Source organism: Bos indicus x Bos taurus, chromosome 11, assembly GCF_003369695.1.
Source record: "Bos indicus x Bos taurus breed Angus x Brahman F1 hybrid chromosome 11, Bos_hybrid_MaternalHap_v2.0, whole genome shotgun sequence".
NCBI lineage: Eukaryota > Metazoa > Chordata > Mammalia > Artiodactyla > Bovidae > Bos > Bos indicus x Bos taurus.
In genome coordinates, this window is record NC_040086.1 from 8182635 (window position 1) to 8254723 (window position 72089).

Sequence of the window (72089 nt, forward strand, 5' to 3'; positions counted from 1 at the left end):
TCTGACTTGTGGAGACTCAAGCTGCTTCTTGTGGCAGAAAACAGCATGTGAGCTACATTCTGTTACCATTTGATTTTGCTCCTTTCTTAGCAAAACAAAATAGAGAGGAATTTCTGTTACTTTTTGTTTCAGGCGGGTCACCTCATCTCTCTGAGCCACTGTTTCCTCATCTGTATTTTAAGGTTCTGCAAGCCATTATCAGGTCATGAAAATAAAAACCCACTGAAAGCAAAATGAGACAAAATGATTATTCTAACTCTACATCTGTGTTAGAGAGGAAATGGTCATTATTCAGATTTCTTATTGATTTTCTTTTCTATAAAAGAAAGAGATGTCTATTGTGACAGATCATGTGCATCTTTCTATATCTGATTTATTTTATCTCCCCAAGCTTCAACTCTGAGATTCACTCAGATCTAATTTTATCCCCAGGGAACTGCCTTACTTCAGTCTCTGATGAGATCAGATCAGCCCCTGCAGGATCTTTCTCAGTGGAGCGGGAGATAAGTGTCCTCCGTTTTCCCCTAGTTAGCCTCCTATAGACATTTGGAAAGATTTCAGACTAGGATTATGATGAATCTGCAGAGAGAAAATTCTACCTTATTTGTAGATTATATTTGCACATTGTTCATGACACTGTGGAAAAAACCCTTTATGTTCTCCATTTCATGGCAATAAATACCTAAATCAATTTTAATAATATAAATATTAAATATACTTTAAAGAGTATCACTCCATTTTAACCAATAATAAAAGTCTTCCTGATATAGATAACTGAATCCTCTTCAGTTCCTTAAATAGTTATGAAAACTAATTCTCCAACATGCCTGTTCCTAAAAAGAAGAGGAACTAGACTTTTCTAAATAGGTAAGTTCTGTGTACATTTCTCTCTTCCCTTTACCAAAAAAAAATCTGATCAATTGTGTGGGTTCCCTAATCCAAGAAATTCCAGGCAGTGTGTGTTCCATATTTGTCATCCCTCTTATTGTGTGAATACCAGTGTATTTGGGTATGATATAAGCCCAGAAGACTAAATATTTCTTTTCTAATTAAAAATAGCAAAACATTTCTAGAACAGTAGAAGTGTTATATTCAGTAGAAGTAATTATATTCATGTGTTATACTGGATATAGGTGAACTTCTAAGTGTAGACTTTAAAGGCTTTAAAACTCTTAAAGTCCTAGCATTCATATATTTTTATAGGAAACAAGAAGGTACATGCTTTGAATTTCTGTGTCAGATTCAATATATTTACTTTCAAATAAGTGTCTAAATGGGCTTCCCTGGTGAATCAGATGGTAAAGAATCTGCCTGCAACGCAGGAGACCCAGGTTCAGTCCCTGAGTTGGGAAGATCCCCTGGAGAAGAGAGTGGCTACCCACCCCAGTATACTTGCCTGGAGAGTTCCACAGACAAAGCAGCCTGGTGGGCTATATAGTTCATGAGGTCACAAAGAGTTGGATATGACTGAACAGCTAACACTTTCATTTCTCAATTGTCTAGACAACTCTGAGTTCAGAAACAATCCTAAGGGGATGGAGTGAGCTGAAGTTTCATGGGTTTTAAAGTAATGATATGCCAAAGGCCATTATCGCCTGGAATGTGTCGACACAACTGTTGTAACATGCAGAGGAGTTTGCCACTAGTTTGGTTGATATTGTCTTGGATGGTGTTTCTACAGAGAGGCCTCTGCACTGGCCCAGTGTAAAGTTCCCCGGGAGTGAGTTGAAAGCTGCTTTGGGACAGTCCAAAGGGCAAGTGGAGTCGTCCTTGCTCTTTCCTGTTCTAGCTATGTGAGATTTCGTTTCCGGCTGGGGAAGAAGAAAAGTCTTATTATATGTTGTTTATGGTTCTCTTGCGTCGGTCGGCTTCTTTTATTAAACCAGATTCAAGTTGTGACATGCTGTTAATTCAATCACTAATAACCAGCTCGAATTGCAAATCTATGTCAGCAGGTTGGTGTTGATTGAGCTGTAGCCACCACTAACATACTGTTTTAAATGCTTGATAAGTTCCATTTCTGCAGTGATAGGTTGCTTGGGTTCCCACTTTTTCCCTTTTCTTTCTGAGCCACAAGAATTGCACACACGTCCCTCTGAGCATCCTCTATGGCTTCTGCTTTCCTCCCCTGCAAGGCGGGCTGGTAACCACTAGAGGGGAGGAGACAGCCGGCTTTATTGAAACCTTCACCATGGAGCCCCACGGTGGAGAGGCTGTCTGCCAAACGGCTGCCAAGAGAAAGGGGGTAGTATATTACTAAGGTTTGCAAAAATAGGCAAAATAGGCTTCTTATAATATGTGATATATTTGCTTCTAATAAATTAGAACTGACTGCAGAGATGGTTAGAAGGTCAGAGCCTGCTTGCCTGTTAACCCATAGTCCTGAGAATTAGCAAGATGATGTATGAAATCAGAATTAACCCTTATGAAAACAAATGGCTCTCTCCTAAGGCTAGTAGCTAATGCACAGAACATGCTAGGAGAAATAGCCAGGAAGTATGAGGAAAGGATTCAAAGATGATCGGGCTGCTGGGCGGAAAGTGGAAACTCAGCGTATAGCTCATTTTCTGAAGTCTTCTACCAACTGACCCTTCTCCCATCACTTTAAAACTCTGCCTTCTATAGTTAAGAGGGGATAGAGAGGGACATGTGCAGCAAAGTAAAATGTTGATGTTAGTCAACAAAAGGGGTAGAGAGAGAAACTTTGTTTCACCTTTCTGAATGTTCCAAACTGCAATATCCTAACACAACTTAAATAAGAAAGTCATCCAGAGTTGATGAGGGATACTGTATACCATTTGAACACTACTTTTTAATCTTTTCAAAATCCAGATTGACCTTTTTAATCGTTTTTTCCCTTAAAATAAAGAAATATACTTAATATCAGCATTGTTAAAGTGCTATAATGTAGAACTCGAGGCTGTTCCGTGTACTCTCCTGAGTGTAATTGTACTAAGATCATTCGGTTTCCATTTGGAAAGCCACTGGCAATTACTGGAATACAATGTATCATGCATTTGCTCACAGGATATAAAACGTATATACTAATTCGCAATAAAATGTAACAGCTGTCAGTGCATTTTCTGCTCTGTTACTTCAATAAATTGGAACTCTGACTAGAAAATGGGAATATTGCATTTTTACACACTCTGTAATGTGTTTGCTTTTTTGCAAATACAATTTATTTTTTTTCATGACAAAAATCGTGGTTTGTTATTACTGCTAGTGGATAAATATTCCTGTATCAGAATGAATTACATATGGTATCTGTAAAGAAGTAGTAATATTTTCTGCTTTTTATTGTAGCCTGTCTCCAGTAAACAAAATACACTTAACCTACTTCTGTCACATACTGAGTGTGTGTGTGTGTGTGTTTTCTTTTTTTCATTATAATGTCTGTGTGTAGGGGGTAGGGAGAGGAAATAGGAATTTATTTTTTACCCTACCTTCTCAGGTGACTGGGTTGATCATTAACATTTATTTCCACATACCATAATTCCCTTCAGAGCCTTTTTTTCTTTTTCTTTTTTTTTTTTTAAGTTTTCAATCTTTTCTTTCATATAGTGGCTAATCAGTTTTCCTTGGAATATGAAGCAGAGGCTCTGAGTTTTATTTAAAATAAAATGCCTGCACATTTCTGTAATTTTGTTACTTCAGGTCAGACTTTTCACAGATAATTAGCCTTTTACACACTGTGAAATCAACCTGCATTGGTTATTTGGCTAGATTCTTTGCTTCTGTTCTTTATTTCCCAGAAGGTTAACGTGCTGAAAATCTAGCTTCCAGCTCCTAGTACTGTCTCTTTGTGTTGCTAATTATCCCGTTGCATAATTATTAATATCAGGAGCAGGAAGAGGAAACAAGTACACCAAATAGTCGTGAACGCTGGTGTTCTGGCAGGAAGCACGTCCCGCATTAATAAAATGTGCCTGTTCTACTATCACAGGAGATAGGCGCGTTCCTTGTTAAGGATCATTTATTAACTGAGATCATCTTTTAGTTCGCCTTGGGGTAATGACTAATGTCAATGGCAAATTTCACAGTTGTCTAGAGAAATGAATTAAATTTGTAATAAAAAGCCCTTCGGCTTGTTGTACATGTTCATTTATTGGAGTAGTTGAACTAGGAGGACTGTAAGGCAACCGAGAACATCGGCTTAATTTTCCTTACATATAATAGTGACCTTTAGCTCCATATTGAAAAAGTTACCTATTATGGATGGGTAAATTAAACGAGAAGTTCCTCTAATGCAAAATAAACTAGATGGCTGAGCTAAGTTAAATGGCCTTTGAGCCTATAAGATTCCGCATAGAAAAACCTTCTTCCTTTTTTTAGTATGACTCTTCTATTTAGACCATCATAAAATAAGTTGCTTGACATATAAGCAGGAGAATAAGGTAATTTAATGTGAAATTTCCTGCAGTGTTACACCTACTTCGACTCCTGCAAGTTTTTGGATGGTTTCATTTTCTGCTCTGGTACAGAGTTTTTGAAAGCGTTGTTTTAACACACTTTTCAGTTCTAAATATGCAGCGTGTTTTTTATTTACTTGGCATAGCATGTTGGTGCTGTAATTATTTATGGGGATTTTTGTGTTGCTTTATGTAGTTGAGGAAAAGCATATTTCCCAGGAGGAAGAACAATTACACCACTGTCCCTCTTTCTGATTTAGAAAGACTAATTCCAGATTGCTTTTCTGAGAGAGAATTGGACTTGGAAAATGATAATTACTTTTAAAACAAGCACTATGATCAAGTATGATATTCTCATTTTATAGCAGAAAATATAGAAGCCAGTCTCCTTAAGCAATCTGTTATCTATACCGTAGTGCACTTGAAAAATTATCCTAATCCGGGTACCAGCCCAGCTAATGATGGCAAGTGAAAAAAATGGACATTATTTTCAGCAAGTAAAGGCAATTGCCACATGTATGAAAACTGAAATGTGATCTTTCTTTCAAAGAGATCAACTTTCATCCCATTTTTAACTTTAAAATAATGCCTAAATATTTTCACTTTTAAATCGTATTAGGAAAACATTTTCACGGATCTATAAAAGCTTCATTTCCTTTTACAAGGGGACCATCCAGACTCAGAAAAATGCACATGGACTTCATATTATTGCCCTACTAGACGTATTACTAAAGATGAATAAAAAATATCTAAAGGGCCCATGGGAATAAAGACAATAATAAAAACAAGCCATTAGAAATGTCGATTTTAGTTGCCCTTCTTTTTAACCATATTTGAAAATGCTTGCTTGGAGTTTGTTTCCTCCAAAATTCCAGGTTTCTGGAGCAAATTTCTTACTGTAAATTATTTTTCCAACTACTTCTCTCCACGCATCCCCTTTTAGCCTAATGTTCGCTGTACGTTACACCAGCTATCGGATCCTGCAGAAGTGGAGGGGGTACCCTAGAGTTGTTTTGTCTCTGCAGCTTGCTGGTTACACTCTGGGGTCTACTCTGTGCTTATTCATGGCTTAGGAGAATCTCGGAAATTTGAACTTCTTTTCCCCCTCGTTCATGCAGATGCTCGAAGCATTCCTAATAAGGCCAGGAAGGGAGTTCACAATCTCCTTTTAGCCACTCTCTCACCTCAGCCCTTTTCAGCATGTAACCTTATTCTCTGTGGGATTACTTGGTTGAAAACCAATTAGAGAGCAGCTCGCAAGATAAATGCATACAGATTACTCCAGATTGAACACAGTCCATGCCAACTAATCATAGAGTGTATGATGCCCTGAATGGAATAAATATTAAAGAGTTGAGAGGAAATGGAGACACGATATTGAGAAAAGACTCCGAATGCCAAATCAGAGCTAATGTGACACGCCACCGAGTGTGGCAACTTCCCTTCCACCCCACCTCCTTCTCCCTCCTGCTTTTCTTTCTTTGTGAGAGGTGCCCACGAGCCTCCCGAAGTGTGTTCTCCTCTGCTAATCCTCCCACAAAAGTCTCCATGAGTTTCTGAGGGGTCCCCCATGCCCTTCTTTCGGGGACTGTCAGGTTCGGTCTAATAAGCCAATCACCCTCCCTGCCTCTTGCAGAGGGCCTCATTCTCAAACTGGGAGGGACAGGATCTCAAAGGCCAGTACAGCGCTGAGAATGACTGAATGGGCCGATCAGTCATTAGTGGCCCTGCTTTTCAGCCTGTTGACCGAAGTCAATGCAGGAAAGAAGCAGGAAGAGAGAGTTCTAAGATCCTTCAGGCTTTCAGAAGACAGTCTGGAAGCCTCTCTCACGTGGCAGAAAAACTGCAACCAACGTTGACGATGAACATGCCCCTGGTGATTATGACTCTCTGTGGATCCGCATTTATGACTACTCTGGTAGCTGGAGGAGCAAGGGCGTGTCTCCATTCCCTTGCTCATCTATCTCAATACAATGCCTCTTTCTCTCTCTCCTCTCTTCCATTTTGTAGAGTATGTGGGTAGCTTGCAAGCTAAAAGCATTAGACTAGTACTTTTTGATCAGATACTCAAACATCCCCTCCCCACTCTTAGGTCTTTCTACCTAATAATTTTTTTTTAATATTTTTTTTTTATGTAGGCCATTTTAAAAGTCTTTATTGAATTTGTTACAATATTGTTTCTATGTTATGTTTTGGATTTTTGGCCGCAAGGCATGTGGGATTTTAGCTCTGTGGCCAGGGATCGAACCCAAACCTCCTGTACTGGAAGAGGGAGTCATAACCACTGGATCGCCTGGGGGAAGTTTCTGCCTATAAGTTTATATATGAGTTGAGTTCTTCTGCTAAAATTAGATGGGTGGGAACATTCCGGGACTTCACTGAGACTCTTAGATCCATGCGCATCCTGTTTCCATTAAAGTGAACCCACATGTCTTATCATAAGTACTAAGTTGAATGAGATACTGAGCATCATGATTATTCAGTCAGATTCTTCCAAGAGAGAAGCTGGGTGACTGATACATTGGGGTGTGTGAGTAATGGTTATAAAGTCACTGACAAGGTCTGCAGGCTTTGGCAGAGGATTGGTGTGTCCAGTTTTAACCTTTTTCTGTCTTCACTCCCTGTCGGTTTCACTAGGTTTTCATGGGATCAAAATCTGTGAGTCTTTTGACAGTTACAAGTTAGAATACTGAAAGTGAGAGGCAAATATAGTCCTACTTTTTTCCAGATACTGTATGAAAGTGACATTCATAAGCGTTTTAAACAACTAAGTGGAAAGAAAAAAAGAGATGTCCTTATAAAGTCACATTTCAGAAGAAAAGAAGCTAAAATGCTTGTTTTTTTTTTGGTGTTTTTTTTTTTTCTGTGTACACAGGGATTACTGATTACTTTTGCTTTCTTCTAATGTTTTTCTGACTTCCATTGATTTTCTACAGTAAGCATTTTTGTAAATATTTATAGATAGTGCGAGTGGTAAAGAATCTGCCTGCCAATGCAGAAGACCAAAGAGACGTGAGTTCTATCCCTGGGTTGGGAAGATCCCTTGGGAGAGGAAATGGCAATCCATTCCAGAATTCTTGTCTGGAGAATCCCATGGACAGAGGAGTCTAGTGGGCTACAGTCCATGGGGTCGCAAAGAATCGGATACGACTGAAGCGATTGAACAGGCAGGCATGCACATAAATGTTTAGGGCAAGACAGTGATAAGAAGCGCTCTAAGTGTGCTGGTTTTGTGTGAAAGCAAGGATTGCAGAGTTTAACTGACTTAGGATCATTTACCTGCAAATTCCTCGTACTAATTCCCATCAGTTTCTAGAATTCATCAATTTTCTGCCTTTGAGTCTTTGTATAGTCTGTTCCCTCAATGGGAAATATTTACATATCTTCAGCTACCCTCATCACCTCTAAGTTTCACATATTTGTGCCTCTATTAACAACATGTAACTTCTTCAGAAAGGCTTTTTCCTCACTTCATTGATATGTGGTCATTTCCTTCATAAACTGACGCACTGATTACATGCTGGTATGTTTCCTGGTATCGTGACATTTGTCTTCCAGCCCAGATTGTCAGTTCTCCAGAGGTATGATGCCTGCAAGTTTGCACACACACCTGATAATTACACAAGGACTAGCACATGGTAGTTCCTTAAAACTGTTGTCAACTTAATGAATGGTTAAGTAAGTTGTGAAATCACAGTCAAATTCCTCATCACTGCTAAACCTCAGTATTGTCATCCTTAGAATTAGGATACTTCCTCCTTTACAGGGCTATTATAAAGAAAAAAATAAGATACTGTTTATAAAGTGCTTAGACAGTGGTGGTAGCCAGTATTAAGATTGTTGTATCCTATATTGCTATTTTATGAAATTTATATATATATATAATTATATAAATTTATATTTATATAAATAAAATAGTAGTAATAAAGGGAAGCAGAAGGTTTAGAGGATTTGTGAATAAAATATTTAACAGCTGAAAAAAACAACTATAAATTCTAGGAATAGCTTGTAGCAACTGGCCCTTCTGTGTGTAATAGGGGAGGAGTAGGCAAATTGGACCACTTCCTTGATTGTTTGTACCCTTTCTCTCCAGCAGTCTGAACCCTGGTTTTAACCATCATCCGTTCACGTTCGTAAGTGTTCAACTCCAGTATACTGGCGTGTGTGGCTGCTAAGTCGTTGCGTCCAACTCTTTTGCAACCCCATGGACTGTAGCCGCCAAACTCCTCTGTCCGTGGGATGTCCCAAGCAAGAATACTGAAGTGGGTTGCCATGCCCTCCTCTAGAGGATCTTTCCATCCTATGGAATCCACATCTCCTATGCCTCCTGCATTGGCAGGTGGGCTCTTTACCACTGACCCACCAGGGAATGTATCCTTCCTGTTGTCTTTTGTCTTACAAATTCTGCTCATGTGTAGCACTAGTTCAGAACCATTTCGTCTGTCCTCTTTAGTGGGGTTGTGTTCTCCTTTTTTAAGGAGCTGGATTCTCTTGTCACCTTCTCCACAGCATCATGGAAACCGTGGATGTGTTTACTCTTTCGTTTGTTTTTCTGGAGTGACATACCATTGGAATCATACAGTGTATAGAATATTCAGACTTCTTTTACTTATGAATATGTGAGGAGGGAGGAGGGTTCAGGATGGGGAACACATGAGAAATAAAGGAATAAAATATTAAAAAAAAAACATAAAAAAAAATAAGATGTATCCACATTTTTTGTGGTTTGAAAGTTTTCTTTTTAATGCTAAGTAATATATATATTCTATTGTATATGTGTGCCATAGTTTGTTTATTCATTCACCTATAAAAAGGAATCATCTTGGTTGCTTCCAAATTTTGGTGATTATGAATAAAGATGCTATCAGCATTCATGTGCAGTTATTTTGTGTATGGATATGTTTTCAAATTAGTTGGATAAATGCCTAGGAATCTGATTGCTGGACTAAATGAATGACTATATTTTGCTTTGTAAGAAACTGCCTTCCAAAGTGGCTTCCAGACGTGGCTGTACATTTTGCATTTTCACCAGTAAAGAACGAGAACTCAACACCCTCACCAGCAATAGGTACCAAGAGTTTTGCATTTTAATTGTTCTCATGGATGTATAGTGATCTTTCATTTTATTTTGAAATTCTGTAATGACCGTTGACATTGGGCATCTTTAATATGGGTATCTGTTATCGTGTATCTTTGTTCTTATATCTTATACCTGTTCAGATCTTTGGCTTGTATTTAAACATTCGGTTGTTGGTACTTGTGTGGAGTTTTAGGGTCCCTGGACATTTTGCCTTCAAGTCCTTTATCGGATGTATATGTATTGTCCCAGACTGTCAGTTGATTATATTTGTGTGGGTCCATTGCTGTGTTTCCTATTCTTCCACACTGATCCAATTACCTTCTTTTGCAAATACCATGTAGTCTTAATTACTGTAGCTTTTTGGTTAATCCTGAAATTTAGTTTTGTGACTCACTTAACTTAGCTCTTCTTCAGTATTACGTGGTTGTTGTTCAGTTGTTAAGTCGTGTCCGACTCTTTGCGATCCCATAACCTGCAGCAGGTCAGGTTTCCCTGTCCTTCACTATCTCCCAGAATTTGCTCAAATTCATGTCCATTGACATGGTGGTGCCATCCAAACATCTCATCCCCCGTCACCCTCATCTTCTCTTGCCCTCAGTCTTTCCCAGCATCGGGATCATTTAGTGCTAAGTCTTTGGCCTTTCTGTACAAACCTTTGAATCAGTTTGTTGATGTCTACAAAGATTACTGGGATTTTGATTGTGATAACGTTGAATCTATAGATCAACTTGGAAAGATGTGACATTTTAACAGTATTGACTTCTTTAATGCACGAACATGAAATATCACACCACATATTTAGATCTTCTTTAATCTTCTCTATGATATTTTTGAAGTTTTCACCTATAGATGCTGTATATGTTTTGAAAGTGTATACCTGTGTAATTGTGTGTGTGTGTGCAACCATTAAAATATTTTTACGAAAGTCACATTCCAACTTGTCACTGCTGACATATAGAGAAACAGTTGACCTTTGTATATTAACCTTGTATTCTGCAAATTCATAGTACTTGTTTATTAGGTTTAAGAGATTTTTTGAAAATGTGTTCTTTGAGATTTTCTACATAGATGATCATGCCATCTGTGAACAAAGACAATTTTATTTCTTCCTTTCTAATCAATATATTTTATTTGCTTTCCTGTTTATTGAATTGACTAAGGCCTCTAGTACTCTGTTAAATAGAAGTGGTGGGAGGTGGCAGCATCACCTTAGTCCTGATATTTAAGATAAAGTGTCCACTTTCTACTGTGATGAGTAATTCTGTGTGTCCATTTAGGCTCAAGGTGTCTAAATATCTGGTCAAACATTATCCTGGATGTTTCTGTGAGGTGTTTTTGAGTGAGATTAATATTTAAATTGGTAGACTGAGTAAAGCAGATTTCTCTCCCAAGAGAATTCCTCCTACCCAATGGCCTTCAAACTGGGATATTGGCTTTGCCCTGCCTTTGTGCTCAGACTAAAGCATCACTCCTTTTGGGTCTTGAGTCTGGAGTCTGTTGGCCTTTGGATGTGAACTGGAACTTTTCTGATTTTCAGACTTTTGAACTTGGGTTGAAGCTAAACCATTGACAATCCTGGATCTCCAGCTGCCCTCACCCTATAGATCTGGGACTTGCTGGGTTCCTTGCATGAGCTAATTCCTTTTAAATCTGATAAACCTATCTTTTCATAAGCTATCTATCATCTATTTATCTCTGTCCTCTTGCTAGTGGTAAGGAATCCACTTGGCAATGCAAGAGACCCAGGTTTGATTCTTGGGTTGGGAAGATGCCCTGGAGAAGGAAATGGCAACCCACTCCAGTATTCTTACCTGGGAAATCCCATGGACTGAGGGGCCTGGTGGGCTATAGTCTATGAGGCTGCAGAGAGTCAGACATGACTGAGAAAAAAATCATCTGTCTATCATCTATCTATCAACCATCTATCCTGTTGGCTGTTTGTCTGGAGAACTATGACTGATACACTATTCACCATTAAGTGTGGTGTGAGATGTGGGCTTTTGATAGATGTTCTTTAGCACCTTGAGGAGGTTCCCTTCTATTCTTCCTTGCTGAGATTTTTTTTTTTAAATCACAAATGGATATTTATTTGTTTTTCAAATGTTTTTTCTCTGACCACTGAATACATTTTCTCCAATTTATTTCTTTAGTTGAGTGAAGATAAAAGGACAAATTGTTAGGAAGTCTTAAAAAGAGTGGTATATAAACTATTTTTTGAGTAGTTCTCATTGTTATCATTATTATCACAAACATTATAATTGTTCTTATTCACAAAGTTCAGAGTTTGTCGCATTTTGATAAATAGTTAACTCTTACATGGTGGTTATTTAGAATAAGAAACACAGTTGCAGAACTATAAATAAAATGATTGCCCAAAGCATGGAATAAGAAGTAGAACCATGCTCAGTACAAACCAAATATTTTTAAAGTTTGCCCAGATTTGCTTCTGAAGGTGGAAAATCTTCACCTCTCTCTTCCTCCATTTGATCTCTATTTTCAGATCCTAAGACAGAAGTTACTGTCATTAATATAATCTCTGACAGGCAGGAGCAGTAATTCAAAGGAGACTGGGTCAGGTTCACTTGCAAAAATAAATAAATAAATTAAAGAAATATTAACCTCTGACATATAAATGCTTATGTTCTGCCCATAGAACTCAATTGCTCTTCATTATATTGATCCCCTTGGAATGAAAATAAACTTCAGTTTCAAAACCAGTGTGTGGGACACATTTTTTTTTTTTTTAAATCTGGGACTGAGGCCAAGGAGATGAAGATAAGACTTCAGTAAAGAGGACTGGCTCTTTGAATGCCCAAAAGAACAGTTATGGCACTTAGATTGCTGTCTCTTTGTTCATGTGCCTCGTTTCGTGTTGGGTTACATGCTGGTTTTGTGAGACTCTGTCTGTTTGCTCATTTTGTACCATTGGACATATTTTTGTGTAAGTTTCATGCATTCAGGAATAGCCTCATACCCTTATCCATATAGGGAGCCAAAGATACAGAAAAAACCCAAGACAATCGGATGGCAAATGAAGATGGAACCCTTTTAAATTCTGAGAAGCAAGCCATACTCTGGCCGAGTTCATTATTTTTCAAACTATTTAAGATATATCCTTCAGTTTTTCCTTTCCCCTACCAGCTCAAAGAGAGAGGAGCTAGATTCATTGTCATGGTTTGGGCTCTTCCATTAATAGATATGCTCCAACCCTGCAGTGGCAAAAGGAAGAATGACTTTCTGAAGAGAAGCTCCCACTGCAGTCCAGATATGACTTTAGCTGGATACTATTATCCTAGAGAGTCATCCATATTCTTCTTCTCATTGCAACTCCTGTGGCCATCCAGCCAAGCTAAGCAGAGTGCTTGCTGGCCATTAGTGCCAAGGAAGAAAAGAAACAAGAAAAAGTTGAAGTTAGTATACGAGACACTGAAATATACTTTTGCAAGCTTTATCTTTTGTGCAATAATTTTAAATTATATGTATTTATGGAAAACTTGTCTATTAATCAAATGATCCACTACTCTCCCCAACATTTCACTAGGCAAGCATTTCAAACTTTCTTCTATCAAAGCTGTTTTTAAAAAGCTAAAGTAAGCAGTTTGAAATGTGTTATCCCATTACAGGTTATTAATCATCATTTTAATGAAAAAGAGAAATTTTATGTCATGCCCCCAAATAGCCAATATTCACCTAGGATTCTGAAAGCTTAATTTGTCTACAATATTCATAAATGTCAAATTCTTCTTACTGGCTAAACTGAGAAATAGGTGTTACTAAATAGAAATGGTTACATGTAGGAAAAAATAGACTTGCCTATATCCAAATGTTTGTTCTACAACTCAGCTGTGTGATCTTGGGGGCAAATGAACACCTTTTTGAGCCTTAAAGTCTTCTTCCTTCCTAACAAGAGGACAGTTAACACCTACATTGTAGGAGTGCCCTGAGAATTATGTGAAATAATTCATGTAGGATGCTTTTTACACATTTTACATAGTAAGACTTCATTAAAGATTTTTAAAAACAAATTTTGCATCCTAAAACTGCAAAAAACTTTACATGGCCTGAATTCTTTCATTTGAGGACTCATGAGATGGCCTAGGGTCTTTACTTTTCTTTCTTAGATGGAGTTAGCTTTCTTTTCAGGCTGCATTAAGTTCTGTTTAGTACAGAACCATATAGCATCAGATGGATTTTTTTGGGAGCAACTGAACCTCCAAAGCAGCGACTTTGAGTCCGAAAGAGAAAATAAAATGTGAAGAGTTGTGTTCAGGTAGAAGTAGGGCAGGGCTGCCTTTTAGGGACAGAAAAATGGCAAAAAAAAAATTTTTAATTAATAAAAGCCCCAAGATGAAGCCTCAGAAACATCTATCCCAAATGATTTTTAAAATACCAGTTCTATAAAGAAAGCAGACCATGGCACCTGTATATTTTCCCTTACAAAATTACACACAAGGTTTAATTAATGCATTTTGTAAATTAGCCTTGTTTCATTCCATCAAATCATATGCCGAGCACATACCAAGTTGATTCTGATTTTGTTTGTAGTATCCGCAAGATAATTTCAAAGAACCATGTGAAGATGAGTGTTTGTGCTTCACACCGTGAGTGCTAAAGAATTCTATGAGAAATAGCAATTGTGTTATGAAACATTTTATAGTTTACTATTGTTCATTAATCACCAAGTGATTTATATGAAACATGTTTATTTTTACTTCAATTAAATCCGGTTGACTAGAAACAAATATCAAGGTCAAAATATATTTTAAAAATTTTGATAAAGCTATCTCTCAGCAGGACTGATCCTCGAAACCATTTCCTTGTACTGTCTACATAAAACAAGACACACTCCTGACACAGGGGGCGTGTTGGTAGTAGAAAAGCGATGATTTTGTGTTCCATACGACAACGAAAAGGCTTATAGAAAGAAAGTAGGGAAGGGTTATGCATGTGCCCTAAGTTAGTTCTGTGTATGTTAGAGTGTCTTTGGGTACAGCCCCAAGCATGCACACACATACATGCACACACAGACACACTCATCTGTGTTCTCCAGAAGGCACAAAGCCTGCTATCACATAACTGTTATTTCATGAAGGTATTCTGAATGCACTGCAGACAATTATTACTGGTGTTATGGTTAGCATTTCCGTCAGCGCCAACATCCCCACTCTGAGCTATGCAGGATGATGGAGCCGTCCATCACATCTGCCCTGTAGGCGCAGTCTTAAGAAACTGACAAATACGCTGAGACCAGGCAAAGGGGGAAAAGGTGGGTACCAGTCCTGGGCAGAGACTAGGAATGTATAATATCACAGAATCCGTTTCAATCATCTTCGGTCCTTTAGTTTTATTTTGCTTTAATTTTACATAAAGAATTGTATTGTTAGTGGACTTTTGAGGAAATAGAAGAAGACAGAAGGAAAGAGGAAACGTCCCGTTTTGCAATTACTTGGGATGTTCTTAACAGTAAAGCCTATGTATCTGCTCAATGTTACGCAGCAGCCTGGAGGGGAGGGGAATCTGGGGGAGAATGGAGACGTGTATATGTATGGCTGAGTCCCTTTGCTGTGCGCCTGAAACTATGACAACATTGTTCGTTAATCGGCTATACCCTAATACAAACTAAAGAGTTAAAAAATAAAATGTACAGTTTCTCTGTTTCAATAAAAATATGTGAATAAAAGAGTTAGATACACTTAGGAAAGTGACGTACTCAGGAACCTGAAAAGAGAGTGGGACAAATATAAGCAAGAAAAACCTGTGGGTATGTCTGAAAGTTTATAGGAAATGTATGTTCATTTTCTTCTGGGAGTCAGGGGAATTACTTTAGAAAGCGATTCCTATATATGTGTTTGTTCATATATTGTAAGACCTTTTCAGAATGTTCCTGAAATTATTATGAACTCACCCAGGGGTCAGTCAAGTTCAACATGGAGAAATACCTGAGTTCCCCTTAGGTCACATTGTTAAACTAGGTAAATCTATTCAAGACATCCTGAGGCCTGTTTACGGGCTCCCCATACCTTTTTACTAACTAGGAGGTTCTACCCGATCATTCATTACACGTGTTCTGTTCCTCTCTGCTTCCCTGATGTTCACTACACGAAAGTCCAAGCGTTGATGAACACAACCATGAACATGCTCTTTGTGAGGCAAGAGCTTATATACTTAAAAAGACAGGTTATAAAATGCATCTGCATCCAAGTGTTTAATTTTGCTCTCTCATGCCAATTCTATTTTCTTCAAAGAAGAAACAAAAAGCACCAGTCAAAAAGTTGAAACAAAAATCTGTATTTTTCCTAGCCAGGAGCATGTAATTGACTCATTGTTATCCCATGTAAATCAGGTCATTTGGATTAATAAATGTTTCTTGATTGCTGGGTGTTAGGCACGGTGAAGAGCACCAAGAAGCTACTTTGAAAATCTTACTATTCCGGAAGTAGTGGTCTTGACTAAGGGAGGACAGGCTGATATTAGTTAAGCATCATATCAATGACTAAAATGTCTGCTGAGGTGTAACAGCATCATGATAACTAAGAGCTAAGACGTGAGGTGTTGGAGGGACAGGCAGATTTATCCATCATCATTCCACCTAGCCTGATCCCATAGAGACTGTTCTGTTTTAGCAGATCACACCCCCGAAATCGTTACCTTTATGTTTTAAAAAGACTTGAGGTCCTATGTCCATCAGGTTGAGGAAAACATGTAAAAAAACCATATTTTAAGCAACATGAAACTGGCTTGCATGTTTTTGTACCATCTAAATTTCTTTTTGGAGCCAAGAAGAGCTGTAAAGAAATTTTTAAAAATTAATAGGCATTTTTGTGTTATCCTCAGCATTCTCCAGTGTTAGTACTTATTATGAGCTCTTTAAGGGTATGTTAAGTAAATGAAAATTCAGGTGTGGCTGTGTAGATATACATAAGCCCTTCATGATGTCGTTGTGATTGACAGCTGGTCTTGCTTCCAATGATGTCGTCCTCCAAAATCTATGATCATTCAGAAAGTTTCAACAATAAAAGTTTCACTTATCATGTTTTATGACATATTCCTTTTCAATTAGAAGAAATGTTTCATTAGAGTTTTTTGTTTCCATTCTACTCAAATAGTAAATTAGGATGCTTTAAGTAATGAGGAAGAAAGTGATTTGAATTGTTTTCCTAAACAATTCTAAAACCGAAAATCCAATCCAATCTGTATCTATGAAATTATTATGGTTGTTGTTCTTGTTGTTCAGTCGCTAAGCTGTGTCTGACTTCCTGTGACCCCATGGACTGAAGCACACCAGGAAATTATTTCTATCTTTTACTAAATCTTATTTCACTCTGCCTTTCATAGGGAAAGTTTTTTAAAAAATTGAGTGATGCAGAAATTGAAGGAAAATATTTCTTTAGAGGGCCCTCTATTTTATTTTTAGTCTTAAATTGTTTAATGCTAAATTATTTGAATTTTAATATTTTGAGTCTCAGTCATCACTGTCAGTGTTCTGGGGTTCATTTATGTTTATTTAATATATATATATGTAATGTTAAATTGCTTGTCTTTGAGAGTTTTAAGACATTTAGCAACCATATTTGAGCTATTTAAAAATGACTAATCTTTTCTCTATTTCATTATGTTTGCTGTGTTTATTTCTTTAATTTTTGTCTTGTGATGTTTATCTTATTTTAGAAGAATCGGTTTTGGAGGCTCCACATGGAATTCCTTATAATCTAGTGCATCGTGGGGTAGATTGAAATTCAACCAGTGTCTTACTTAGGTTTTATTTTACAAAATAAGTGGAATTCACTGGTAATCTTCAGAGTGTTTCTCTATACTGTTAATCAGCTAAACATAACCATCAATTATAAATGCAAATTTTCAGGGTTAAATTGAGTGTTCAGATGCTCTAATGTAGCTTTTATTGGCTGTACATTGCCAAGTCTACACAACACAAAATAAAGTGTTGGGTCAATATTTATTTTTGAATTGGTGCTCTACAGTGAGCTAATATGGGGGTAATTCAGGTCAAGAAAAAAGAAATAAGGGTGTTACAAATGCAATAAGAAGGGTTTTTTTATTTGCGTATTTTTGCATGAATTATCTGGATTATGTCAACTGTGTAGACGTCTGTCTAGGAGTAGGATCTGAAAAGTTTATTCAAATGCTGACATTTGCAGAGAATAATATGAAGAGAGTACGGAAATCGAAAACATATTTTCATATGTGAGGAAGATAAAAAAAAATCATGGAAATTTTAGATTATTTTTCATATGGTCATTCTTTGCCCACAATTTTCTGATGAAAGCCTAATTAATTATCCATTTTCCTATTAAAATTTTATAAAGAAAAATAAGCAGAGCTTAATCATACAACCCACATTTTTTTCTTTTTTATCAACATCTCCAGAATAAGAATCATTTGTAAGCTTTGCTAGCCGTATACCATAGTGACAGGCTTCCAAACAAGGAGAAATAATTTATTAGCTCACAGTGTTTTTCCAGCCTTCCCCCCACCCAACCCTGAGGTGGTGTATAGGTGGTGCAATGAATAAATTAAGTGCATTTTCTGCCTTCTGCTTGGCATAAATCATTCCTTTTCCAGGACCAAAGGGTGAGTGACTATTTGCAAGACTATTCTGAGTTAAATAAGCTTTGTAATCAAGTAGAGTGTGGATTTCATTTTATTTATTTATTTTTTGGCAAAATATTTATTTTCAAGATAGCTATAATGATTAAAATCATAGTCTGTTGTGAATGGAAAAAAATAATGTCACACACACACACAAAAAAAAAAACCCCATACCAAGAGAATTAATCCATGTAAAATCAAATCGGTTTACTGGGTTTTAATTTAATGTAAGGATTTTTCCCTTTACTTACAATTACAGCTTTTACATGAAACATAACATATCCTAATGTTATTTTTGTGATAATTATTGCAGCTAATCATATCACAACCTACAAGGAGAATTTTCTCCACAAAGATAGTTACGCACATACGAAATGTATCTTATTTTATAATATGCTGTTTCATGTATTCCCAAGGAGACTGACTATTACTGAAGAATGTATTTTAAATGTGGAACCACTGAGTTAATGTTTTAAGGGAAGACAATTAAAATACTAGTCAGTGATGTGTATTTATACATTTTATAGCCATTTTAGATCTTAATAAACTAAAACAAATGACAATTTTTCTCTTTAATGAAGATTTTAGGAAAAATGAAGATCATAGCCTTGTCTGTAGCTTCTTTATGCTCAAGGCACTGAACTAAAATTTTCAAATCAGAGCAACAGATGCAAGTCATGCATTACTCCACAAGACAAGGCATATGCATAAAGGGTGTAGAACTCATTCTTGCTCATCAACCCTAAATCTTGATTAAATATTGAATGAATGATTCTTCAAAAGTTTAACCAAAGGATGTAAAATGATTGGAAATAGTAAAAAGCAGGGCAATTTAAAAATACAGATGTTAACATAAATTAAATAGTGTGCATCCATTAAAGATGATATTGTCAACGATAAACATAAGATCTAGGGATGGTGCCAAAGCAAGTTACAAAAATCACTACATACATTATAATAGAACTCTTCTCAAATTTCATGGGCTTTTAGAACTAAGTGTGGAAGGTGGTATACAAAGATATAATAATATTTTAGTTCTCAGATTTATGCTATGATGACCTGCTGCATGCTATATTTTCTAGTTAGGCTTCAGTATTAAGAAACAATAAAGTGCTTTGGAATTTGGAAGCACATACTAATTTTAGGGTTTTTTTCACAGATAAGTATCAGAAAGATTTTCTTGATCCAGTTCAGTTCAGTTGTTTAGTCCTGTCCAACTCTTTGCAACCCAATGGACTGCAGCACACTAGGCCTCCCTGTCCATCACCCAACTCCTGGAGTTTACTCAAACTCATGTCCATTGAGTCGGTGTTGCCATCCAACCATCTCATCCTCTGTCATCCCCTCCTCCCGCCTTCATCTTTCCCAGCATCAGGGTCTTTTCAAATGAGTCAGCTCTTCGCATCAGGTGGCCTGATTACCAATATTTAATAGCAAAGTATTTATGAGGAACAAACTTTACTGCATTCATTTGTTTTGTCATCAATTTGTTTATTCTGCAATGCACATCAGTCACTGTGCCTGGATAGCATCGAAATAAATAAGCGTAAGTCACGCTTTCATGGAGCTTCGAGTCTGGCTCTGGTTAGGATGTTATTGTCTACTTTAATTCTGTAGACACCACTATGGATTTGACTTTGGAGATTCCATTCCCACATTTCTAACTAGCATAGCATGAAAAACATTAACTATTTCAGCATAGTCGAGACCCAAATAGCATTAAAGGACAATATGTGTGTAAAAGTCTGCGTGTACTTGAATACATTCTTTTGTTGTTGTTGTTGTTGCTCTGGGTCTTCGTTGCTGCTTGAGAGCTTTTTCCTAGTGTGGTGCGCAGGGGCTACGCTCTAGTTGCAGTGCATGGGCTTCTCGCTGCAGTGGCTTCCCTTATTGCAGAGCACGGGCTCTAGGCACATGGGTTTCAGTAGTTGTGGCTCTCTGGCTCCAGAGTGCGGGCTTACACACTCAGAGTTGTGGGTCACAACTGTACTGAGTTTATCTGCTCTGCAGCACGTGGAACCTTCCCAGAAGAGGGATTCAACCTGTGTCTTCTGCTTTGACAGAAAGATTCTTACCCCATGTGCCACCAGGGAAGTCCTCTTAAAGAAGAACATCAGAGTTGTAACAAGCAATTGCATAGAAAGAGTTCATAGATACAGAAAGATTAGGAAGTGTTTTACCTTGACCTGGTGTTGGGATATTATTCCAGAATCCATGAAGAGAAAGCTTCAGGAAATAACAGGAAAGAGAGATAACAGGGAAAAAAATGACAAGACAGAACAATTACTTGTATGTTTTTTATACTAACTTTATTTGCCAACCAAAGATATTAGAAATCCTTCCTAGAGATTTATTGATAAAGTGTAAGAAAGTGTCTAGAGTGCGTTGAACGAGATATTTTAAGGTGACTACATAAATAAAAAGCATCATGTTATTAGTGTTTAGTAGATAGGGAAGATTGTAAGTTTTATTTTTTCTTCTAAATAATTTAAGTTTAATAATTTTCTGACATTTCAATTATTACAATGAAGGATACATAGAACCGGATTTCTGAAAAGCTTGTGATTTTTAAGTTCTACGCTGTAATATCTTCCCACTAAGCGCTCTCTGGAAGATTCGCCTGGGTTTGGTGTGTTGAGTACACATGGACCAGAAGCGAGGCTGAGAGCCATCCAGGGCAGGAGCAGAAGGGCATCTAGTCTGAAGGATCCAACTCGTGAAACCGCGGTCTGCTGCAGAAAGTTACAGTCTGACTGCCATGCTTAGTTAGGTAGTGGTCAAAAGGAGTTTAGAGTTGTGTTTGTTTGTTGTTGATGTTCTTTTTTTCCTTTTTTTGGAGAAGAGGTATGCTGCTCACTTAATAAATACTGGCTGTTGTTGGTTAGTCAGTCAGTCCTTTCTGACTCTTTGTGAGCCCATGGACTGTTGCCCACCAGGCTCCTCCATCCATGGGATTTCCCAGACAAGAATACAGGAGTGGGTAGCCATTTCCTTCTCCAGGGGATCTTCCCAACCCAGGGACCAAACCCACATCTCCTGCATGGCAGGCAGATTCTTTACCACTGAGACACAAGGGAAGCCCTGTCATTCTCTTTTATTATAACAAAATATTTAATATTGATCTGTGTCCTGAAAGTCATGTGATCTCCTGGCAGTTGAGTCCATCTACAGAGAATTTAAAGGAGACATTTTACCCCCAAAATGAAATCCTAATTAGAAATGAACTACAATGAACCATCTGCTTTTGATCCGGAAGGGACATAAATAGAGAAAGTCACTTCCACTTTTCCTGACTTCTCCTGACTCTTCTTCACTTAAGAGCAGGAAGGAGGTATTGGAATTAAGAGACAAAATCTGGGACTGTCCTGGTGGTCCAGTGGTTAAGACTCTGTGCCTCATCTGCAGGGACCGTGTGTTTCATCCCTGGTTGGAAAGCTAAGATCCTGCATGCCATGTGGTACAGTCAAAAAATACAAAAAATTAAAAAAACAATTTAAAGAGAGATGGAATTTGAAGGGTAAGCACATCATAGGATTTTTTTCTGCAAATCCTGTATTTCACTTCTCAGTCACATAAATATTTCACTCTTAAGTCATACAAAGCAGTAGGTTTCCTCTTGTTTATAATCTAAACCTTTGGTTAAACAACAGAAATTTGACAGTAAGACTATTCTTTTTTTTTTTTTTCTGAAAAGGATTTATTTTTTTCAGTTGTTAACCTACATGTTATTTTCACAACGTGATTGTACCTTCAGTGATTCTCCTTGTTTGGGGAAAAAACAGTAAACTTTTATCAGTGAATAATGATATAAAGAAAAAATGGGATACGTTAAAAAAAACCTTGCAATTGGTACAAAGAGGCTATATTTTGAAAAGGGTTGCTAATCTTACCATCAAATGAGAGATGGGGCACTTTGTTAAAATTATGGGGAACATCTCAAGTACAGGGTATTAATTTCGACTTTGCAAAGTCATTGGTATTGAAAAACTGACTCCTACCTGTGATCTTGGGAAAATAAAATATGACATGGACTCGTGAACATATTTGGGGCCAACCTCCTCGAATGAAATACCAACACCTGGTTGGATTCTGATTGGACTGGAGTAGAGAGTGGGGCTTAGGTAGGGGTCATGGTAAGCCGCATGGTGATCATGTCCATGCGGGTTGTACTATGGGGACATTTTAGGGGTTTCAGCCAGGGAGGAACTTCATAGCAGCTGGTGAGATGAAAGATGCAAAAATGCTGGGACATGAGGATTCTGTTAAGAGTCATAAATTGATTTTCTGTGAGAGAAATGGAGATGCGGATTCTTTAAATATTTCTGACTGCAGGCCAGGTATCTTGCAGTTCTTCGAGCAGCTGCGTCCTGTGGGTTCCTTTGGTATTGAGGGCTGGCTAAAGCATCAGACCTCTTCCAGAGGATGAGATCTGTCTTCTATCCAACGCACATGATACTGAGTCTGGAATGAAAATTGCATTCATCCTTGCTCAGTTTTACTATTTGGTGTTGACCAGGTTTTTAATCTGGCCATAATCTATATCATTTTTAAAATTATTATTGGAAAGGTAATGCTCTTTGCTTCCTAAAGTTTAGACAATATTGGAGAATAAAATGGAAAGGTATTAACCAAAATTCTATCACTCTGAGATAACATTTGAAAGACTAGTATGTTTCCATCCAGGCTTTTTTTATCCTGAGGTCACACACACACACATACACACATTCAAACACAATGCATGTACACATACATTCATTGCCTTAAAAAAAAATATATATATAATGGCATTAATCTTCAAAAACATTTTTTTAATGGTGTCATAGCATTCAATCCACAAATGTTGGTCAAAGAGATTTTCTTTTAAATATTTTATTTTTTTAAGGTTTTTAATATGGACCATTTTTAAAGTCTTTGTTGAATTTGTTACAATATTGCTCATTTTATGTTTCAGTTTTTGGTGGGATCTCACTTCTCTGACCAGGGATCGAACTCACAGCCCTTGCATTGGAAGGCTGCCAGGGAAATCCCCAAAGAGGAAATGTTGAGCAAAACAACTAGAAATGGGATTTTTCTTTCTGATTCTTATGAATCAATTTATCAAGCCTCAGTGGTGTTTATTTAAAGACTTCTGTATTATGCAGTGAGCATTTCTCTGTTGTGTCCAAGAGAAGAGACTGAACATCATTGTGTTTCCAAAATGCCCGACTGAAATCAAGTTAGCCTCTGTCAGTGGTGCTCCCCTCATCCACCACTTGTTAACCATATCAAACATGGAAATGAGTTTAGTTTGGCATAACTCATAATGTCATTTGGGAAGAAGGCAGAAGGAGCAGTGCCAGTGTTAATGTGCACTGTGTGAATAATTTACTTTAATTTCAATTAAAGCACCAGGAGGAGGTGTAGGAAACCTTTCCTGTGGCTGCTCTAGGCTCTGGGATTTAACTTGGTTAGCAGAACAATTTAGGTAGCTTAGGGACCTAAATGTGGAGCCAAGATGTTGTGGGAAGGACACAAAATAAATAGCAGGCTCCGCAATAGGAGAATGAAAAGCCAAGAGGAAAACAACAGAGCAATTAGACTGGGGCTGTACATTAGTAATCTCTATGAAGGGCAAGTGAAAGAGAAGAATAAAATAGGTCAAGAGGTCCATTTGGAGAGGTGAGAAGAGATACGATGGGTAGAGAATCACAGGAGAATGCTCACCTTGCCTTTGTAACCCAAACATTCAAGGCTGTCCCTGTTTGTTGCGGAATTTTATCATTGCTAATTACCTAAAACTTTTGGCCAGCTTGACTTATAATCTCTCAGAGCATTAACTATCATCTTCTAGGATAACTAAGCTGATGGGGTCATGTTTCTAATTTTATAATCTCTGTGCTTATTCTTAAGTTTTTTAAATTTTTAGTGGAGGAAAATTGCTTTATGAGTCACCATAGGTATCCCTATGTCCCCTCCCTCCTGAACCTCCCTGCCACCTTCCACCCCATCGCAGCCCTCTAGGCTGTCAGAGGGCACTGGTTTTGAGCTCCCTGCATCATACAGCAAATTCCCACAGGTTATCTAATCTCACACATGGTAATGTGTATGTTTCAGCACTCTTCTCTCAGTTGTCCCACCCTCCCCTTCCCCAACTATATCCATAAGTCTGTTCTCAGTGTCTGCATCTCTCCTGCTGCCCTGCAGATAGATTCATCAGTACCATCTTTCTAGATTCCTTATATGTGCATTAATACACGACATTTGCTTTTCTCCAGGCTTATTCTTATTTTTAATTAATTTATTATAATTGGAGGGTTATTACTTTATTCTTAAGTGTTCTGCTGCTGTCTTTGTCCTTCCTCTCAGAACTAAACTGATGCTGGAGTTGACGTTTAACCTACACAGTCTCCTGGCCTAGACAGACCTAACCAGGTATGGACCTCTCTCTTCCAGTACCTGCAATGCCTTCTATTTAGGACAGCTTGAAATCTTAAATGTGGTACCGGTCACTTTCTTATGTCTTCAAAATTGATCTTAAAATCATAGGCAATGTAAAGACACTTAGCCTGTGAATGTCGGATCAGGGGCAAAGTGGATGCTTTCCACCCATTTTCAAAGGTTGCAGTGCAGAAATATTCAGTGATGTGCCTAAGATGATTTAGTCAATAGAAAATGAACTGCTAATAAAAGCCATGACCCCTAAGTTTCCCATTACTTTTAACCTCCTCAACCTGTCTACCCAGCTACTGAATGAGGTAAGATACAAATGATGAAGATTACACTGAGATGCAATTCTATTAATTTAGGATATAATTTATGCACAATGAATGCTATTACCTGGTTTTGAAAGTAAGGACAATATTGAATATACTTGAAAAATATTTTGAATACTGGTTAATCTAAATTTTAATTGACATATAGTTGCTGTATACATATAATTTATAAAATATAGTATATAAATTTTCCTATATTAAAAGAACAGCCTTACCTCTAGTGTTCTATCATGGGGCTGAGCAAACTCAGACCTTGGGCCAAATTTGGCCCATCACCTGGTTTTTCCAATAAAGTTTTATTAGAAAATAGAAATATGCATTCCTTTACATATTTTCTGTGACTACTTTCATGATAAAACAGGATGAACCTAGAACCTATTATACAGAGTGAAATAAGTCAGAAAAGCAAATGTTGTATATTAACACACAGACACACATATATATACATGAAATCTGAAAAGATGCTACTGATGAACCTATTTGCAGGACAGCAATGGATCACAATAAACTGTGGAAAATTCTGAAGGAGATGGGAATACCAGACCACCTGCCTATTGAGAAACCTGTATGCAGGTCAGGAAGCAACAGTTAGAACTGGACATGTAACAACAGACTGGTTCCAAATAGGAAAAGGAGTACGTCAAGGCTGTATATCGTCACCCTGCTTATTTAACTTCTATGCAGAGTACATCATGAGAAATGCTGGACTGGAAGAAGCACAAGCTGGAATCAAGATTGCCGGGAGAAATATCAATAACCTCAGATATGCAGATGACACCACCCTTATGGCAGAAAGTGAAGAACTAAAGAGCCTCTTGATGAAAGTGAAAGAGGAGCGTGAAAAAGTTGGCTTAAAACTCAACATTCAGAAAACTAAGATCATGGCATCCGGTCCCATCACTTTATGGCAAATAGATGGGGAAACAGTGGAAACAGTGGCAGACTTTATTTTTCTGGGCTCCAAAATCACTGCAGGTGGTGACTGCAGCCATGAAATTAAAAGACACTTACTCCTTGGAAGGAAAGGTCTATGGTCTATGACCAACCTAGACAGCATATTAAAAAGCAGAGACATTACTTTGTCCACAAAGGTCCGTCTAGTCAAGGCTAATGGTTTTTCCAGTGGTCATGTATGGATGTGAGTGTCGGACTATAAAGAAAGCTGAGCACCGAAGAATTGATGCTTTTGAACTGTGATGTTGGAGAAGACTCTTGAGAGTCCCTTGGACTGCAAGGAGATCCAACCAGTCCATCCTAAAGGAGATCAGTCCTGGGTGCTCATTGGAAGGACTGATGTTGAAGCTGAAACTGCAATAGTTTGGCCACCTGATGCGAAGAGGTGACTCATTTGAAAAGACTCTGATGCTGGGACAGATTGAGGGCAGGAGGAGAAGGGGACGACAGAGGATGAGATGGTTGGATGGCATCACCGACTCAATGGACATGGGTTTGGGTAGACACCGGCAGTTGGTGATGGACAGGGAGTCCTGGCATGCTGCAGTTCATGGGGTCACAAAGAGTTGGACACAACTGAGTGACTGAACTGAACTGAATAGAAATGCAGACTTAGAGAACCATCTTGTGGACACAGTGAAGGAAGGAGAGGGTGGGATGAACTGAGAGAGCAGTCTGGAACATGCACATAACATGTAAAATAGATAGTGGGAATTTGCTCTGTCATGCAGGGACTTCAAACCCAGTGCTCTGTGACAACCTAGGGGGTGGGATGGGGTGGGAGGTGGGAGGGAGGTTCAGAAAGGAAGGGACACATGTCCACCTGTGGCTGATTCATGTTGATGTATGATAGAAACCAACACAATACTGTAAAGCAATTATCCTCCAATTAAAAATAAATAAATTTAAAAAACAGAGGAGTTATGTGATTGCAATAGAGGGTATATGGCCTCCAAAGACCAAAATATTTATAATCTGCTCCTTTGACAAAGAAGCTGGTTCAACCATGGTCTTCCACTTTGGACTACAAACAGAAATTCAAGTGAGGGATAAAGTTACTGAAACATCTTCCACATATCATACAGTCAGATATTACAGAGCACCTATTCTCAACACTGGGAGTATAAAAATGATGGAGCCCAAATCCCCAGTCTCTTAGAATGGGACAGATTCAACAAGAAATTATCAGGAGATGCTTTAATAAAAATAAATGGGGAAAGCAGAGTGCTTGCCGTGCACGGTCAAGGGAGTTGCAAAACAAGACCCAAAAGACAAGAAGACCTGAATTGATCTAGACAGAGGAAAACATCTAGTGCTGAAACTGTATTGTGTCTATTTCTTTTGCAAAAGGTCTAAGCAAGGGAAATATCAGCACCTTTCAGATAATAGGAGCTGGTTGTGAAGCTGGCACTGTCCCCAGCCAGCCAGGTGAGGGGCATCAGAACCTCGACCTTCTATTCTGCACACCACAGACTGGTCCTGGAAGTCTCTCCTCCATGACGCTCACTCCTCCTCTCTTCTTCTCAAGTCTATGACTCCACAGTTCAACCAGGAATCTCTGAGACTTAAAATAAGAATGCCAGGCTCCCTGTTTCAAATGTTGAAACTTTACATGAAATTTTAGAACCTCCAAAGACCACATGGCTGGCTTTCTTTGCACAGATGATTAATCATGGGTTTTTATGGCCTGTTGTTCTCGGTGTACTTGTTTGACTCATTTTCATGGAATGCTTTTGTCCAAAGATGTGCAGAAATCATCCACTTATTTTTCAATGATGAATACATGCATGGTTTATTCATATATGCTCTTAAATTTAAATATTCAAAGCTTTCAAGTAAAAAATCTTGAAAGAATCAATTTCGCTGCTTTTCACTACATTGAAGATCCCTTCTCACACCATTCGCTCCTTAAAAGTTGATGTATGCATAGCAGTGGTCCTGGTTTCATATGGAATCATCACCTGGCTTCATCTGTTCATGCCTATATTCAAGAAACACATTTTAAACAGCCTCCAACGTAATCCTCAGTCCTCTCAAACTTTCCCTTGAGATGAATTCATCCAAGAATGTCTGCTTCATTTGCTCTTCTTTTTAAAAAAAATTTTTTTTAAACTAAAATCAATTTAAGTGTTGTCTTAAAAATAATTGTTTTGGGTGGTGCTGGGTTTTTGTTTCTGCATGCAGGCTTTCTCTAGTTGCGGCAGGCAGGGGCTACTCTCTAGCTGCCATGTGCAGGCTTCTCATTGCAGTGGCTTCTCTTGTTGCTATGCATGGGTTCCAGGGTGCTCGGGCTTCAGTAGCTGTAGCATGTGGGCTCAGTAGCTGTGGCTCCCAGGCTCTAGAGCACAGGCTCAATAGTTGTGGTGTCCAGGGTTAGTGCTTTGCGGCATATGGGATCTTCCTGGATCAGGGATCAAACCCGTATCTCTGGCACTGACCAGAAGATTCTTTACCACTGAGCCACCAGGGAAGCCCAGCTCTCCTTTTAAAATGCAATTATTCCTGGGCAAAGAAACCAAATCCTGTAAGTGATTATCAAGTCTCTTAATTGAGACTTGATCGAAGTGTGCCGTGTGGTTACAGAGCTGGGCAGGAGGAACTTGGGAAACTCCAAGTGTAAGGATAGAAGAAGAGCAAGTGGATCATTAATCAGATTTTGTGTCTAAAGTTAAAATCTAAAGAGTAGTAACCAAGACTCCCTAGAAACCAGTGATCTGAAGAGAAATATACCATTTCTATCTCATGTAATAGTCCAGGGTGAGAACATGGGTATATTGGAACGCAGTCATACAGGACTCCCGTTTCTTGCATTTTGTGCCCTGATAAAAGTGGTATAAAGCACTTGGATTAAAGATGTTTTCCCTCACTCCAGATTTCTCCTCTCTAATGCTTGTATTTTTCCCTTCCTGTATTCTTTTGAGGTGATTCCATACTCAAGTGCGGAGAAAGGAAGCTCTACCTCCTGGAAGGGTATATCTCCATTTTTTTTTTTTTTTTGTATTTGTGATTATTCTGTAAGGAAAATGTGCCTTTTATTTCCATTTATTTATTTATCCTGATGCTGGGAAAGATTGAAGGCCAAAGGAGAAGGGAGCGGCAGGGGATGGGACGCTTAGGTAGCGTTACTGCCTCAATGGACAGTGCAAACTCTGGGACAAAGTGAAGGGCAGAGGAACCTGGCATGCCGCAGTCCATGGGATCCCAAAGAGTCGGACTTGACTTACCTACTGAACAGCAACATTTATATACCCTGTCATTTGTTTATGTCAGCATTGACTTGGGAATATTTATTTTATTCACTGGGCTATAATCCAAGATTTTGGAATCCTAGAGTGTAAGTGAGTGGGGACATAAACTGGTTGGGTGTGGATCTGGCAACTATGTAAATGCAGTGGAAGAAAGAGAAAGGTAAGTTCTGATAGTCCTAAAAAACCATAGAAATTACCATCAAATAATCCTCTCCAAAAGGAAAGAACCCATCTCTGAGATGCATCTTCAGCAAGCAATATCGGAAAATCTGGATAAACTGGGAGAGCAATCGTTTTTGGCTCCACATTGCAGGTAAGTTCAAAACAGGGAATGGAGCTCTCCTAAGTACTTCTAGCTTAGTGACACACTGGTGCTCCGTTGTGTTTTTTTTTTTTTTTTTAATTCTTTCTTTTTTTTTTACCATCTTAATAATTTTTTTAATTTTATTTTATTTTTAAACTTTACATAATTGTATTAGTTTTGCCAAATATTAAAATGAATCCGCCACAGGTATACATGTGTTCCCCATCCTGAACCCTCCTCCCTCCTCCCTCCCCATACCATCCCTCTGGGTCGTCCCAGTGCACTAGCCCCAAGCATCCAGTATCCTGCATCGAACCTGGACTGGCAGCTCGTTTCTTACATGATATTTTACATGTTTCAATGTCATTCTCCCAAATCTTCCATTGTGTTTTTATTTGTGTTTTCTCACGGTTGGTAATTAAATGTCTTTTTATGTGGTGCCGCCATCTGTATATCCTCCTCCTCACTGAAATATTTCTTTATGACTTTTTATTCAATTTCTAGTAGGACTGATTGGTGTTTCTATCATTGAGTTTTGAGTGTTTTATATCAGTTCAGTTCAGTTCAGTTGCTCAGTCGTGTCAGACTCTTTGTGATCCCATGAACTGCAGCACACCAGGCTTCCCTGTCCAACACCAGCTCCCAGAGTTTATCCAACCCCTGTCCACTGAGTTGGTGATGCCATCCAGCCATCTCAGCCTCTGTCGTCCCCTTCTCCTCCTGCCTTCAATCTTTCCCAGCATCAAGGTCTTTTCCAATGAGTCAGCTCTTCGCATCAGGTGGCCAAGGTATTGGAGTTTCAGCTTCAACATCAGTCCTTCCAATGAATACCCAGGACTGATCTGCTTTAGGATGGACTGGTTGGATCTCCTTGCAGTCCAAGGAACTCACAAGTCTTCTCTGACTCCACAGTTAAAAAGCATCAATTCTTCGGCATTCAGCTTTCTTTATACTAATTCTATGTCAGAAAGATACATGGCTTGCAAATATTCTCTCCCAGTTTATAGTTTGTCTTTTTATTATGTTCACAGACTTTTTGATAAAGTAAAAAATAAACTTTGATAAGATTCAATTTATCAGTCTTGTCAATTTCAGGTGTACAGCAGAGCGATTCAGTCATACTGCATGCTTGCACTTAGTCTTGCAGTAATGTCCAAATCTTTGCAAACCCATGGACTATAGCCTGCCATGTCCATGGTATTTTCCAGGCAGGAAAACTGTGGTGGGTTGCAGTTTCCTCCAGGGCATCTTCCTGACTCAGGGATCCAACCTGCATCTCCTGTGTCTCCTGCATTGCAGGCAGACTCTTTAGAAATTACCCTTTTCCTTCTGTCATTGGTTTCTAGTTTGAGTTCTTTATGGTCAGAGAATACACTCGATATGATTTCAATTCATTTAAATTTGTAAGGCTTGTTTTATGGCTCAGGATATGATCTACCTTGATAAATGTTCCATGTGAACTTGAAAAGAAAAAGTGTGTTTGTTGTTACCATAGAGTACTGTGTTATTTCTTTCTGGCATCCAGAGTTTCTTTTTTTTTTTAATTTTTTTTATTTTTAAACTTTACATAATTGTATTAGTTTTGCCAAATATCGAAATGAATCCGCCACAGGTATACCCGCGTTCCCCATCCTGAACCCTCCACCCTCCTCCCTCCCCTCCCCTCCCTCTGGGTCGTCCCAGTGCACCAGCCCCAAGCATCCAGTACCGTGCATTGAACCTGGACTGGTGACTCGTTTCAAACATGATATTATACATGTTTCAATGCTATTTTCCCAAATCTCCCCACCCTCTCCCTCTCCCACAGAGTCCATAAGACTGATCTATACATCGGTGTCTCTTTTGCTGTCTCGTACACAGGGTTATTGTTTTCATCTTTCTAAATTCCATATATATGCGTTAGTATATTGTATTGGTGTTTTTCTTTCTGGCTTACTTCACTCTGTATAATAGGTTCCAGTTTCATCCATCTCATTAGAACTGATTCAAATGTATTCTTTTTAATGGCTGAGTAATACTCCATTGTGTATATGTACCACAGCTTTCTTATCCATTCATCTGCTGATGGGCATCTAGGTTGCTTCCATGTCCTGGCTATTATAAACAGTGCTGCAATGAACATTGGGGTACACGTGTCTCTTTCCCTTCTGGTTTCCTCAGTGTGTATGCCCAGCAGTGGGATTGCTGGATCATAAGGCAGTTCTATTTCCAGTTTTTTAAGGAATCTCCACACTGTTCTCCATAGTGGCTGTACTAGTTTGCATTCCCACTAACAGTGTAAGAGGGTTCCCTTTTCTCCACACCCTCTCCAGCATTTATTGCTTGTAGACTTATGGATTGCAGCCATTCTGACTGGCGTGAAATGGTACCTCATAGTGGTTTTGATTTGCATTTCTCTGATAATGAGTGATGTTGAGCATCTTTTCATGTGTTTGTTAGCCATCTGTATGTCTTCTTTGGAGAAATGTCTATTTAGTTCTTTGGCCCATTTTTTGATTGGGTCATTTATTTTTCTGGAGTTGAGCTGTAGGAGTTGCTTGTATATTTTTGACAAATGAGAAATTTGCTGTCATTAAAATTGTTTCATAAGGTAATTTGTCATTTCTCTTTGGCTACCATTAAGAGTTTTTTCTTTGTTTTTAGTTTCTGGAAAGTTACTTATTATATACCTTGGTATGAATTTGAATTTACTCTTTAGGGATTTTTCTTATATTTTTTCAAACTCGTTTTCCAACAATTCAGAAAGTTTTCAGTCACTATTTCTTTAGATATTCAGCCCTGTTCTTTTTCCTTTCCTTCTGAGATTTAAAGAAATCTACTGTTATCAACTCACAGATTTCTGAGGCTTTGTTTGTTGTTATTGTTTAGCCGCTAAGTTTTGTGTGACTCTTTGAGACACCATGGACGACAGATTGCCAGGCTCCTCTATTCATGAAATTTTCCAGGCAAGAATACTGGAGTAGGTTGCTATGTCCTTCTGCAGGAGATCTTCTCGACCCAGGGATTGAACCTGCATCTCCTGCATTGGCAGGCATGTGCTTAACCAAAGAGCTACCTGGAAAGCCAAGGCTTTGCTTATTTGTATTTCTTTAATTTATTATTTTCCCTCTGTTCTCCTGATAGGGTGGATTCTATTGATCTGCCCTCAGGTGCTCAGGTTTACTGATTCTACCCACGCCATGAAAATCTCCTCTCACGTGGCCATTCGTAGGTGTATCCTTTTTGAAAAATACCTGTTTACAGTGACTATTCAATAATTTCTGCTGCTGGATTAGCCTGCTCTGAAATTACCACTTTTCTTTCATCATAAGTTCTTACCAAAAGTCATTAATAATATTTGCCTAAAATAAGATAGACCCAGTTTCCAAAGGCTAGTTCTTGTCCTGGGAAGAAAAAAAGCATTTGAGTTACCCCCTCTTTTTTTTTTTTAACAGATATTGTACGGTGATGGCAAGTAAAAGTGTGTGCCTTGGGGCTATGCCGTCTGGGGGTTGTCTAGACTAGAGACGGCCCTACTATTTTATGATTATACAAGATAACTGTCTGAATCATCCTTTGCCTCAATGTCACCCTCCCATTTCCAGAAGGCATCTTCTGTATTTTCTGTCTTCTCCAATAAAAGGATAATTTTGCAGGCTCATTTCTGATTTCTCATGTGCTCTTCTCAGCATTTTGAGTAGACACCCACTGTCACTTTGACCAAGAATAGGGGTGAAATTCTGGAGTGATAAAGTTCTAAACAAGTTAATCTCCTCTCCCTGGATTTCATAGAATTGCTTAGTGACACAATTATACTCAGTTTCCAAAATTAGATATAATCATTTTCTTCCTTGTAAAGGTTAATAGACACTTAAAAGCAACAGCAAGTGATTGGATAGGCTTCTAAATTTGGGATTCCAAGATCAAATAATGTGGCTTCATGCTACACAAAAATATTGAAATATTTTCTATTTTGATGTTACACCTTCCATGCATGAGCTGGGTCCCAAATTTATTTATTTAAAGAAGACCCCTCTCATGAACTCTAGACTTATACAATAAACTGCTTTTTTGACTACCTCAAAAAATCTTGCATATGCAACATATGCATGCTTATGTTGCTCAGTTGTGTCTGACTCTTTGTGACCCTGTGGACTGTAGCCTCTTTCCATGGGACTTTCCAGGCAAGAATACTGGAGTGGGTTGCCATTTCCCTCTCTAGTGGACCTTCCCAACCCAAGGATCAAACTTGACTCTCCTGCATTGGCAGGCAGATTCTTTACCACTGGGCCACCTGGGAAGCCCCAAATATGCTGGCTGCCAAGTAAGTAGAAATGAAACTTAGCAGGTACCAATAAAACCCTTAATACACTTCTAGCCTACTTGGCTTCCTTCAGTTTTCACCATCTCAATTAATGGTTTATTCTTCCTCTAGTCCTTCAGATCCCAAACTGAATTCCATCTGTTTGTTTATTCCTAAATTTCTGTGCATCAATAAGGTACTAAGAATCTTAACATTTCTCCTTCTCAACCTCCCTTTCTTCTTGCTCTTCTCAGCTTAAAATATGTGCACTGGATCATTTTGCAGCCCTACCCACCCTGTGTTTTGTTAACTAATATTTTATCTCTAAGCTGCTTTGCTGTACTCTGAAAAGAAAACAAAATGGAATGCTATAGCTGCAGGTGAAAATAACTCTATGTGTCCAGATCGCCTGTGATCACAAAGCATGATAAACTTCTTGGAGGCAAAGTTTAAAACATCCAGCAGGCTTAGATTTCATGATTAAATTTTGAAGCCAAACATTTCTATTTCCTGTGAAATTTTAGTGTCCTTTAGAGTTGGAGCATGTTTGTTTTGTTAAAAGCAACTTTCCCTTTGATTGCTGAAGCGTTTCATTCTCTCTATAAATGTTATAGCAAATCTACATACTTTATGTTTTCCATTTTTTTTTCCAAGAACAGTCAGCAAAAAATGTGTTCTCAAGTGCCCCGAGAACAAGGGCATTGATCGCTCCAGTTGGAGTTTTAGGCCACCTTCTTCTTGTCACTCTCAGCTGTAATTTAAGATATCAGCTTTAAATTATTTAGCAGTTTATAAGTATAAATAATTTACCAGTCAACAACTCAGGCGACAGCCCATTAATCAGTCTGCGAACGTGTGCACTGATGTCATGCTGTGGTCTGTGTCGGGCTGAGTCTTGATGAGGTCCATGTGCTCAGAGCCCCTTTCCTCCCCTCCCCTCACTGAGATGTGACCTGTCTTGCTTGCAGATTGAATTAATTGGGGCTCACATTGACAGGTGCGCTCAAGAACTCTAACCTCCAGAGGTGGGACCAAACTTTGTTACAGCAGCAGGTGCGATCGTGGTTTTGCTACCACTGACTGATTATGACTGCACTGTGGCATCCCCAAAGGACAGGCGTGGAGAAGATGCATTAAGGAATAGCATTTTACCAGAAAGGTGTGATTTTTTTGAAATAAAGGATGTGTGGTAATGTTGAGTGTTTATTTTTATCTTCTTGTCTAGGTGCTTGGTTTTTAAGTTTTGACTGATTATTTTTTTCAAGAACTACATTTCCTTCCTCCATCCATGTGTTCTAATGACAATGTGGCGGTTTCTTTCCATAATCTTTGGGCATTTCATTTTTCATTTAAGTTTTTTTTTTCCTTTTCTTTTTTTAAATTTTTTGGCTGTGCTGTAGGGAATGCTGTTTTCTTAGTTCCCTGATCAGGGCTCGAACCCATGTCCCTTGCATTGGAAGATCAAGTTTTAACCACTGGGCCATCAGGGAAGTCCAGTTTTATGTGTGTGTGTATATATATATATATGCATATAATTCAATATATATAATATATAGTGTGTATATATATTTAATTCAATATATATAATATATATAATTCAAGTTATAGTTGGACCTTTTTTTTTTACAATAGTATTAGTACTCTTATAAGTCTCGTTAGCCTTATAAGGATATACAACACCTTCCTATAAAAACAATGACATATTAATATAAAACACATTCAAAATTTGTACAAAAGAATGATGGGATAATCTTTTGGTAAAATTGTAGACTCTCTTCATAGGGTAACTAGTAGCCCTAGTTACCCACAAATTATAACCCACAAATTATTGTGTGATTATGCAGACCCTCCTTTTGAGTATTAAGATGAAGAGAAGTAAACCATCAACAGAGTACGGTCTACTCTGATGGCCTCTCAAGTCACTGTGCTTCCAGTCTCTGTCTCCTTCAAGAGCTCTCTGAAAGCACAGAGTTAGCTCCAAGTTTCTGGTCTGCCCTCCCCCGCAGCAGCGTGCATCCCCCCTGCCTGAGCTCTGGGTGTTCCATGAGAAGGTGCCCCCGACACAGTCCGGCTTCTCTCTGTCTTGCTGTGTCCTTGTTGATCCAAGCGTCACTGTGGCCTGAGAAGGACATTCGTTTCCAGCTCTCGCTTTCACTTAACATCCTGGACCAGAGATCGTGCGGTTTCTGTCCAAACCCTTTTGATTCTGTAATAATTCGACCACTTTGGCCTTCGCCGAGGCAGACAGAGGCTAGTTTCAAGGTGGTGTCCAAAGTTTATAGTGAAATTTTATTGGAACTGTTTTCCAAGCTGGAGCAGGAGCCCTCTACCTGGGGTGTCTCTCCCTGGGGATTCCACTTGCATTCAACCCTGCCCTGGATCACATAATCCTCACTAAGCTGAAGCTCTTTACCCAAGCTCACCACAGACGTTAACTCCTGTCTACAGAGTCCATCTGCCCTTTTCAACCAGTCTCCTGACTTAACCAGCTGCCCTTCGTCTTACTGTAATCCACGTAACCCCCAAAGGATGAGGGCTTGTGACATGCCAGGCACTAAGGAAGTAGCTTTGCAGATAATTTACCACTTAATGTCCCTCACTACGCAGACATGTTAATGAGAATGCTGTAGGATACTGACCCGAACAGCAGGAGAGTGAGGGTCCAAACTAGGCCTTCAAAGTTCACACTGTGTGCTCTTTACTTTGTGGTCTTAGTTGTGGCTGACTCTGCAACCCCATGGCCTGTAGCCCACGGGGCTCCTCTGTCCATGGAATTCTCCAGGCAAGAGTACTGGAGTGGGATGCCATTTCCTCCTCCAGGGGATCTTCCCGACCCAGGGATCGAACCCATGTTTCCTGCACTGGCAGGTGGGTTCTCTACCACTGAGCCACCAGGGAAGCCCCCTGTGCTAAACAGTAGGTCCTGTTTTAATCTTAACTTCTTGAATCCGTTCTGTCTCCTGATACTTCTTATAGCTTTCTTCTCCTTGAATTGCTGTTTGCTAGTCTTCCACTTTCTCTCCATCCTTAGCTGTCCGTGGAAACCATGTCCATCTTCCACGTTACTAAGCATTGCACGTCCCCTGTCTCTTTGTATTGACTTGTTCTCTGCCCTCTCTGCCCAAGGCCAGGGATTTCTCAAGCCAAACCTCTGCCAAGGACTGTTCATAGGTTTTCCTGTATAAAATCAACCATATATATAAGAGATAAATTATGCTGTATGTCTAAAAGACAGTTCTTCATACATATTGTCCAATCAACTATTTGCTGAGTGAAGACACACACTTTCTTGTACTTGCCATTAACGCTGGCATGCAATTAAAAATAATCTGGCATGTATGTAACAGTATCAAATTGACTAGCCTACGTATGTGTGTGTGTGCTCAGCCGCTCAGTTGTGTCTGACTCTAAGACCCCAGGGACTCCTCTGTCCAGGGGATTTCCCAGGCAAGATGCTGGGGTGGGCAGCCATTCCCTTCTCCAGCCACTAGCCTGTTTTTAAGTGGCCAAATAAGCCACTTTATAGTCACTTTGAAACTTCCACAACAACTTGCTATAATAGCAGATGCAGGGCTGAGCAAAGTAAGTTATTTAGATATTTACTGAATTAATTTTACTCAGCACACAGTTCCAATCGCCTACTGCTCTGAATGAGTCCAGAGAATGAGCACAGAAAAATGTAAATATGCACAAGACTCAGTCTTGCTGTTCCTCTCTATACAGGAGGCCCACCCCCTCCCCAAGCCCACCACCTGGGGAAGTTCTGGCTCTATTAAAGATTTACCTTAAGCTTCAGTTCACCAGCAAATCTTTCTCTAGACTTAACTCCCTGGCGATGACAATACCACCTTCATTTCTCTAAATCCAGTGCCCACATGGCATCTGCCACCGAATTGCCACTCAGTAGGTATTTGTTCAATTAATTTAAACCATGATTCTGTACTTAACAAGTTCACAGGGCTGATTCAAAGCACAGCAGTCTTATCTAAAAACAATAATGATCAATTGTTCATTTCTTAGAAGACAATGATAGCAGAATCAATCATTAACACTTGGCCAAATCAGACGTTAAATATTTTTTAAAAATATTTTGCTTTGTTCTGTCATTATGATCTGTGTCAAATTCTTCTCATTAATCATTGGCATACTATTATATATTCAGCAGATTTGGGACACCCATCCTGAATAGTAGTAAGAAAATATGACTTATCAGTAGAATAAATGCTTTGCTGTCCCCATGATAGGTTGCTAAGTAGTAGAGTGGCTGGGGATAAAATTCTCATCATCTCAGGAAATTACGAGGCAGTTTAAAATATATAAAAATAACAAAACAGCCAGAAACAGGACCAAAACTGGAAGTGCACTCAAAGGTAAGTATAACAGTTATACCCAACAACAAGACAGATATTTTAGTAACATCTTCCACTTTAGTATTTGTGACTTTTATTCAAATGAATACAGAATCACCTTTGGAAAATGCATTGGTAAAGAAGCATTTTTGTAAATAATTGCTAAGAAAGCCTGGACTTTTAAATATCAAGCTTTATTGTGTAATGCATAGGAATATACAATTTTCTTGGGAGAGGATTCATATGGCTCATAGAAAGTTTCTGCTTGAATTCGTATTCCCAGCAACCCAAGTTCTCCTACAACTGCAAGGCTCCTTGTGTACATCTTATTGGTTGTGGAATAACAATTTCTAAGTGGTCAATTATTAGAACTATTCTAACAGGGTAAAGAGGACCCCAAGAATCCCCATTTCAGTCCTGGGCACAGTGGTTTGACTGCAGTGCTACGTGAAGCCCTGCAATATTTCTAAGGAAAATTTTTTCTTAATGGACAAGTAATTTCTCTTAACGGACCATCATAGTCTAAATATCCAGCTGAAAATATTTTCTAGATATATTTCCTTCTCCTTCTTTAGGATATTTTGACTAGCTTCTTAGCCTTTTGGCTAAGATCAGGCATAGTATGGGGGCTTCCCTGGTGGCTCAGTGGTAAAGAATCCACCTGCCAATGAAGGAGACGCAAGTTCAGTCCTTGGGTTGGGGAGATCCCCTGGAGAAGGAAATGGCAATCCACTCTATTATCCTTGCCTGGAAAATCCCATGGACAGAGAAGCTTGGTGGGCTAGAGTTCATAGGGCGCTAGAGTCGGACATGACTGAGTGACTGAGCATACATAAACAGTAGCTCTTAATGGCTGTGAATACTGAGAGGATGAAACCCAAGATGTCAGCTGTGTTCACCATTTGGAAGTTTTATAAAGCTTGTAGATATCTTTAAAATGTGGAAATTCAATAAGTGAGGTTTATTTCTGGTCATAAATAAAGGTAATTGAATGTTGATGATTTTGCATAATGCCTATTCATAGCCTTTTTCATTTTGGAGATCGGTTTGAAATAGTGAAAACTACGGCTTACAAGGTCTTGGAATGGCAAGTGATCTTGATGCAAAGAGGATGCTTAGATCAGAAACCTAGGAGATTTATAGAGGCAGAGCCTAAATCTCCATTTTCTAGCATAAAGTCATTTGAACTGCTAAGAACACATTCAATTCATTTCAGGAAAACAATAGGAATATTTAGATAGATATTTAATTTTTTTCGGAAGTGATCTCCTCACAAAAAGTCAGTCCAGTACTTGCAATTACATTTAAACCCATTAATTTCCCTCACAATCTTGTTTATAAAGACACTCTGATGAGTGAACATCACAAGAGACAAGCAGAATTGTCACAAATTATATGTCACTGACATCAAAATAATGGGATTTTGACAGAGTTATGAAAATATAATTCTTCACGCCACTTATCAATCCTACAAAAATGGGTAAATTACCTTTGTGTGTGTGTGGGTGTGTGTGAGCATTAAGTTGCTTCAGTCCTGTCCAACTTTTTGTGACCCACGGACTGCAGCCCACCAGGTTCCCCTGTCCAAGAATACTGGAGTGGGTAGCCATGCTGTCCTCCAGGGATCTTCCTAACTTAGGGATCGAACCTGCGTCTGTCGTGTCTCCTGCGCTGGCAGGCAGATTCTTTACCGCTAGTGCCTTTCTTTGGCAAAGACTGAACAGTCAACCCGAAGTGTTCCATGCAATGTACTGAATGAATGCTTCCCCCAAGTAGCACTAATCTTAGCAGTTCTTTAAATTTTATTGAACAAGTTTAATGAACATTAATGAATTTCTCATTGTTTCAGTGGGCAATATCGGACAGTATTTCAATAGTACAGCTTTAGATTTTAATAAGGCAGTGCAAAGGTTATGACAAAAGCTGTAAGCACATGAAATGCAGGAACTATAGAAAATGGCAGAATATTCAATGACTGAATTATACTTTGAAAACCAAGGAGTTGAAAACATTTTTCCTGCACTTTTAGACTCTAACTTCTTTATTTACAAAATTATAAGCTTTATATACCTTTACATTCTACATACCTTTACATTCACATTCTTTTTTAAAAATTCCATCTTCCAGTAGGTATTATCCATACTTTATGAATAAGTTGCTGTGTGGTGCTGTGTGCTTAATCGTGTTCGACTCTTTGAGACCCTTTGGACTGTACCTCACCAGGCTCCTCTGCCCACGGGATTTCCCAGGCAAGGATACTGGAGTGGGTTGCCATTTCCTTTGAACCCCCGTCTCCTGTATCTTCTGCATTGCAGGCAGATCCTTCACCTGCTGAGCCATGAATAGGTTAATGCAGTGCAAAGTTAAATGGTTTACATAAGGACCTCAAATTCTGCTTTAAACAAAGAGGAAGATACAGCTATCTGTCTACACATTATACGTATCACATATGTGCATGCTTATATAAACAGATAAATAAAATGTTACATTAGAAATTTCCAACATATAAAAAAAGTGAATTAAAGGATATGTTTCCCAAAAACTGATGCAGCATATGTAAGATATCTAGAGAATATAGTAATTCTCTTTTGGATTTGAATTTCTGTAAAAATAAAATTATACCATTCATTTTCCTGAGGGCACATGGGTAAGTAAATTATATAACTTGAAAGTGAACACAATCCTCCAAAACAGGAAAACATTTTGCTTTACACTTTAGCAGATTGTGTTGGGTTTAGGGGCCTGGGGGAAAAGGCATAAACTAAACTACAATGGATACATGTCAAAGTGTACATGCAACATATTAAAATGAGCAGACATATAAAAACAAAAAAATGGTGTTTATGAATGAAGTTATGTTCTCTTGGGCATTTTGAAACCTATAGGGACCATGTTTATAATAGAAATGTTAACATACCTGGAAGGTAGAATCAGCCAAATAATTTAGGAGAAAATGTAAACTTGAAAAGGGGGCAGATACTATAAGCTCTTTTTCTGTTGCTGTAAAGAAACATGTTGACAAGAATCAGGATGAAGGTAAACATGAAAGATAACCAAAGCAGGAAATGGATCCCTGCGTGTCTGCCACGAACCACGAGACTGCAAAGGATGAGAATGAAATGTCCTCGATTTAAATAACATACCCGTATCTTCCATGAGGGAATCAAGCACCTTAGATGCACAGTGCATTAAAAAATGCATCCAAATTTCAATGAGGTTTTAACAGAGATGGAGCGAAAGTGACAAGCAAGCTGAGCAGAGAGAGAGACAGAAGAGGAAGAAATGAAAAAAAGGAGGGAAAGAAGGAAAGAGGGGAAGGAAGGAGGAAGGGAAAGAGAGAGAGAGAATAAAATAGCTTCATAAAGCTTACAATAAATTCTTAAAATTCAAGAATCTGCCTAGTGGAAAGAAAGATATTGTTAGAAGTCAGGAGGCTGGGCATATATTATTTGAGAAAAAAATAATTTAGGGAATTTCAAAAACCTGTTAGCAAAAGCTGAAAAAAAAGAATGAAAGCATCCTAATTTTCACCTTTGTGTTTAGACAGGCCTCTGGATACAGAAGAAATGGTCTTTAATACTGAACTTAGGGTTTCTTTCCTTTCTAAATAAAGGGTGATTTTTTGCCATATTTAGATCTGTTTATGGCTTTCATTAGCTAAGTTTTTTTTCCCTTAGAATACATGTTCTCTAGCCTACCTTTGTGACTTCTAGGCAATGCCAATGCATCAAGAATGAAGCTACATCATTCATAAGGATGAAGGTACATCATTCATAAAACATTAAAAATGGAGAATGGTCCAAAGTTCAAGTTTTTCATTGCAGTCATGTGTGACGAGAAGTGGCAGTCCACAGTGGGAAATATTTATAAACAAAGTAAATTCCCTCCACCAGGAATTTATATTTATTAGTAATTACAAGACATTTTTGAGCATCCCTAGAAAACAATGTGTGTGTATAAGAAGTAATAAGGATTTGGAAAGAAATGAATATTAATAACTGTTATCTGTTGTTCTTCAAGAGATTGTTAGCATAAATTCAGAATGACACATATGATCTGGTTGCCTTCTATAAAATTGTGGCCTCTTCTTAGATATGTAATATTAACTAAATGTAATAAAAATTCCCTTCAATCTTAGGACCAGCTCCATGCTCAGCTATAGAAGGAAACAAGTCATTCAGCCTCAGAGTTACTAGGCCTGTGGACCTTGCTCTGCTAGGGCCAATGGATGGAGGTGCCTTGTGTGGTTCACGGCAGGCTCCACTGGCTAGAAGCTGATGCAGACAGCAGAGTGCTTCTTCATACAGCGACAGAGCTTCCTAATTTACTCCCAGGAAGAATTATCTTAAAAGAGTACGAAGCGGTGGGAAGAATAGAAGCAATCATTTTGACTTCATTTTTGTCTTGTACCAGACAAGAAAAGGTCCTTGTGGATTTAACCACCAAATGGACATGCCCACCAGTGTTGCAAACCTGGCCCTATTGCAAAACCTCTGTATCAGCCAGTGCCCAGCAGTAATGGCCGGCTGAGAGCATAACCCAACAGGTGCTTAGAAAAGCCATCCTTCAAAGGTGTGGGAAGAGCGGAGGGAACAGGAATGGTGAAACACCTCAGAACCAACAACAGCTGATAGCCATGACCATGCTTGGGTTTGGAGGCTCAAGGGGAGGGCGCGGTGTGCTTGAAACTCAGAGAAAACTAAGGAAGTTTCTTACGCCCCAAGGAAGAAGCATAAGGTTCACTGGTGATCACTGCCAGTCCCTGCTGAGCTAGGTTGTTGTTCTTTAGTTGTGAAGTCACATCTGACTCTCCGCGGCCCCATGGACTATAACCTACCCGGCTCCTCTGTCCATGGGATTTCCCAAGCAAGAATAACTGGAGTGGGTTGCCATTCCTTTCTGCAGGGGATCCAACCCGTGTTTCCTGCATTGGCCAGAGGATTCTTTACCACTAGCACCATCTGGGAAGCCCTTAGGGGCAGATGTACATCCACTAAACACTGTCCATATACTCCCCGGCTCCTGCTGCTGCCTCCCACTGGCAAAATCCAGTGTTACATCACTCTTCCCCACTGCCTTTTCATTATTCTTTTAAAGATTTTTTTTAAAATGCAGATCATGAAAAAAAATCTGTTTTGAATTTGTCACAGTACTGCTTCTGTTTTATGGTTTGTTTTTTTGGCCCCAAGCTGTGTGAGATTTTAGCTTCCCAACCAGGAATTGAACCTGCGCCCCTTGAATTGGAAGGTGAAGTCCTAACACTGGCTTACCAGAGCCACCCCCATTATTCCTGTAATAAAATCTAAAAATACAAACCTCTTTCAAGGCTCTACATGAACAAGTGTCTACTCTTCCAACTCCACTTAATACAACCCGCCCCTCTTGTTCACTGTATTGTAACTGCATTTGACTTTCTTGCTGTTTCAGGAAATGTTTGGGGGTCTTTGCTGGATATGCTGTTCTCTGTTCCTGAAGCATAGTTCCTCCAGAATTTAGTTGTCTCCTTTTTTTCACCAAATGTTCTTTTGGTAAAGCCATATCCCAACTCCAACCTAAATGGGCTTGCTCTACTTGAGTTCACCACTCTAGCTGAGTTCGTGTCTTCTTGCATTAGAATTATCTCATTTAACTGTTTATATGTTGTCTTTCTTCCTCTACTATAATATTAGCCCTATAAGAGCAGAGATTTGCCTGTCTTGTCCACCAATATTTCTCCAGAGCCTAAAACATGGTGAAAGGCATTCAGTTGACTCTGACTCTGTGAACCCATAGACTGTAGCTCACCAAGCTCCTCCGTCTATGAAATTCTCCAGACAAGAATACTGGAGTGGGTTGCCATTCCTTTCTCCAGGGGATCTTCCCAACCCAAGGACTGAACCCAGGTTTCCCACCATCGCAGGCAGATCCTTTACTGTCTGAGCTACCAGGGAAGTCCTAGAACATGATAGGAAATGAGTGAATGAATGTGTATAAAATTGAATAAACGTGTATTCCAACTAGTTTGCCTAATTGGAAATGCCTAAAAGCACTCAAAATCCAAGGCTTTAAAAAATTTCTTTCAGATACAACCTTTAAATTGTTACCTCCTTTAACTTAACAACATTCAAAATAAAATGCTAGACTCTGAGAGGGTTAAAAATACTTATAATTTAGCTCTTGTACTTGACATATTTAAATTAAATAGAGGAATAAGCAATTTATATATAACTGTAACACCAGACGGAATATACATGCAATAATAGGAATTATATGTGTTAAATGGTTTTAAAAATGCAAATATGTCATTTGAATAGAAATTGGGAGGAAGTTTATTTGAGGTAGACATTGAAAATAGTAAAGATTTGAACAGGTGGGAGTGAAGAGGAAGAGACATAATAAGACAAGTACAAGCTTAGGTGAAATATGAAAAGTTCTGGACCACATTTGGGATGAGTGAGTAATACAGTTTTGTTGGACAATAACAAAGATTAATATGTATGGCGTGATTATCATTAACCATGTATAATATAATTTAATCTCAAAATAATTCTATAACAATAATTATTATTATGACCATTTCATAGATGAAGAATTTGAACAACAGAGATGAATTTACCCACCCAAAGCCTAGGAAGCTATAGAAACAGGGAGTTGAACTAATGCAGCTTGAATGCAGACCAGTATTTTTAAATAAACCAGAAAGGTAGATGGAAGAGTAGGAAGAAAACTTCTTGAATGCAAAGCTACAGATTTGGTGTGTAATCGAGAAAGTGATAGAGAATTGAGCATGATTTTGAGTAAGGTTTATATGGAAACAATATAGAATAACATTATATGTTATATTTATGTATAATATTAAATATAATAAGTATGTATATATGCTATAATGCTTCCCAGTTGGTGCAGTGGTAAAGAACCTGCCTGCCAATGCAGAAGACTCAGGAGAGGTGGGTTCAATCCTGGGTCAGGAAGAACTCCTGGAGAAGCAAATGGCAAACCACTCCAATATTCTTGCTGGAGAATCTCATGGACAGAGGAGCCTGGTGGGCTAGAGTCCATGGGGTCACAAGGAGTCCAATATGACTGAGTACGCACACAGAGTTCATCTACACTATAAGGCATATAATTTACATACATGTATATAAAATACATAGAGAGAAAGACAAAGGAAATACAGCTAAAAGTTAACATTATTTACAAGCATATAAATTATGGAAAAATCTTAATCTTCTTTTACTTCCTGGATTTATTAAAATTTTAAAATTTCAACATACTTCGGTTTAATAATCAGAAAAATAAAATTTAGAGTTTACCACTGATGTCCAGAAGTTCATCTATAAAAGTCTAAGGCAGGTCAGTCCTCAAGGTAGCAGGAAGAACGTCATGGACTCCAGGGCAAGGATGGAGTTCAAGTAAGAGAGGTGAATGGGATGCCCTTCAAAGAAAAAGTCCAAGTGTCAAGGCAAATGGCATTCTTTATGAAGGGAACAGGCACACGGCTCTGATCTCCCAAGAAAACAAGTTGGTAACTCATGGCTGATTTTATTTTGCCAGAGCTTCAGCTCTTATTTACATAGAAACACATTTCTATTTTTTCAGAGAAAGTTGGAGGAGAATTAGGAATCCATATACATTTTTTACACATATAACTTTTCTTTTTTTAAAAGATAGAAGTTATTTCACATAATGGACTTGCATATATTTTTTCCTTATTTTTAAAGAATGTGGTAAAAACACTGAACATGAGGTCTACCTCTGTAACAAAAGTGTAAGTGCACACCACAGTTTTGTGAGCCGTAGGCATGATATATGGCAGATATCTGGACCTGACTCATCTTGTCTAGCTGCAGCTTCATAAAGTTTTCTAGAGTTGATTTATCATGTACATGAAGGCATCGATTTTAAAGCTTAATTTAGGTTCAGCTTCAATCAAGTTGCCCAGTCGTGTCTGACTCATTGTGACCCCATGGACTGTAGCCCGCCAGGCTCCTCTGTCTAGGCAAGAATACTGGAGTGGGTAGCCATTAACTTTTTCACAGGATCTTCCCAACTCAAGGATTGAACCTGGGCTTCTCGCATTGCAGGCAGATTCTTTACCACCCGAGCCACCAGAGAAAGTCATTGGGAATAAAGCATGCTTCATTTTTATCATCACTGCTGCTGCTGCTGCTGCTAAGTTGCTTCAGTCGTGTCCGACTCTGTGCGACTCCATAGACAGCAGCCCACCAGGCTCCCCCGTCCCTGGGATTCTTCAGGCAAGAACGCTGAAGTGGGTTGCCATTTCCTTCTCCAATGCATGAAAGTGAAAAGTGAAAGTGAAGTCGCTCAGTCGTGTCCGACTCTTAGGGACCCTATAGACTGCAGCCCACCAGACTCCTCATCACTACTCAGTCCTTATCAGAATCATCTTTATCCAGAAGGATTAATAATATAAGCAGAATGAAAATCTTTCTTCATACATGCAAATGTGAAGCATATGTACTTTGTTGTTATGGATCAGTCTAATTTTTTTGTTAGTGATAAAGTTTTGAAAAGATTACAATGGTAAAACTTGCTCAGTGTGAAAAAATTTAAAATACTGAAACAAACTAGAAGAAATAAAATATTGTTTTTCAATATGACCATGTGGACAATCACTGAAAATTTTGATGGTCTTTCCTTCCTGTCTATTTCTAAATATATATATATACGTATTTGATATCATAATATATATATAATTTTCATGTCTTTTAATTTCGATGTTATAAAATAAATTTTTCCCATATTATAAGTAAACTAATTAATAATTAGCTCACATTTAACCATATGGAAGTATTACAATTTGACTATTTTCCTATTATATCAGCATCTAACTTCAGTCTTCAATAATATCTTTATGAATAAATTTACTTTCCCACTTATCTCTATTCATATTTCTGATATACTATTTAATAAATTTTATTTTTTTGATTCTTATGGCTATGCATTTTCATTATTATTTAACATGCAAAATTATATAACATGGAAAATTTTTTAATTGCCCATATATATGCCCATATACATGGAATCAGTGCCAACTATTGTCCACATTTTGCTCCATTGCCCTTGTTATTTTTACAAATAAAACACTGCATATTTTACATGCAACAACATATTGTAAATATCAATGTGTCCACATTGTTGTTCTTAATAGATCATTATACGGATTTATCATAATTAACCAGTCCAGTGTTCTTGGGCCAGTACATATAGCAATTCTGTATATAGGTCCTTAGCCTACACTGAAGTGTCCTTGTCACATTTCATTGTGAAAGTGGAATTGCAGAGTATGTAGTGTACACGTTTTATCATATACATTGTCAAATCCTCTCATGAGGATATTGCAGGGCAATTTGACAATGTATATGATAAAACATGTACGGTACATACTCTGCAATTCCTCACTAGAGGATTTTTTGTTGCTGTTGTTCAGTCACTAAATTGTGTCCAACTTTTGGCAACCCCATGGACTGTAGATGACCAGACTCCTCTATGCACGGGATGTCCCAGACAAGGATACTAGTGTGGGTTGCCATTTCCTCCTCCAGGAGATCTTCCCAACCCAGGGATTGAACCCATGTCTCCTGCATTGCCAGCCAGATTCTTACCACTGAGCCACCTGGGAAGCCCATTAGAGGATTAACATGCAACTTTTCCCAGATTCTTTCTTAGCATCACCATTTTTTAAAATCGTCATTTGTCTGAAATATAGAAAGGTTATATGTGTGTGTTTCACTTCATTTGCATATAATTAGAGCTAAATTTTTTATTGTTTGTTATATTCATGTATTTTCTAAATTAATTATTTATGTATGTTGTCAATTTTTATAGAGATGCTTACTCATTCTTATGAATTTGAAATTAAATTTTGTATTTCAAGGATATTAAACCATTCTTATATATTTTTGCATGTGAGAAAGAATATATTCCACATACATACTTTCTGCCTTTTAATGTAACTGTTATGGCACAAAACCTTAAATTTTTATATACCCAAATCAATATCTTGAATTGTAGATTCACCTTGGTAGTATATTGTGACTTCCTAAGCACATAATTATTTCAAGTTAATATTCACAGTTTTTTTAGTTTTTATAATTTATTCATACACTTAAATACTTAATCCATTTGATAACATTTTTGCATTTAATATAGGCGTGTTAACATTTATTTACTTGTTTAGTCTTGAAATGATAGACTCAACTATTGGATTATAATTCTTCTTCCATTCAATGCCTAACATTTTCCAAATATCTAGGAGCATCTTTTGTATGGTAAAGCTAAGGCCAGAGACAATAAGATGACAAATGGCCTAATTTTAAGAAGTAACCAATTTTCGAACAGTTTGAGGGGAGCATAGACTCATAACAATCACTCTGTGGAGATGGCTTTAGCAATGGCATCTGTACAGAATCTTAATTGTGTGTAATATTTTGTTGGAAAAAAGATGAAGTAGAAGGCAGTACAGGTAAAAGAAAGAGATTGCCTCTTATAGTTTCCTTCTTTTTCAATTTAAGGCGAACCACTATTTCTAATGTAAGTTAATTTATTGACATCAAGAATGGAAGTTTTCTAGTTTTAGCATCATGGCACTATAATATGCTATCTCTGCCTGAAGATATCCCATCTGTGTTTATATTCACATATATATTCATTACATAAATGCTAAAGGAATGGGAACTTGTCCAGTTTCATAATTTTTAAACATAGATCATTGTGCCTTCGAAAGATTTCGGGGACAATGTATTTGGCTGTTTCTTTTCATTTGTCTGTTATTATTATAAAGCTTAACTTTCATTTAGGCCCCAAAACTTACTTATTGCCTTAGTACATAGGGTTCACAATGAGAAACCCAAGAGAAAGGACTATCTTGGTCCACTCACCCTAAGTTGGCTGTAAAATCTTGAGTCTTCTTCATGATTAAAATGTTGTACTGACTATAGAATTACAAGGCAACGAATAAGCTCTGCTGACAACTGCAGAAAGTATTCCATGAGGGGAAAAAAAAAAAAAAACTCATCATTTTTCACAAGCTGATTCTCTTTTCTTCAGACATATTGTAAGCTTTCATTGTCCTCACATGCAATGATGAATGTATGTTGATGCCTTTTTCTCCTTTAAAAAATACATTTCCATCTGAGTTCTGTTTGTCACAAGTGTTTAGACACACAGCTGTCTATCTGCAGTGGTTCTGCATACTTGTATGTTGAAGAATACATTCCAGTAAATGTTTTTATAAACCAACAGTACTGTCTGTTCCTTTGTTCCTGACTCAATTCTGGAGTCTTCTTAATTTTACAGAACTATTACTTCTGCTTATGACTAATGGAAAACAGCTATCCAAACACGGCTTGAAAATTAGAACCTAAAGCGAAGGAATATTGCCATTTTACTACTCTAAAATTTGAAATACTCTGTCACTAGTTGCTGGAGGAACAGTATTTCTAGAGTGAATATTAAGGGGTTGGGGGTGAGGGAGCAAGGCACAGATGTTCTCTAACAAAGCATGAGGGGAAGTAAAACGGCATGCCTGTGCACACTTTCAAGGAATGAGGATAATCTGCAAGCCAAATCCAAACTGTGCTAAATATCAATATCTTGTCCTGTGCTAAGTCACTTCAGTCTTGTCCAACTCTTTGCAACCCAGTGGACTGTACCCCACCAGGTTCCTTTGTCCATGGAATTCTCCAGGCAAGAATACTGGAGTAGGTTGCCATTTCCTCTTCCAGGGGATCTTCCAGACCCAGGAATCGAACTCACGTCTCCAGTGTCTCCCACATTGATGGTGGATTCTTCACCACTGAGCCACCTGGAAAATAAATTTTTGTGGGATGACACATTATAAAGTGCATTTTCCTTTCACTTCCTTTAGTTGCAGAGATTCTAGTTACAGTCTGCATAAACGCTGTCCTTTAGCAGGATTTATCTAGGAATAGCTTGTATTAGTCTTTGTGTTCATAACTAGAGCTTTATCTTACACCAGAGCTTACGAAGAAGCACTTTCAGGAGAAGGTTTCGTTACATAATTGAGGCAGTTCTGTGAACACCCATTTTGTGGGTGAAATTAGCAAGAATCAGAGACTTAAGAGATGCTCGCCGCAGAAGAATGCTAATGAAAATTAACCTCACTCAGACAAACACGGGATTAACTTTAACCATCTGAAAATCGTTGAATATTGACAATTTCATATGGTTCAACCTGATACATCTTGAAATATTTGGCTGGCCAAACGTTTGTTCCATAAGATGGTAACAGAACAACCAGAATGAATTTTTTGGCCACCCCAATAGTTACGTGACAACACAAGACAGGATACACATAATCAAGTGTCAGACTGAGTGACAAATGTAATAAATGCTACTGACAGACAATAATTATGTCAACTCAGGATGAGCACAGAAAAGACTGAGTTATCAATCTTCCCTCCATGACTGTCTCCCGTATCTGATTCCTCCCTCAGGGCAGTACCAGTATCTCTTGGGTCCTGAGTCCGTTATAGGTCTCCACTTGACGATGCTGCCATAAGCCCAGATTTGGTCTCATACACTGACACCTACATCTCCTCATCCACAGCTTCACCTTGTTCTTTCTCCAACTGTCCCCACACTAGAAACTCTACATGTCTCTGGGCCATATGCTTATCTTCCTTTTTCTGTGGCAGCTATGAGACCAAGGCCAGTGGCAGCTCCCTTGAAGTCATTAACACATCAGTTTCCCTTTTGAAATGTCTACCACTTTTATAATTCATTCATAACTCATATCAACTAACAATGGAATCATAGCTGTTTTTAATTTTTTTTAAATAATCTCTTCTTTGTAGGACAAATGCATGGCAAAGATCCAAACAGTAGAAATCTACAACTCAATACATTTCACAAAGTTGGCAGATCCGTGTACACACACCCAGAGAAGAAAACGAGATTGTTAATGATTCAGAAATTTCTTCTTGCCTGCTCCCAGCCACCATTCCTACTTCAGACCAAGTATCTTGACCTATCACCATCGTGTAGTTTTGACTTTTTTGAATTTTCTAATTGTTTATTGATTTATGTGTTGTTTTGCACTGGATTTTCGTTGGTGAGCAGGATTTTCTCTAGTTTTGGTGAGTGAGGGGGTCACTCTCTATTTGGAGTGCACAGCCCTCTTACTGCCATGGCTTCTTTTATTGCAGAGCACAGGCTCTAGGCGCAGGGGCTCAGTAGTTGGAGGTCCCGGACTCTAGAGCACACGCTCACTAGTTGTGACTCACAGGCTTAGTTGCTTTGTGGCACATGGAATTTTCCTGGACCAGGGATCGAACCTATGTCTCCTGCATTGACAGGTGGATTCTTTACCACTGAGTCAACAGGGAAGCCCTGAACTTTCTATATATATGGGATCATACAGTATGCGCTCTGTTGTGCAGGACTTTTTTCTTAACAGTTTGTTGGTGAGATTCATTCTCCTTATTATGCACTACAGTATTTCACTCATTGTTTTGGAGTATTTCATTAAATATACCTACTGGGTTGTTTTCAGCTTATGGCTATTAGGAATTTTGATGTTCTTAATATCCTAAGGCACATATTCTGCTGCACAAAATGCAAGCATTTTTGTGGGGTGTATAACCAGTAGTGGTGGGCATAATTTCTGCTTCAATAGATAATGCCAAGAATTTTCCAAAAGCTTTTGAAATGATTCATATTCTTCTCCAATAGTTAATATTGTGGTCTCGTAAGTATAGAGAAATTCCAATGAGAGTATAATAATATCTCATTGTGTTTTTAATTTGTAGTTTGCTAACCTGAATGACCTAGAGCAACTTCATAGGTTTGTAAGCTATTTGGATGTCATCTTTAAAAAATTCCAACTCCAGCCTTTCCTTTTAACAAAAACATGCTTTTTGTGTGTGAATTTGTAGGGGTTATATATTCTGAACATAAGTTCTTTGTCAGATACATGTATTGCTAGTATTTTCAATCACTCTTTTTTTCTGCTTTCTTATTGGTATATTTTAAACAATTGAATTTATTAGTTGTAGTAATACAGCCTAGCTGATCCAGGTTTTTCTTATGATTAGTAGGAATTATATCTTGCATAGGACATTTTTGTCAATCCTCAAGACTTTCTCATGTTATTTTCTGGATGCTTTATAAACTGTTACCTTTCATAACTAGATCTGTGTCCATTTAATTTGTGCATGGTGTGAGACAAGGCCAGTATTCATTTTTTCCTAAATGAACAGCAAATTGGCCTACTAACATTAATTGAGAAAACTGTCAAAGGTTTATTCACTATTCTGGAAAGTTTAATTTTGTAAGATACATGTTCATATATATTGATAGATATATTTCTGGATTTTTAAAGTATTTGTTTATTTATTTGGCTGAAAAAGCAAGAGAGTTCCCGAAAAGCATCTATTTCTGCTTTATTGACTATGCCAAAGCCTTTGACAGTGTGGATCACAATAAACTTTGGAAAATTCTGAAAGAGATGGGAATACCAGACCACCTGATCTGCCTCTTGAGAAATTTGTATGCAGGTCAGGAAGCAACAGTTAGAACTGGACATGGAACAACAGACTGGTTCCAAATAGGAAAAGGAGTTCGTCAAGGCTGTATATTGTCACCCTGTTTATTTAACTTATATGCAGAGTATATCATGAGAAACGCTGGACTGGAAGAAGCACAAGCTGGAATCAAGATTGCCAGGAGAAATATCAATAACCTCAGATATGCAGATGACACCACCCTTATGGCATAAAGTGCAGAGGAACTAAAAAGCCTCTTGATGAAAGTGAAAGAGGAGAGTGAAAAAGTTGGCTTAAAGCTCAACATTCAGAAAACGAAGATCATGGCATCCAGTCCCATCACTTCATGGGAAATAGATGGGGAAACAGTGGAAACAGTGTCAGACTTTATTTTTCTGGGCTCCAAAATCACTACAGATGGTGACTGCAACCATGAAATTAAAAGATGCTTACTCCTTGGAAGGAGAGTTATGACCAACCTAGATAGCATATTCAAAAGCAGAGACATTACTTTTCCAACAAAGGTTCGTCTAGTCAAGGCTATGGTTTTTCCTGTAGTCATGTATGGATGTGAGAGTTGGACTGTGAAGAAGGCTGAGCACCAAAGAATTGATGCTTTTGAACTGTGGTGTTGGAGAAGACTCTTGAGAATCCCTTGGACTGCAAGGAGATCCAACCAGTCCATTCTGAAGGAGATCAGTCCTGGGATTTCTTTGGAAGGAATGATGCTAAAGCTGAAACTGCAGTACTTTGGCCACCTCATGCAAAGAGTTGACTCATTGGAAAAGACTCTGATGCTGGGACGGATTGGGGGCAAGAGGAGAAGGGGACGACAGAGGATGAGATGGCTGGATGGCATCACTGACTCGATGGACGTGAGTCTGGGTGAACTCCAGGAGTTGATGATGGACAGGGAGGCCTGGCGTGCTGCGATTCATGGGGTCGCAAAGAGTCGGACACGACTGAGCGACTGATCTGATCTGATCTGAACAAGTCTTAGTTGCAGTGTGTGGGTTCCTGACCAGGTTTTGAACCCAGGTTCCCTATATTGGGAGTGCAGAGTCTTAGCAACTGGGCCACCAGAGAGGTCCCTGTTTTTTAATTCTATTCTATTGGTCTACTTGTATTTCTTTAAGCTAACACTATACTGTCTTAACTATTGCTCATTAAAATATTGAATTAAAATCCTTCAACTTTGTTTTTTCTCATGATTACCTTATTCTTGGCCATGTTCATGTTCAAATAAATTTTTAAATCATCTTCATAATTTTCACAAAAAAAATTCACCAAAACTCTTGCAAGGATTTTCAATGGGATTTTATTAAACCAAATGACAGTGGAAAGAATTAACATTTTTCCATGCACAATAATTTGTTTCAATATTCTACAGGGTTTTTGTGCAATAGTCTTAAATAAATTTTAATAGATTCATTTTTAGACATTTGATGCTTTTTGGTATTAAGGTAAACAGCATCATCTAAAAAATAATTCAAATGGGTTATTGCTGGTGTAGAGAAATGCAACCGATTTTTGTGCATTGGATATATGTACCCAGTGACTTTACCAAATGCATATAATAAGACATAGGTTGTAAATTTTAAGTTTTCTGTAAACATGATCATGCCATCTGCAAATATTTATTTTAATTTTATCTTTCAAGTCTATGCCTTTCTCTTACCAGTTGCTCTGTAAGGAACCTCCAACCCAATGTTGGATAGTGGTGGTGATCATAAGCACTTCTGTCTCCTCTTCAATTTGACTTGGGGAAAGCTGTTAATATTCTAATATTAAGCGTGATTTTTTTTTTCAAATACACTCTATCAGATTAAGTTTACTCCTACCTTTCCACTTTACTAGAACATTTGGGGGGTATTGTTTTATATTATTTTCATTTTCTCTGTGTCTCTCTTTGTCTCTGTCTTTGTGAGACTATCAAAACCTCTGATCAGTGTCTTGTCATGTGGCCATCACTCATTAATAGGCACATGTTTTGAAAGAAAAAGCAGTACGGAATGTTGCACCCATGTCTCCTTGGAATTCTGATTTCTCCACCTTGACCACAACATTTCATTCATCTGAAATGTTATGGTCTCAGCTCCATGGGGCTACTTGAAGAGTCTTTGCTCATTTCCTTATCTTTCTAGAAGCTACTTTATCTTGAATGCTCCCTCAGCTCATTTTGCCTAAGAAAATGCCTCCAGAGGAAAAGCAGAGCCAAGGTTGAATCATTTGACTGGACTTTCCACGATCTTAGCCCCTAAAGTCTGGGCTGCCTGGGTAGGTCTTTGATTCCATATTTTAACCAGATTTTCCAGTTATTCTTGGCAGCAGGGTTAATCTTATCTTAGCCATAATCTAGCACATCTTTGCCAGAAAATGTTATTCACTCAGTCGTGTCTGACTCTTTACGACCCCATGGACTGTAGCCTGCCAGGCTCCTCTGTCCACGGGATTCTCCTGGCAAGAATACTGGAGTGGGTTGCCATGCCCTCTTCCAGGGGATTATTCTGACCCAGAGATCGAACCAGCATTTCTTATGTGTCCTGCATTTCCAGGCAGGTTCTTTACCACTAGTATCACCTGGGAAGCTCATATTATATATATTATTATATATATATATTATATATATGAGCTTCCCAGGTGGCTCAGATGGTAAAGCGTCTGCCTGCAATATGGGAGACCTGGGTTCGATCCCTGGGTTGGGAAGATCTCCTGGAGAAGGAAAAGGCAACCCACTCCAGTATTCCTGCCTGGAGAATCCCAGGGATGGAGGAGCCTGGTAGGCTACAGTCCATGGGGTCGCAAAGAATGGGACATGACTGAGCGACTTCACTTCACTTCACTTCACTTCATATATATATATATATATACACATATACATATACATATATATATACACACATATCTATTCTTTTTCAGATTCTTTTCTCATATAGGTTATTACAGAATATTGAGCAAAATTTCCTGTGCTGTATAGTAGATCCTTGCTGGTTCTCTACTTTATATGTAGTAGCCTGTATATGTTAATCACAAACACCTCAATCCCCTTTTTCCCCCTTAGTAAGCATAAGTTTGTTTTCTGTCTGTGAGGACATATGCCTGTTTTGTCCTATGTTCTATGTCTGCTTCAAAATAAGTTCATTTGTATCACTTTTTAGATTTGACATTTAAGTGATATCATATGGCATTTGTCTTTCTCTGACTTCCTCCATGTGGTATGATAATCACCAGATCCATCCATGTTGCTGCAGATAGCATCATTTCATTATTTCTTTTTAATGGATGAGTAATAGTCCGCTAGGAATTCGCTGGTGGCTCAGTGTTAAATAATCTGTCTGCCGATGCAGGAAAAATGGGTTGAATTTCTGGACTGGGGAGATCCCCTGGAGAAGGAATTAACAACCCACTCCAGCATTCTTGCCTGGAAATCCCATGGACAGAGGAGCCTGGTGGGCTACAGTCCATGGGGTCGCAGAAGAGTCAGACACGACTGAGCGACTAAACAACAAGAAACGTTGCATTGCATATATGCACCACATCTTCTTTATCCATTTGTCTGTTCAGGGACCCTGAGCTTGCTGCCATGTCTTGGACGCTGTAACTAGTATTGAAACAGTTCACTGCTGTGTTCCGCTTCTCTGGAATTGGTGTAGTTTGCCTTTAGTGTTAGCTTCTTCACTTTATGTTGGCTCCAGGCCTGAATGATGGAGGGTGCTTTTCTCACTTATGCCTAAAACCTGGTGGCATATGCCACAGCCGCTGCTCAGTCAAGTTCCTCAATAGAAAATACTTCATTGTGTGTAGCCCCTCCTAACACTTAGATGGTCTAAACCACAAAGACAGCACTTGTTGCCCTCTCTACTAGCATCTTCTAGGCTGCAGCTCCTACAGCCATATTCTTTAATTCAGCATGTTTCTATTTATAACTCTCCATCAACACACAAGTGCACAGTTGGCCCCTTTCCATATATACATAGACATAACATCGGTCAGTCAGTCAGTCAGTCATTCCAGTTGCTTAGTCGTGTCCAACTCTTTGTGACCCCATGGATTGCAGCACGCCAGGCCTCCCTATCCATCACCAATTCCCAGAGTTTACTCAAACTCCTGATGATTGAGTCAGTGATGCCATCCATCTCATCTTCTGTTGTCCCCTTCTCCTCCTGCCTTCAATCTTTCCCAGCATCAGGGTTTTTGCAAATAAGTCAGTTCTTCGCATCAGGTGGCCAAAGTATTGGAGCTTCAGCTTCAACATCAGTCCTTCCAATGAATATTCAAGACTGATTTCCTTTAGGATGGACTGGTTGGATCTCCTTGCAGTCCAAGGGACTCTCAAGAGTCTTCTCCAACACCACAGTTCAAAAGCATCAATTCTTCTGTGCTCAGCTTTCTTTATAGTCCAACTCTCACATCCATACACGACTACTGGAAAAACCATCCCTTTGACTAGATGGATTTTTGTTGGCAAAGTAATGTCTCTGCTTTTTAATATGCTGCCTAGTTTGGTCATAACTTTTCTTCCAAGTTGCAAGGGTCTTTTAATTTCATGGCTGCAGTCACCATCCGCAGTGATTTTTGGAGCCCAAAAAAACAAAGCCTGTCACTGTTTCTGCTGTTTCCTCATCTATTTGCCATAAAGTGATGGGACCAGATGTCATGATCTTCATTTTTGAACGTTGAGTTTTAAGCCAACTTTTTCGCTCTCCTCTTTCACTTTCATCAAGAGGCTCTTTAGTTCTTCTTTGCTTTCTGCCATAAGGGTGGTGTCATCTGCATATCTGAGGTTATTGATGTTTCTCCTGGCAATCTTGATTCCAGCTTGTGCTTCATCCAGCCCAGCGTTTCTCATGATGTACTCTGCATATAAGTTAAATAAGCAGGGTGACGATATACAGCCTTGATATACTCCTTTCCCTATTTGGAGCCATATGGCATAAACATATTACCTTCAAATCTGTGAATATATCAGTGATCAACTACAGAGTCAACCAATTTTCAATTATTTCATAGAAAACTTTGTTCTTTGGAAATTTAACTTATTTAGTTGTTTATTTTCTTTCACTCTGGACATTTGTCTATTAGAGATGATTTAAATCTCAAATGTAATAATAAAAATACATTTTTATTAGTAAAGCAAATGAATAAATATTGTGAGAAATCACATTGTAAATAAAGCATTTAAAATGGTTAGCTATCTGTTTATATGGATATTGACAGTTTTTTTTTTAATCTCAAAATGAGCTTATTTCATATAATAACTATATGGGTCCCAAGGAGGAACCAGGGTACAAATAGCTGTAAAATGAGATCCATCCTGTAGTTAGGAATTTTGAGATGGCCATGGACACATTGCTATATTCAAAATGGATAACTGACAAGGACCTATTCTACAGCCCAGGGAACTCTGCTCAGTGTTATGTGGCAGCCTGGATGGGAAGGTGGTTTGGGGAGAACAGCTTATGTGTATATGTATGGCTGAGTTCCTTTGCTGTTCATCTGAAACTACGACAATAGTGTTACTGGTTATACCCCAACACAAAATAAAAGTCTGAAAAAAAATAAGACCCATCCCTTGCTTTCTATAAGGCAAGGGTTAATTTGAAAAATTATGACTTTTCTGGTGAGGGCAGTGATAAGTGAAAATATACAATTAAGTAGCTGGAATAAAATAAGTGTTTCAAAAAATTGCTTAGAGATCAAATATGGTAGAAGATGACACCACTTTCAGCTGAAATTTTTCCTACAGGCTTGGTGGATGACTGGGGTTTGAGTGGCATGTTAATGTAAGACTGAAGAAGGATCCTAGGGAGGCAGAGAGGCATGGAAGCAGAAGACTATCAAAGACATCTAGTTAAGAGCACAGTATGCCTAGAACGGAGTGTGTGAGAGAGGATGTGAAAAGACATAGGGATGCAGAGATCAGAGTATGAACCTACTGTGCTTGGAACATAAGATTTAGGACTTGAATCCCCCTGTGGGCAGCCAGTGGAGAACTACTGAAGAATCTTGATCAAGAATGTGACAGAAAGGAGAAAATGGGGAAGATGGATTGACAGGAGGGAAGCAGGGGTTGGAGGAATCTGATAGACCCAGAGGCCAGCTGGTTCGGTCCAGTGTGGTAAGAGTGACATCAGCGAGCAAGCACTTAGAGAACAACCAGCTGAATTGCATCTGGGCCACAGTGGGAACTTATTAATTCACTCACGCATCCTTTCAAATTCATTGGATTAATAATCGATAATAAATCTTTGAAAAATCAACAGTTGAACCAAGAATATTCAAGCACAATATTCTGTGTCTAGCAGAAACTCCGAAAGTGTTTTTAGAACAAATGAACGAAAGAATGCCTGAGTGGCTCTCCATGGTGTCTGGAACCTCAGGGATGAATTTTTACAAAGACGATAGTCACTATACAGATTTGTTCCTACGTGAGGGCATTTTCCTCCCTTGAGTGCAAATTGAAGGCAGAGAGATTTGCAGGCAAAACCTAGATGTTTTATCCAGGGAGACTGCATTTATACCTAAAACCTTTCTATTTCAAATAAAAGTAGGTAGAGAATCGAATCTTTAAAGAATTCCTGGTGTTGGAAAACCTGTCTGCTGCTTTCACAAGTTTTAAAAAATCAATGGGACCAAAGGGCTCTTGTCCAGATCAAAACTCAAGTCAGTTGCAGGTTGTCTGGGACCACAGACCCAGCTGTGGCCCTGCCTGTTTGGTATTCCATGAGTGTTGAACAACCAGGAAGCAGCCAGAGGAGCTTGCCCACCAGCTTATAGTTAGCATGGATATTTTATCTCTCTCTTGGACACTTCTTTCCACTGTGAAAAAAAGGCATAAGGCATTTCATTATGTTAATGGAGCATGAGAGACACAAATAAAGCACTCAGGTCATACTGGGGATCTGTGAGAAGAGAATATTTTTAAATACCTGTAGGTGGTTCACTAACACAGGTAATTGAGTTTCACCATATTTCTCCTTTGAGCCTTTCCATGGGGTGTTCTGTCACACGGTTAAGAAAGGTGGTGGGGAGTAAGTCAAGCCTTTTAAGGAAGCATTGCCTTCCTTAGCTTGATCCTTTAAAAAAAAAATGCACTTTCTTAACTTGCTTAATGCTCCCTTTTATAGCAATCTTTTTTTTTTTTTTTAACTCTAAAAGAAGCCAATCCATTTTTAGAGAAATAGCAAAGGTGTTAACACTCCCACTTAAAGTGACATAGATATTTCACAAAAGAGCACGGGACTTGTTCAAGGTGGTGTGCACAGTGATGACATGGGCGCCCCTCCGTGTGCATTAGGAGGACAAATCGCTGTCTTGGTAATTCTAAACATGTGTAAGTTATAACCTCCCTCCTGAAAAAGGATTTGCTTCCCTCTCTTTATTGTAATCACATGCCTTTCAGTGCAGGCTTACTTTACCTTTCATCTACATTAAGAATAGTTGGCACTCAGGGATGCATTTAAAATTAGGGATTTTTTTTCTCTCTTGCTTGTTCTGAGTTAATAAATCTGTAGATGCACTTCTTAAAAAAAAAAAAAAACTAGACTATGGGACAATGGAGCCTAGGCACTGCCACAGTCTCTTGTTCTGATTTCCTAGTTCTTGTTTTCTCGCAGACCTCCCAGTGATCAGAGGAGCTCCAAAAGATGAGCCCTAAATGGTACTAATGCGCCAGAAGACATTGTTCACCACAGCATGGACTAGACACAAGGCCAGGTCCATTCTTTTTTCTTTTAAACTTGAGGGAGATATTATATAATTGAGATACAACTTTGTGTAAGTTTAAGGGGTGGGCTTCCTAGGTGACTCAGTGGTGAGGAATCCACCTGTCAATGCAGGAGATGTGAGTTTGACCCTTGGATTGGGAAGATCCCCTGGAGGAGGAAATGGCAACCCACTCCAGTATTTTTGCCTGGGAAATCCCATAGACAGAGGAGCCTGATGGGCTACAGTCCATGGGGTCACTGAGTACTCATGGAAAGGATAACCTGCAGCTGTTTATTGCAAGATGAATCCAAGGATTCTTTCATGAATGAGACCTCTATCTCGTTTATGGGTCTAAAGAAATACTGAAAGTGTGTAAAAGTAACTGTAGAGCTAGAATAGACATCAATTCAGTGCCAGCTCCTACAAATTATGACACCCAAGTCCTGAAGGCTTGCCTGTGCCTCCAAAGGGTGGGACAGCTTGTTCAGAGCAGACAGAGACAAGAACGTGGCTGTAGGCTTGCCCAGTGGATCTGTAGCACTCAGACCTCTGTGCCACTCTCCTGGGTCTCCAGTGGCTGTCCATTCACTGACCCAGAAGACAGCACAGTCAGGCTCCTACATCGGGCTATCCAAGTTCAACAGGAGAAAAATGTTCCCGAGTAGACAAAGGGCAAATTTCCATTCAAGGTTTAACAACAATGGAGACTTAGGAAACATGCTTAAAAATGTGGCCTTCACCCTGTACATTTGGAAGAAAATCATTCTATTTGGCCCAAAGGTTTTTGAAAGATATCTTTTCAATAAATTCATGGCAAAATATTCTATGTACTTCCACAGGATGGCAAAGAGGTATTTTAAATAATCCAGTCTTTCATTCATTTATTAATGTATTTGTTCATTTATCCACTTGATCAATAAATGTTTACAGAGTTCTAGTAATGTGGAAAGAATAATAAAACAGTCAAAAATCACAGCACTTGTGAACTCACATTCCAGTGAAGGGAAGACAGACAACAAACTTAAAAAACAAACCGGTACATTATAGAGCATAGTGAATAATATTCTAGAGAAAGAGAAGTGGGGGACAGAGGAGAGAACGTATCTTAGGAGTGAGGGTGGGGTTTGGGCAATAAAGATACTTACTGCTTTTAACAAAGACATAAAGGGGATACTACCACCAGTCATTGTTAGAAACACCGTGTACATTGTCTCATTTGCACCTCTCCAAATCTATAAAGTAAGTTCTTTTTTTTTAACCTCATTTTAAGGCTATGAATGTCCAAGAGGTCTGGTGACTTGGTCAAGGTCACACAGTTAATATATAAAAGCACCAGAAATTTGCGCTCAGGTTGATCATCAGGCGGCTTTCTTGTTAAGACAGTTCAGTTCAGTTGCTCAGTCGTGTCCGACTCTGCGACCCCATGAATCGCAGCACGCCAGGCCTCCCTGTCCATCACCAACTCCTGGAGTTCACTCAGACTCACGTCCATCCCATGATTCTATTTTCAGCAAGACCTTGTTTGTTATCAGACAGTATATTTTGTGTATGTGCCTGTGTCTAAGAGTTTAAGGTATAATTAGGAATTCACTCTAAAATGCCAAGAAAAGAAAGGGATAAGCAATCATTCAAAGATATTTTAATAACAAAAATAAAATAATCCAAATTTACTTTATCTGATTCCCACAAGAAATAATATCAAAGGTACAGCTGATGCTGCCTCTTGACATTAATTCATTAAGTAATCAAACACGGAGCATACGCACTCCTGTTCAGCATCTCAGCACGTGGAAAATCATCATATTTCCACCCTCTAAAACAGAAGGGGCCAGGCAGGATATCTGTGCAAGGTGTGCAAGAAACAAAAAGACACATTTTGGAGAGGAACACAATGAGGAAACAGTTCAAGAGCCACACCCCTATCTTTTGCGTTGTGAGGACTGTTCACACCAATTTCCTTGTCAGCTTGCTGCTGGTGTTTAATCGCCAAGTTGCGTCCCACTCTTTCGTGACTCCATGGACTGTAGCCCACCAGGCTCCTCTAGGGACTGTAGTCCACTAGCCTTGGCATTCTCCAGGCAAGAATACTGGAGTGGGTTGCCTTTCCCTCCTCCAGGGGATCTTCCCAACCCAAGGACTGAACCTGGTTCTCCTTCATTGGCAGGCAGATTCATTACCACTGAGCCACCTGAGAAGCCCCCTTGCCAGGTAGTTCTTAAAAAAGTCTCACTGGGTGAATATCAATTCCATGTGACTTAGTTTGGGGAGCTCTATCCTTCTACATTCCATATGCTGAGAAGTCAGGCCTGCACGAAGACTACATCAGAGAAATCGTGCACTTTGGGGTTCTTAGAGCAGCACCAGCCAATTCTTACTGCCAACCAATCTTTCCTTTTCACTTAAGCTTGCCTCTATCACAATTACGTGATTATGTCATATGTATATACTCTCAGGTTATTAAAGACATCAATTCATTCTTTAATCCATGTACATTTGATTGCTTGGCTTCCCCCCCGCCCCGCCCCCAAGATAACAAACTAACGGTTAGGGTCTACATTCCAAATGCAAATGAAGTGTCCTGGAGGAGACATTGGAGTGAGATATAGATGGAGGTGGTGGGTTAAATTGCATGTGTCTGGGTAGCAGGGTTCACGACACACAGTGAGGGGTGGTCTTCTGCAAGCTGATTGTGCTTCAGACCCTGGGTTTAGACAGCAGCTGTGCGGGCCCTCTGTGAGGATGGCAATGACCCCCCTACCCCACCCCGCCCCAGCACACATGGAGGGTACTGCTGCATCTGCTGTCACTATTCAAGTCACTTCCTATGACATTTGGCAGGCAGCGCCCGGGCAGCAGGGAATGATGGAGGTGGGCGGGGGGGAGGGGGGGCGGGAACCAATCGGCCATAGTGCAATTGATATCTGATTGATGAATGCGGGACACTGTGGAAAGGACCCCTTAGAAGTGGAGCTCTCACAGTGAGAGACTTGAGAGGCACTTTCTTGTGAATAAAAAAAAAAAAAAAACTCAAAAACCCTTTGCTTTTTCAGAAGAGGAAAAAACTATGTTCTATGTATTTCTCTGTTAAAAATAAAAATGCAAAGACAATATTTTCATATTGAGAAAGCTAAACAAGAGGAAAACAGTTTTAAATTATTCAGAGGGAAAATGAATTGAGCGTTCCCAATTAGACTGAAATATTTAAAGCATTAGCGTTACGGGTCCTTCCGCATGTGGAGTAAAATAAAATTAAATAAAATTTGCTATGAGATCAAGGTTGACTTAGAAAAAGCACAGATTCTTTTAGTTCAAAAGTTAAATAAATTTAATTATTTTTCACCTGGAGAAATTTTTTTGTATTTTTTTTTAAATCCAAGGTTAAAAAATCATCACATTAGTTTTGACTTGTTTTTATTTTTATTCCTCATTTAAATATAGTAATGAATAACCTCTTACCACATGGTCTTACACCCTCATTGAATCTTTTTTTTTTTCTTTTTTGGGGGCTGATATTGAACCAAACAATTGAAATTTTCCAAATTTGCTTTTCCCTGTAAAACGCACATTATCATTCCCTGCTGGGAAGGGGAATCCATTCTGATATTGATTATGCTGTGTTAGATCTTAGATTTTTCTATAAATGTGTAAAGGCTGTAAACACCAGCAATTCCCAATGGTTTAACAGAATCATTCCTCCTCTGACCACATAATTGCTAAATTGTGCATGTCAAATGGCTTCAGGATATTCGTCCCCCTTTCCAGCAGGTTTATCAAGGAAAACTTGCTGGAGAATGGTGTTGTTTGTGTGTCCTTTAAGTCGGGAACTCAAAGGTCAATAGTTGCCAAAAGCATTTTCACTGAGTAACTGCTTCTTTTCCCAAGCTCTGCAACGTGCTGTCTCAACCAGTGATCCTTATCAGTTATTTCTAAATGTGTGCATTTCGTTTGGAAGCCAACACCAGCGTTTACATCCAAGCTTGATTATCATTCATCACACGATTGTTTATATCATGCCTATACACCAAATCAACAAGGTAATACTGTGTTGTTTTTCTCATGATTATCTTTGAAGACATTCCGAAATTAAATATGCTTTTCTTTTCCTCCAGTGATTTGAATTCCAGTACAAGAAATAATTAAATATATGGTGGACAAGAGTATTTAGCAGGGTCTAAGAGCCCTTATGTGTAGTGGGATAGAAATTTATCTTCTGAATGAATGTGTTTTTGTCTGATTTCAGAGCTAACTTAAGAGTAAAATGGTTCTGTTAATACACTGTGAGTAATGCTAGCCCTGAGCTGTTAGATCCACGTAGCGTTCAGTTCAGCATCTCTGCTCTTCCTAACTGTTTTCTATGAGTCATATGCCTAAGCAGTTACCATTGGTTGTTATCCTGGTTGAACTATTCTTGCAGGATTCATCTTTAGTTTTGACAGTTAAAACAGTTGCAGCAATTAATTACTAGGGAATAATTCCCATCCCAAAAGTGCAGACGATAAAAACATGTTCATAAATATGCTGTAATTCTTCACTTCTCAAAGTATAGCCCAAGACATCTTTGCAACAACAACATCTAAAAAACTCACAAGTTGCATATTCCTATAAGTAAAATAACTGGGGGGTAGGGAAGGCAGTTTGATTTTTTTTTTAAAGCGTAATGTGAAAAGATATTTGACGTTCACTTTTGATCAGAAATCTGTAATCACATTGTATACATACCTCATTACAATTTTCAATAAGGTCTTTTTTCCCTCTTCTTTGCTTAATTGTGCTGATATCATTTCAAGAAATGTAGTTTATGAATGTAAAAGCTGAAAGAATAAAAGAAAACAGGGATGAACATGACAGGACACTATATCCCAAAGACAGACAAAGAATTTAAGCAGCAGATGAAACATCATGCAGCATCTGAAACAAATGAAAGGAAAACAGATTGTCATCAAATCCTCATTTTTTTCCAAAAGTTTGATACATATTTCTTTGGAGGATAGTTTGCAAATGATATATAGAATATGTGAAATACAATTGTAAACAGACATGCAATTTACCTAGGTTACAATCTGCTCCATGATCTTTGTTCATTCTTAAGAAAAAAAGACAGGGTACACTACTTGGAGCAGGACTATACCAAAAGAAAGCTGAGATTGAATTATTAGAACTGACATTATTAATATTTTTTTAATATTCCATGGCTTTCTCATGATTCTTTGCATGCCACATCTTTAGCAAACCCCAGTGCCTTAATCATTTTAAGATTTGCTGTGTTCTCAAGAGCTGTTTGCTGGTATGCGAGCATCGTCTCTTTGAATGGCAATAAATATGCATGGCTTAAAAGAAAACCGGAGTCGGAAAACCGTCCGTCTAAAGTATTAACTGCTATATCCAGTGTTTCTTACACTCTCCTTCGCTGAACACATGTTGCCCTGGGGTCTGAAACTGAGCTGGCCTTGGCCTTTTGTGGCACTCTGGTCTCTTTCTTGCACCAAAGGCTGGGCGCGGTGGGGGAGAGGGAAGGGGGAGGGGCGGGGGCCAAAAGGCCAAGAGGGATGGTGGATGCCCGGAGAGGATGCTGGCCGCGGGCCGCTGGTCCTCAGAGCCTGGGAAAACCCAAGGCAGCGCCCCAGTCCGCTTCCTTCCACCCCACTTCACCCACACACCGCCCAGCACGGCCACCAGCCACTGACCACGGACTGGGCCGCGTTTTCTTTCACCCTTTGAGGTTGTACAAGTGCCAGAGCGCTGACTGACACCACATTCTGAAACTGATTGCCCGACATTGTCCGGCACAAGCCATGCAGAAACCGCAGCCGGCTGGCTGTGCGCGGGGCCAGAGTCCCAGCAGAGAACGTTTCTTTCTAGGTGGTCAGCCGTGGAGTGCCGATTCTGACCATTGTTATTGTGTATCTTGCTACAGAATCGCTGGAGTAAGAAATGCAAGGTTTTCAGGGGAATGAAAAGGCGAAAGATCAGCTAGGCAGAGATTTTTATCATGGCTCTTGGGCTGGCATAGTTTCTAGCAGGTGAGAAGACCCCAGTGTACCCCTTTTCCCTACCTGTGCTGTGTAAGTTTCCAACAAGTCATTCCTTTTTCATGGAGTTATTACAAGGTATAGTTTGGATAAGCCATATGCTGATCTGACTTAAATGGAGAAGATTTTTCGAGAAAAAGAAGAGATTGCAGCTGGTAGCTACGGTAGTTTACTATTTTTGAACGCCTCTTTAGTATATGGTATTTTAATTCATCCCACAGATTCAAATTGGACTCTGACTGTGTACACTGGGATATACTGTATGGTGTTCTGAGTAATGCTGCTTTGCTAAAATTGCAATGTAGATTGATGCAAAAGAGGCGGCTTTGCCATTTCTAAAATCTTCTCAGGCGTTTTGTGCAGAATGAAAATGCTGACTGGCCGGCTACCTCTGCAAACATGGGTGCTGTCAATGCATAGAGCTCCCATACTTTTACTTTTTAAGTACAGAATGAGTAATTAGTCCCGCACAGGATGTGATGGAGAAAGATACACAGTATTCCCATTTTACCAAGAATGCTGATTTTACCGAGCTTAAAATCAGGCTGGAAAAAGACAGTAGGAAAAAAAAAACAAAACTGGTACCCGATTTTCAGAGATGGGCAATCTTATTTTTACGTAAGAAACCTTGCAGTCATGTAAAATTGAGGCTATTTCCAGGCTACAGAATTCCGGTGAGTGGACATATAAATTCTCTGGCTTTCTGGCTGATAACCTGAAGGTGTTTTCTTTTCCATTCTGTGCTCGAAACACAATTTTCTGTGTCCTGTTTCCCTGAATCTCACCCATGCCTCAGGAAGAGGTCTTTGCTGCCTAGCGCTAGAAGACCAAGTAGGGGTAAATTCTCCTGTGCTCTGTTCATCAGATGGAAGCAAATTTTGAGAATTTCCCGGTGACCATTGGCTGCCTTAGCTGGTCAGAGTTCTGTCTCCAATATTGGTGGTCACGTTGTGTTGGGTTTCCTTATTTCATTCTCTGCTAAGCCAAGGAAAACCTGATTCAGGTGATCCCACTACTGAAAACAATTAACCTGTAACATGAGCTCTAACATTGCTGCACACTGCAGAGAACCAGCAAATATTTGTTCTTTGGCATAATGACGAGTTTTAATCCTCTCCCAGTAGAGCCCTCTTGGGGACTTTTAGCACATGGACATTACTTAACAGACATGTTGCAACCGCCTTGGTACGATGCACTGGATTTATTCCAAACGTGGAAAATCTACCAAAAATCTAGTGCATGATACAAACAATTGACCATAAAACATCTATTATACATTGCATTTTGCTCAAAATCTTTATTAAGTAAAGCCTGAGCAAGTCCTGATAATAATATATACAGCCTTTGGATGAAAGCATACCGTGACTGGGTTTGTTGAGGTGAGAAAACTGTCATTATTTAGAGCATTATCTGAAAACACTTTTTTGACTTCTTTTAAGTTTTTTTTTTTTTTAAACATGTTGTTGTTTTTCAGTTGTGTCCAACTTTTTGTGACCCCATGGACTGCAGCACACCAGGCTTCCCTGTCCTTCACCATCTCCTGGAGTTTGCTCAAACTCATGTCCATTGAGTTGGTGGTGCCATCCAACCTTCTCATCCTCTGTCGTCCCCTTCTCCTCCTGACCTCAACTATGGGTCCAGTACAAAATCAGGTCATGGACCACAGCTGTATCTGTACCTGCTTTTTAAGTACTCCCTGGCTTTAGCATCTTTCATTCATTAACTCAGCTCATGCCACAAATGCTGATTGTGTACCTGCTTTGTTTAGAGCTTTGCACTGTGTTGCCTTTTTAAAATATATTGAAGCATAGTAACATTTAATCGCTTTTCTTTCCCTCCACAACTGCATTTCCTGTGTGCTTTCTTCCCCTGCTCCATACTGAACACGATAAAGCTGATCTGGCCCCATGAAGCCATGATTTATTTCTGAGAGCTTCCCTTTCTTCTGCCAAATACCATTTCTTCCACATGGTTCCTAATTACAGTGTATCTATGTTAGTTAACCTAATCAAACTAATGTAGCAAAACCCAAGAACAATACAATCTAAGTATTTCACATCAGCATTTTTGCCCCATTCCAACCTGAAAAGAGAAGTATCTGTCCTCTGTCTTTTACCCCCTCCTAACTTCTCCATCTTACTGCCTCTCCATAAATAATAAAACGATTTTGACAGTGAAGTAACTCCTCCAACAACATAGGGTTATGTGTTTAATCTGAAACCTATTGAACTTCTCAGCCAATGAAATGCCTGGTCAAATTGTTCTGAAGGCTGTGTTCTTTAATGATGTATTTTGCCCCTAACTAAATTGCTTTACTTAGTAATTTGTGTCACACCTGAAGCATTGATGTGATATTTTTCAGCTTCCAGAGGCTAAGTTGGTTGCTTCCACCATCACAGCACTTTATCAGAAATGAGAACTTGTCGATCATGTATCTGTAATGCAACACTTAGTTTAAATCTCATGGAATATTAAAATTAGGAAGAGACCTAGCAAATCCTGATTCACTGGGGTTTAAATGAGTCTTCCCTGGAGGCTCCGATGGTAAAGAATCCGCTTACAAAGCAGGAGATGTGGGTTCAAAACCTGGGTCTGTAAGATCCCCTGGAGAAGCAAATGGCCACTCAGTCCAGTATTCTTGCCTGGAGAATTCCAGGGACAGAGGAGCCTGGCCGACTACAATCCATAGTGTTGCAAAGAGTTGAACATGACTGAATGACTGGAAAAAAAATGAGGGCTGCAGGAACTGATCACCAGCCTAAGCCCTATATGTACTGACCAGTGAGAGAGGAATCAGCACTCAAAGCTTCTAGCATAATCACTGCCTCTCCCATCACAGTGTGATAAAAAGGAGAGTGTACAATAAAAAAGACAGCACAGAAAGGCAAAAACCCACTGTCACTATCTGGTAAAGGAACAGTACTTTGAAGAAAGGAAACAGAAGAGGTGAAAGGAAACCAGCAGGTAAAAATCCTGATAGCAAAGTGAGATAAGTCTGGAAGAGCCGTTGGGTCAGATAAAACTGGGCATAGCAGAGTTTCACGCACCTGAATTCTGTACCTTACTCACCACTTAAAGCAACGCATGAGACAAATGCCATTACTAACAAATACTTTGAGAAGACAAACACCTATTAGTATTCAATTTATTGTAAGTAACATTCAAACTTCAGGTTGAGGTATCTTCCCTGGTGGTCCAGTGGTTAAGACTCCACGCTTCCACCACAAGGAGTGTAGGTTCTATCCTTAGTCTGGGAACTAAGATCCCTAATGCTGAGTGGCCAAGAATAAAAAGTCAGGTTGAAGTTTTTGTCTATCTTGTTTTCATGTATGATCACATAGTTGATTAGCACCCTTTTCTATTCACTCAAAAAATTATACCATTAAGAATTTTGCTTACACTGTCAATAACCGTGTAAGCAACCATCAACTCCAAACCCTGGAGATTTTAAAAAGAAAGGAAGAAAGAACAAGGTTTCTCTTCATCTTCCCAGAAAATGGTAATCACCTCACCCCAGTAAGAGCATGTAGTTTTATTTTCTCTATGGTAGCAAGGGTACTAAAGCTGGATTATTTATTCTCTTCTCCAAAGGTAACCAGACAGAAAAATTTACATCTCCCATGCTTTAAGCCATAATTACTGAAGCCATTGTGACAAGCATGAAGTAAGGACAGCAGGAACACCTGAGTCCTGAAACCCCAGATTCCTCAATCTTCTGGCATATTCTACCAGGTTAGAGGCAGACTCAGATCTCATACCAGGGTAGCTTCAGAAAGATAAATGAATCAGTCATTATCATTTTAACAGAAGGATTCTCTCCAGTAGGATTTATTTTAGGCATTCAGTTCAGTTCAGTTGCTCAGTCAAGTTCAACTCTTTGCGACCCCATGGACTGCAGCATGCCAGTCTTCCCTGCCCTTCACCAACTCCTGGAACTTACTCAAACTCAAGTCCATCAAGTCAGTGATGCCATCCAACCATCTCATCCACCATGGTCCCCTTCTCCACCTACCTTCAATCTTTCTCAGCATCAGGGTCTTTTCAAATGAGTTAGTTCTTTGCATCAGGTGGCCAAAGTATTGGAGTTTCAGCTTCAATACCAATCTTATTCAGAACTTATTTCCTTTAGGACTGACTGGTTGGATCTCCTTCCAGTCCAGGGGACTATCAAGAGTCTTCTCCAACACCATAGTTCAAGAGCATCAATTCTTCAGTACTCAGCTTTCTTTATAGTCCAACTCTCACATCCATACATGACTACTGGAAAAACCAGAGCTTTGACTCAGTTCAGTTCAGTTGCTCAGCCGTGTCCAACTCTTTGTGATCCCACGAACCGCAGCATGCCAGGCCTCCCTGTCCATCACCAACTCCCAGAGCCCACACAAGCCCATGTCCATTGAGTTGGTGATGCCATCCCACCATCTCATTCTCTGTCATCCCTTTCTCCTCCTGCCTTCAATCTTTCCCAGCATCAGGGTCTTTTCAAATGAGTCAGCTCTTTGCATCAAGTGGTCAAAGTATTGGAGTTTCAGCTTTAGCATCAGTCCTTCCACTGAACACCCAGGACTGATCTCCTTTAGAATGGACTGGTTGGATCTCCTTGCAGCCCAAGGAACTCTCAAGAGTCTTCTCCAACACCACAGTTCAAAAGCATCAATTCTTCTGTGCTCAGCTTTCTTTATAGTCCAACTGTCACATCCATACATGACTACTGGAAAAACCATAGCCTTGACTAGATGGACCTTTGTTGACAAAGTAATGTCTTTTTGACTAGATGGACCTTTGTTGGCCAAGTAATGTCTCTGCTTTTTAATATGCTATCTAGGTTTGTCATAATTTTTCTTCCAAGGAGAAAGTGGCTTCTAATTTCATGGCTGCAGTCACTATTGCAACATCACTGTAGTGATTTTGGAGCCCAAAATATAAAGACTCACTATTTCCATTGTTTCCCCATCTATTTTCCATGAGGTGATGAGACCAGATGCCATGATCTTTGTTTTTGTATGTTAAGTTTTAAGCCAGCTTTTTACTCTCCTCTTTCACTTTCATCAAGAGGCTCTTTAGTTCCTCTTCAATTTCTGCCATAAGTGTGGTGTCATCTGCATATCTGAGGTTATTGATACTTCTCCCGGCAATATTGATTCCAGCTTGTGCTTCATCCAGCCGAGCATTTCTCATGATGTACTCTGCATATAAGTTAAATAAGCAGGGTGACAATATAGAGCTTTGACGTACTCCTTTCCTGATTTGAAACCAGTCTGTTGTTCCATGTCCAGTTCTAACTGTTGCTTCCTGACCTGCATTCATATTTCTTAGGAGGCAGATCAGGTGGTCTGGTATTCCCATCTCTTGAAGAATTTCCCACAGTTTGTTGTGATCTGCACAGTCTAAGGCTTTGACACAGTTAACAAAGCAGAAGTAAATGTTTTTCTGGAGCTCTCTTGCTTTTTTGATGATCTAACGGGTGTTGGCAATTTGATCTCTGGTTCTTCTGCCTTTTCTAAATCCAGCTTGAAAGTCTGGAATTTCACGTTTCATGTACTATTGAAGCCTGGCTTGGAGAATTTTGAACATTACTTTGCTAGCGTGTGCAATGAGTCCAATTGTGCAGTAGATGGAGCATTCTTTGGCATTGCCTTTCTTTGGGATTGGAATGAAAACTGACCTTTTCCAGTCCTGTGGCCACTGCTGAGTTTTCCAAATTTGCTGGCATATTGAGTGCAGCACTTTCACAGCATCATCTTTCAGGATTTGGAATAGCTCACCTTGAATTCCATCACCTCCACTAGCTTTGTTCGTTGTGATGCTTTCTAAGGCCCACTTGACTTCACATTCCAGGATGTCTGGCCCTATGTTAG